Source organism: Callorhinchus milii, unplaced genomic scaffold (genome assembly GCF_018977255.1).
Source record: "Callorhinchus milii isolate IMCB2004 unplaced genomic scaffold, IMCB_Cmil_1.0 Scaffold24, whole genome shotgun sequence".
In the NCBI taxonomy this organism is placed as follows: Eukaryota; Metazoa; Chordata; class Chondrichthyes; order Chimaeriformes; family Callorhinchidae; genus Callorhinchus; species Callorhinchus milii.
This window is the reverse complement of record NW_024704765.1, coordinates 3,417,393-3,478,340: the sequence shown is the minus strand read 5'-3', so window position 1 is coordinate 3,478,340 and position 60,948 is coordinate 3,417,393. Positions and strand designations below refer to the sequence as shown.

Here is a 60,948-nt window from a genome sequence, read left to right as displayed (position 1 = left end):
ACTCTGAAGCACTCTATCCCTCCGCCTTCCCTATCTTCAGGTCTCGCCTGAATAGCTTCCTCTTCCTTACACTGTAAAATCTAGTGGCTGTAGGCATGTGTATCACCAATTTGCACACAGCTGTGAAGCGAGTGACCAATTTTGCAATAAAAACTCCTGCATCTGACATAGCGCCTTATCACATTGTCGAGAGGTCTCAAAGCGCTTCACAGAATATCCTCCATAGTGCTTTTGACTGTATTTGGTGAGCAGTGTCCCACAAACAGTCGTGGAGTGAGTGACCGATTTTATTTGGGGAGATTGTTGGCCAGGACACCGGGGGGAGGGGGGAGCGAGAGAGACAAACTCCCTTCTCTTGTCGAATAGTGCTACGTGATCTTTAACGTCCACCTGAACAGGCGGGCGGAGGGATTGTCGGCTGGGGGAGAGAAACTTCCTTCTCTTTTTGAGTAGCACAACGGGATCTTTAATGTCTAACCTCTTTGACCGTGCCTTCAGCTCCCCTCTCGACTCTCTACCCCCTCCTCGCTCCCTCCCTCCCCTCCCCTCACCCTGACCATTTCCCCCCAATGCTCGGGTCCTGACCCAACTGTACAGCGCCTTGGGACGTCCTCCCGACGTGAAAAGCGCTCTATAAATGGAACCTTGTTGTTGTTGTTGTTGTTGTAACCTGAACAGGCAGACAGGGAACTCAACTCAACATCTCATCTGAAGAACGGCACCTCCGACAATGCAGCGCTGCCTGGAAACTATGGACTATTTTTATTCAGCAGATCTGTGGGGTGGGGAATGTCCTCTGTGCTCTCCTCAACCAACAATCGAGCAGTAGGTGGAGCTGCACCGTGGAGCAAGTTCCTTAAAGATGAAGATACTCATGCAAAGGCTCTGCCGGGGGGAGGGGGGGGGGTGTGCCGGAGGGTCCATCAGCATCGAGGGAGAGAGAAACAGTCAATATAAACTGGGCAAAGCGTGAGCTTTCCTGAACCATGGAAATACCAGCAGGAGACCATTCAAATCATTGCATCAGTGTAGGTGTTTGTTCCTCCAATGAAGCCATCTATTCTCATCCCCTGCCTTTCCTCCGCACGGGTTTATTTCATTCTCTTCAGAATGCTGGGACACCCAACCCTGGGAATTCTTCCCCACGTCCCCTTTCCACAGTCCGAGTTATCAGCCAAAATCCACACCCTCTTCAGCCTCTCCTCACAGCTGTGTGTTTATTAATGTTATTGATAGTGATACAGTTCATTAAGGTTAGTTCACTTTACAGCATACTCTGTGAAGCGCTTTAAGACATGTCAATGATTTGCTAATAATAATCCTTGCATTTGATATAGCGCTTTATCATGTCTTCAAGAGACGTCCCAAAGTGTTTCACAGAATATACCGTAAACAATTTCAGCTAATTCGGCACAGCAGTGTCCCAGATTAATCAACAAAATTATTATTTTTTCAAAGGGATTCTTACACCGAAAAAAGTTATCTGTTATCTTGTCAAAACAGAGTGGTTTCACAGAGTTTTCTGTAAAGCGTAGTGACTGTATTTGAAGGCGAATGAATCCCGCATTCTTGTGTAGCGTAACGATAGATACAGCTAGGTATTTGGGCCCCTCTAGTGTCACTGAGCTCAATAGCTTTTAAAAGGGAACTGGACAACAAAATGTTCAAAAAAATAAAATAAAAATAAAACGCTGGGGAAAGAGCGGGGGAGTGGGACGTAATAAAAAGTTCTGTTAGAGAGAGGTGCAAGCACCATGTGCTGATAAGGCTTAGTGTTGTTGAGTGGATTGACAGCGGGGATATATTTAATGACCTTGAATTAATTTTTTCAGTCGGGTCAAGAACTCGCACTTGCAGACGGCCTTTCACGTAAAGCCACGCCTCAAATCCCTTTACAGCATTGATGTGGGCGACTGAGCAGATTAGGAGGAAATGGGACGGCTGAATACGTTGACTGTGTTGACTGAAGGCTCTGTCAAAGAGGGAGGATTTTTACCAGAGCTTCAATGCAGAGACAGAGAGAGAAAGAGACAGCATCTCGATTCATTCATAGAATGCAGTCAGTCATTATGCCTGTGCAAGCTCTCTGAAAGAGCTTTTCATTTGGACCCCTCCCCAGCCCCCGCCCCACATTCTTTAATCTTTTTTCTTTATCGATTATTGTTCTAATTCCCTTTTAAAAGTTGTCAAGGATTCTGCTCCAACCACTGTTGTTTGGGTAGATTGTTCCATCTTCTAAATTCCAGTCTCCCCAATTCTCACCAGGCTCTCCTTCTCCGAAAGGAACAACTTCAAAATCCCTCACTCTCACGTACAAATCTCTTCATACCCCAGCGCCTCCCGACCTCTCTGACTTGCTCCTACCCCACTTCTCTTTTTGCCCACCAAATGCACAGTCGATTCACTTTACAGTATATTCTGTGAAGTATGCTCTGTGGCAGGTCAGGTCAGGGCGAATCGTTGGGAAAGTTTCCTTACTCCACACGCCTCTGTTTACCAGTAGTAAGTAGGAGCTTAGCTGTTAGTCGATTGGCAGATCACTTTTCTGGGGGTAATAATCCCTCCAAAAATTAACTAAATAAACAAATAATAATAATTTGGTCACTCAACTATGGCTGTTTGAGGGACTCTGCTGTGCACAATTGGCTGCCGTGTTTTCCCCCTCAAAATTTACAGCCAATTCACTTACAGTATATTCTGTGAAGCGCAGTGAGACGTCTCAAAGATGTGATAAGGCGCCATATCAAATGCAAGGATTATTATTATATTCTCAACCTGTTCCTTTCGCTGAGCCAGCACAGACCTCCTGTGTGTCCCCAACTCTTCTGATCACCATTGGTGGCTGTGCTTTCAGCCACTACGTCCCTAACCTCTGGAACCTCTGGACCTCAATCCCTCTAATTAAGGTTAGGCAACCCCCTCCACTTCTTTACCCATCTTTCAATCCCAGTTTAAGATCTCCTCTTTCTCCCTGGCACAATGTCGAACTCTGTAACTGTACAGAGTTGTTTTCCTGAGATGTTTTCCTGTGTGAAATGTAAATACAATTTGTCATTGTTGGCTATGTAAAGAAAATTCACCTATTGCACTCTCTCCAAGACACACTGAGGGCTCCAGCTTTACTAAGGTCACTGTAGACCACCATTTCTGCTCATTCTCGGCATCCTCCGGTGCCCTTCCTTAGTGTGGGAGCAGCTACAATTTAACCTTGGGGCATTTAACAGGGAATTAGATCAGCAACATGTGAAGGGAGAGGTTTGGGGGGGAAGGGGGTGGAGAGCAGGGAATTGGTATTACGGTAGATTGCTTTATTGGAGGAAAAAACACTGATACTAATACAAAGGGACCAAATAGTTCACAATTGTGTTTCTATGGAGATGTATAGGCAGCGCAACCCCTCCCCCACCACTTCCATCTTCCTGATGTTGAATGAAATCTGCTTCTCGCTCCCAGCCTACCCCACTGTGCTTATCCTGCACATTCAGCAGTGCTCTGATATATTGACCCTGACATCCGTCCATAGTCTTGCCCTCCCCTGCCCCCATCTCTACAATCTACAAAGTACAATCTCCTCCCCTCCATTCTCCAGCCTGAACCCTCCACTCATCAGCGGCTCGTTCATAGCCTTATTCGTCCATGTTCAGTGGCAGAGCCTTCAGCCTTTGTGATAATGATTGAAGGGAGTAAATTCAAAACAAATCTGCGGAAACACTACTTCAGTGAACGAGTAGTAAATGTATGGAACAGGCTCCCTAGGGAGACGGTGGCAAGAAAGTATCTTTCAAAAACAAACTGAATAGATTTCTTTTAGGAAATACTATCTCGGCATACAGTAATAATAATCCTTGCATTTGATATAGCACTTTTCACGTCTTCGAGACGTCTCAAAGTACTTCACAGAATAGACTGTAAAGTAAATTGACTATGTTTGGGGGCGAAACATGGCAGCCAATTGCGGACAGCAGCGTCCCACAAACAGTCATGGATTGAGTGACCAAATTATTATTGTGGTTTTTTTTGAGGGATTATTATCAGGCTTGTGGAATAGGGAAACTTGCCCAAGGTTTGCCCTGCCGGGAATTGAACCCAGGTCTCTCATTTGCGAGGCGAGTGCTCTAACCACTGAGCTATAGGATTCCATAGTGTGTAGTTTGGGACATGACATGTGCATCCCTTATCCTTTTGAGATCTACTGCCTTCAATTTTGCTCTTCATAACTGAACCTCCTCATCCCTGGTAATAAGATATAGAACTTTGTCAATTGATCTTGAATCCGAGTGAGCAATTCTGGGAGCAGAGATTTTTCTTACTTGGCTCCTCTTAATCTGCCAAATCTCTAATGGGTAGAGTTGTCATAACTGGCCAAACAGTGGGAAGCTTGCCAGACAATGCTATCAATGGCAATGAATGAGGTTTTAGTTGGTTAAACTCTAGCATTTACTCCAACAGACACTCTGGGGTCTCCAGCCAACCTGTGCCTAATACTCTCTGGAATTAGATGAGCAGGACGCATCCCTCCAGGAAGAGGGTGTGGTTTCCACTCCAGATACTGAGAAATTTCCATGTGTATGTTGTAAGCATATGTGGAACTGTCAGTCAGGTTTGCACAGTGATGGATTTCCACACGTGTCGGACACTCAGCTGACCAAACAACCGATTGAGCAATCCTCTTCTGACACGTCTACCCTCTGCTGCTAATGTGCCCTTCATTCAAACCCGGCTTCCAATTGAATTTTAATCCAATTTAATTAAACCTGCTGAGGAGCTGGGATGGCAGAGTTTATAAATAACATTTCTAGTCTTTATCGGAGATGTTTGGTTTCAAATTTGTTCAAACCACACTCACTTCTGTCTCTACTGGCTCAGTGCTGTCACTTGGGCTTGTGAGTCAGAAGGTTGTTAGATCAAATCTCACAATGGTCCTTTAAGCTGCTGCTGGCCACCCAGTGCCCCAGGGTGAGGGTGCGTTGTTTGAACATGACGTTCTAAAAATGAAATGTTAAGGCGAGGTTCCATCTGCTCATTCAGGTAAATATTCAGGCTCCCATAATAATAATTATATTCCTTGCATTTAATACAGTTTAGCCTCTTGTGTCCTCGAAATGTCTCAAAACGCTTCAAGGGATTTAATTTCATAATGTAGTGACTGTATGTTTGTCAGCGAACGTGGCAGCCAATTTACACACAGCGACGTCCTGCAAACAGCCAATTCGGGGGACTGTTGGCTAGGACACCAGGTACAAGAGCCACCTAAACAGGCAGACAGGATCTCGGTTTAACGTCTCGTCCATTGACGCTCTTAAAAATGAGAAGGGAGTTTCTCTTGGTGTCCTGGCCGACAATCATAGGCAGCTGTTGAAAATATTCTTGGGGTATTGTGGGGTGGGGTGGGGGGGATGCTGAGTTGGGCTGCATTCTCCTTGTACATCCTTTGCTGGAAACTTTGGAGTGTGTGTGTGTCCATGGATCAACTCTCACTCAACTTACTGACTATTACGTCCTCCTGAGGTGACCAAAGGCGCTATACAAATTTAATTTGTTGTTGTTGTTGTTGCACTTGTTTTATTTCACATCCTGTAAACACACCGTGGAGGTCAGCCTCCTCTCCGGCTGCAGCATCCCATTAGCCAAAGCAGGAGAAGGGGTGAGCCCCTGGTGGGGGGTGAGCCCTCTCTCGCCCTAGTCACCCACTGTCTATCCCGAAAATCCGCTGCATAAATCGCCATTCATTTCATTGTGGAGTCCTGTAGAGTAGTGATTTGAACACTCACCTCGCAAACAAAAGCTCCCAGATTTGATTCCCGGGCAGGGCAATACCTTAGGTAAGCTTCCTTACCCCGCACACCTCTGTTTACCCAGCGGTAAGTAGGAACCTGGTTGTTTAGTCGATCGACAGATTGCTTTCCTGGGGTAATAATCCCTTCAAAATAATAATAATTTTGTCACTCAATCCACAACTGTTTGGGGGATGTTGCTGTGCACAATTCGCTGCCGCATTTCTCCCATAAACTATACAGTCGATTCACTTTACAGTATATTTTGGGAAGCGCTTTGAGACGTCTCAATGATGTGATAGGGGGCTGGTAGGGTTCACCAGAAAGAGACTTTACCCAGTAAATAAATTTACTTAATTTTATTAAATATTTTATTAACCTTATTAAGTATTTGGATCTTATTTAACAATTGCAACATAGATTTAATGCTTTAACAAATATAAGTGTAATACAGTTAACTACATTAAAGTAATAAGAATTAACAGATACCAATATTGTCTGATCCTGTTGAGGTGCAATGCTAACCATCAGCTGCTCACAACGGTCCTTTCCTTTGCTTGCTCCAACTATCCCAAAGTTACCGCTTTCACACATCGTGTCTGTGCCAGGTCTTTTCAAACAACCGACACGATGGGCTGAATGGCCTCCTTCTGTGCTGTATAATTCTATGATTCATTTATACCCCATTTTAGCCCATGTGACCCTTAAAACCAATAAAGGAATTCGAAGGTTGTTGTCCAATCATATCCAAAGTTGAATTAGCCAATAATACCCCAAACTGCTTCATCCAATCATCTTCACACGCACCCGGGGGGTTACCATGTTTGTAACCTCAACGGAGTTTGGAGGTTCTCAGGTACCAAGTGTGAAAAGTTCATTTTGGCAGTGGATTGTCTTAGTTGACACTTGAAGTCATAAACTCCTTTCAAGGCATTCTTTCTTTCCATTAGACTGCCCGGCACAGAGAGTTCAATTAATCAGGACAATCATCTCCCATCCAAGGGATATCACATTCACATCCAAAGTTGACACACCCAGAGTCCCCTGGTCCCTTCAGTTGACTGCAATGTACTATTAGGTACAATCTTCCAAATAAGGAAAGGAACAACACCCATCCATCAAGTTTTGTTTTTGATCAAACGTATCACAGAATCTAAACACCTCGACTCCCCTTTAGATCCAAGTTTTATAACACATTCCTTAAGATCAATCGATCGATCGATCGATCGATCGATCGATCAATCGATCAATCGATCAATCCATCAATCAATCAATCAATCAATCAATCAATCAATCATCAATAAACAATCAATCATCAATCAATCAATCAATCAATCAATCAATCAATCAATCAATCAATCAATCAATCAATCAATCAATCAATCAATCATCAATCAATCAACTGTCAATCAATCAACTGTCAATCAATCAATCAATCAGTCAATCACTCAATCAATCCAATCAATCAATCATCAATCATCAATCAATCAATCAATCAATCAATCAATCAATCAATCAATCAATCAATCAATCAATCAATCAATCAATCAATCAATCAATGTTGCTCCCAGTTCTTACACACACTTTGGGTACCAAACGATGATTTTAACTACAGTCTTACAGCACTATATCAAATGCAAGGATTATTTTTATTAATATTATTATTATTCCGAGTAGGGAAATGTAGTGACTTATCACATTCTTTCAGTGTTTAGAATTGATAATCTCTCAACTGACCGGTTACGGAGCTGTGAACACACAGGACTGGGTACATCAGGGCAGAGTATATCAGGATGGAGGTTCTGCTCAAACCAAGCGGTTTACCACAAGTTACACCTTTACATCGCCTTTTATATCCGCAGAACATCTCAAAATCTTCACCCAGACAGAGCTGGGGCGCGACTCGTGAAAACGGTAGATCTTAATAATAATCCTTGCATTTGATATAGGGTCTTATCACGTCACTGAGACATCTCAAAGAGCTTCACAGAATATACCGTAAAGTGTAGTGACTGCGTGTCTTGTGGGAAAAACACATCAAACAGGATTTGGAAGCGGAGAAGAAGGAGTGAGATGCAAGGATTTGGGGAAAGTTCCTGGCAGGGTGTTGGCGGTGGAGAAAGTGGATGAAAGATTGTGGGATAGAGTAACGGAGGCATAAAGCGGGCTGTAGCCAGCCGAGGGGAGGGAGGGGCCAGCAGAGTAAGGGCGCAGTAGATCACAGACACGAGTGGCACAAGGCAGTGTAAGTAAGCATTTGAAAGTGAGGGTTTTAGTAGATCCACTGGAGGATAGGCATGTGGGGAGGAGCCAGTGGTGTGATGAGGATAGGGGCTGCGGAGTCCTGTGTGGTTTGAAGTTTGTAGAGTGGAGCTGGCGAGGCTAATGGAAAAATTGAGTCTTGTGTGTCAAAGCGTGGCTGAGTTTTCAGCAGCATTTAGGGGTGGGATGACAGAAGTGGGTGATGTTGTGGTGGAGGCAGGGAGGTAGAGTTGGGTGTTAAAAGAAATGTGTGGGAGGATGCAGGCAAGAAGCAACAAGAAAACATAAGCCTTCTGCAAACATGAGCAGGAAACGTTTGCAAGACGCAGAGGCACAGAACTACACCACTTACAACACAAGCAGCACCTTGATATCCTCTCAAAGCAACCACTTTGGTGTCATGTAGGTGTCTTGTCACCAGCCCAAACTTTAACTTCAAAGCCTCATGTAGTTTTGAACTCACAGTTCAGGTTGGTGCTCCATTTCAGTGTTCTGCGAGTGCTATGGGATTTTTTGAGGTGCTGTCCTCTGCATAAGACTTTAAGCCGAGGTCCTATCTGCGAGCACAACTCAAAGAGGAGAAGGGAGTTTCTCCTGGTGTCCTGGTCAACGATCCTTTGAATAAATTGGTCATTCACCTCAATGCTGTGGTGAGAGCATGCTGTGTCCAAAAATGACCATAAGGTAGTTTGAGACGGTTTGATGTGATAAGTGTTATACATAGAAAATCTTTGTGTTCGGTTTGTTGGGTTCAATGCTTTATTCCGTCATCAAAATGTCTCAAAGAGCTTTGCGGGGTTTACTGTAAAATGGAGTGACTATTTATTTATAGGTGAATGTTCCTCTCCTCTGTGGGGGAGTGGGGATAAGTTTGTACATGGCATGAGTAGACTTCCCGCATGTGGAGTCCTGTAGCTCAGTGGTTGGAGCACTCGCTTTGCAAGTGAGAGACCTGAGTTCAATTCCAGGCAGAGGGCGAAACCTTGGGCAAGTTTCCTTACTCCACACAGAGCCTAATAATAATCCCTCCAAAACCAAAAACAATAATAAATTGGTCATTTTCAATCCATGACTGTTTGTGGGACATTGCTGTGCGCAATTGGCAGCCGCGTTCGCCCACAAATATACAGTCAATTCACTTTACAGTGTGTTCTGTGAAGCGCTTTGGGACGTCCTCCCGACGTGAAAAGCACTACATCAAATGCAAGGATTATTATTATTATTATACTCAGGTTGCCAGAGGCATGAACTCACATCCTTTTCTGTCCAGTTCAATAATTCACTCCAATTTTCCTGTATCCTCCCACTCGCATCTGTTTTGCAATCTATAATTTATAAAACAACTAAAATATTTACAAAGATCCGACCATTTTTTCCCCATTTGCATTCTGTGAAATCAAATTTATTGCAAAATCCAAACTTTCTGAGACCCCATTTTTCAATGAGCGTCAGCACAGACACGATGGGGAGAGAGCAGGGAATGGGATTAGAGTAGAGAGCTCCAGTGTTCGGGGTTGGGGGGGGGGGGGGTAGGGGAGGGAACACCAACAAGGGCCCGATGAGGAAAGAGCAGGGAATGGGATTAGATAAGAGTGTTCCATTGAGGGATCGAGCACTGGCGCAGACATGATGGACTGAATGTCCTTCTCCTGCATTGTAAAGATTGTATGATTTATAGAATCATAGAATATTACAGCACAGAAGGAGGCCATTTGGCCCATCGTGCTTGTGCCAGCTTTTTGGTGATCGAAAGCATAGTCAAAGAGGAGGGTCTTGAAATGGGTCTTGAAGGAGGCAATGGAAGGGGCGAGGCAGAGGGATTGCGGAATGGAGTTCCAGACGGTGGGGGCAGAGGGGCAGAAGGCTCACCCACCAATAGCCGGGCGAGTGAGGTGGGGGACGTGAAGCAGGCCGGAGCCCGCTGAGCGGAGGGAGTGAGCAGGATTGTAGGGGGTTAGGAGGTCACAGAGGTAGTGGGGAGCAAGACTATGTAAGGCTTTGAAGGTGAGAACCAGGATCTTCAACTGTGTCTTCTGTGTGATGGGAAGCCAGTTCGTTGGAAGAGTTACCAAATAGTCTCACTCGCCCGCTCTTTCCCCATAACCTTGCAAATTTTTCCTTCTTAAGTGCCGAAACCCTCATACATGGTTTCCTTACATCGAGGCTCAACTATACAAACTCACTGCTTGTCGGCCTCCCCATTTACTCCCTCCACAGGCAGCAGATCATCCAGAACTCTGCAGCCCATGACCTCTCCCGCACCAGGCTCCGTGACCCTATCACCCCCATCCTCGTCCGACTCCACTGGCTTCCCATCACACAGAGGATACAGTTCAAGATCCTGAACCTCACCTTCAAAGCCCCCCATGGTCTTGCTCCCCCCACTACCGCTGCGACCTCCTAACCCCCTACCATCCTGCTCGCTCCTCCGCTCAGCGGGCGCCGGCCTGCTTCATGTTCTGTGTCTCGCTCGCTCCACTGTTGGCGGGCGGGCCTTCTGCGACTCTGCCCCCACCCTCCATCCTGCTGTCCCTCCACCTTGTCCCCTTCCTTTGCCTTCTTCAAGACCCATCTCAAGACTCACCACTATGACTGTTCTTTCGATCACCCTGCTTCCCCCCCTGCCCTCCACCCTCCCTGATCCCGACCCCCAGCTCGGGTCCGAAATCCTGACTGTCCAGCGCCTTGGGATGTCCTCCCGATGTTAAAGGTGCTATACACATGTAATTTTGTTCTTGTTGTTGTTGTTGTACCCATCTAATTCAAGATTGCAAGATGTTTCAGGGTGAAATATGAACCAAAACTCAGTAAATGGCATTTGGTTTATTTGTGGCTTTTTTTTCTTCTATTACCTGCAGGAACAAAGTTGGAACGAAGACAGGATTCCCAGGAGTTACAATGAAGATCACAGCGTTGCTTCTTATTGCTTATGTGGATCTTGTCTTTGGCTACATCCCAGGTATGTGGATAACAGATCTCCTGGAGTATTTAATGTTTCTCTCCACCGCCCTCCGTGTATTTCACCCACAAAACACACAGTCAAAACCACTTTACAGATTACCTTGTGAAGCGCTTTGAGACATTGTGACAATGTGATAAGGCGCCACATCAATTGCGAGGATTATTATTGTTATAATTTATTAGACTTTTTTTAGACATACAAATAATTTCCTTTCTGGTGACTGACTCCCTCATGTCTCTCAGTATTGAGCTCAGGGTAATGGGGGTGTCGGTGTTAGGCATGGTCATTGTTACATATGGAAACAACATTTGCTTGCTTCCAGTCTGTTGGAACCATTCTAGTCGTCGACCCTATTCTACCAGTTTATTAACATGAGGCAGATCTTTTTACACAAATCTCCTGTGTCATTGAGGGTGTTACACAGTGATGGCAACACACTGCTGCCAGTTAACTCAAGGGCAATGTTGGCTCGTGTCTTCCATTTGGGCTGAATGGTCTTCTTCTGTGCCGTAAATTTCTGTTGTTCCATTAACCTCCATCTGCCATTTGAGCTATTTTCAATAATAATAATAATAATCCTTGCATTTGTTATAGCGCTTTTCACGTCGGGAGGACGTCCCAAAGCGCTTCACAGAACACACTGTAAAGTGAATTGACTGTATATTTGTGGGCGAACGCGGCAGCCAATTGCGCACAGCAATGTCCCACAGACAGTCGTGGATTGAAAATGACCAATTTATTATTGTTTTTGGTTTTGGAGGGATTATTATTAGGCTCTGTGTGGAGTAAGGAAACTTGCCCAAGGTTTCGCCCTCTGCCTGGAATTGAACTCAGGTCTCTCGCTTGCAAAGCGAGTGCTCTAACCACTGAGCTACAGGACTCCAAATCCATTGCACTGTCAACATTATCATTTTCAGGGCAGCTTCTTTTCGGCAAGTAAACGGCTGTACATTTAGAAAAAGAATCGTTGAAAATTTATAGAAATAAGATTTCTTTTAATAGCCTCTTATCAAGTCTCAGAGTGCTATACAATCATCATCATCATAATAATCCTTGCATTTGAAAAGTGCCTTATCACATCTCAACGCACTTCACAGAATATAATGTAAAGTGGATTGTCGATATTTTGGGGGCAAAAAAACACGGCAGTCAGTTGAGTTGAGAGAGTGCCAAGTTGTCAGGCTGAATAATGCAGGGTAAGGTGCCACCAGGAAAAATAATAATTGTACTTTATATAATAATAATTAGTTATACAACATGATATAAAGCACTTTCTGGTTGGTTTTAATGGACTTGCTAACATTTAATTTGGGAGAATTGCATAATGATACAAATACAATGTAAAATTACATTTGTGTAGCGCCTTTCCTGTGGGGAGGACCTGGAGTGTTAATCTACACCATTGCCAAAGTTATGTTCAGTTCCCAGCACCATCTTCATAACATCTTATTGAGTGGTTTTTTGTCTTAGGTCCCAAAATAATCACCTGGGTTACACCTTGGATGAATTCCACATACTCCGAGACGGTTTGTGCTCAAAATTTAGAATTGTGCAGAATCGTGGAAACAAAATTCTTCAATTCAGTCTGAATTGAGTGGAGACCTGTAGCTCATTTCGTGGCTCTTTGTGCTGTGCACAAATTGGTTGCCAGTTCACCGCAAATGCATAGTCACTACACTTTGTACAGTAAAAATCTTTGAGATATCTTGACGATGCGATAAGGTGTATATCAAATGCAAGGTTATTAATATTAATATTTATGACAGACATGTGACACAGAGCATTTAACGATCCTCAGTTGAGCCACTCTATTGTGTTTAGCGAATCCTCTGACTCGGCAAGAACTGTGGCTTGTCTTGAATATAATCTTTTGTGTATTTCAGAGGAAGAAAAGGACCCAATGTACTGGAGGAACCAAGCTCAGAATGTACTGAAACAAGCTCTTAAACTGCAAACCCTAAACACAGCTATTGCTAAAAATATCATTCTGTTCCTGGGGGATGGTAAGTGTTACAAAGGGAAGGAACAAAAGAGAGAACTTGCCTTATTAAACCAATTGATTATGTCAATATGTCTCCAAGCACTTTCCATAATTACCAGTTTCTCCCAGCATCCTGACCACAAATGATCACAAAATGGCTGCTTGGTTGGATCTCTATCCCAGAGTCCCTCCGCCTCGCTCCCTCCCTGGCCTCCTTCAAGGCCCTTCTTAAGACCCTCCTCTTCAACTGTGCCTTCAGCCACCTTCTTACCCACCCTCCCTGCCCTCCACCCCTCCTGATCCCAATCTCCAGCTCAGGTCCAAAATGCCTGACTGTCCAGCACCTTGGAACGTCCTCGTTGTTGTTGCTCCCAAAAGAGTCATTATATATTGTGGAGTCCTGTAGCTCAGTGGTTAGAGCACTCGCTTTGCAAGTGAGAGACCTGAGTTCAATTCCAGGCAGACGGCCAAACCTTGGGCAAGTTTCCTTACTCCACACACCTAATAATAATCCCTCCAAAACCAAAAACAATAATAAATTGGTCATTTTCAATCCATGACTGTTTGTGGGACATTGCTGTGCGCAATTGGCTGCCGCGTTTTCCCACAAATATAAAGTCAATTCACTTTACAGTATATTCTGTGAAGCGCTTTGGGACATCTAGAAGACGTGAAAAGCGCTATATCAAATGCAAGGATTATTATTATTATATTTTATGAGTGGAGACGTTATAAAAATACAAGCTTCCTTTTCCCATGAAAGCGTAGAAACTGTTACATCTGATATCAGGCCTCTTAAACAGCAACAACAACTTGCACTTATATAGTGCCCTCCACGCCGGGCGGCGTCTCAGAGCGCTTATCAGTGCGCTCTTCCCTCCTGTTCCTCGCTGGTACCAGGATCCGCCTGCCCCAAGTTGAATTGAGTTTGAATTCCTCAAGACATGGCTGCCTTGTGGTCACGATAACCACAGCAACTACCCCCTCATACAGATGCCTCCCCCCAGCACACCCCGCCCCATCCCCACTCCCCCTCCATGCATTGGTGGCAGTGTGTGTGTGCACGACACCCTCTATTGCAAAGCTGCCTAGTGAACTCAATAACTTTGTTAACACTGTATTTCTCACTGCGTGGATTAAGGCAGATATTTGATATAGCGCCTCATCACATCTTCAAGATGTCTCACTACGGATCACAGAATACACTGTAATGTGAACTGGCTGTACCTTTTGAGGGGGAAAACGCGGCAGCCAATTGTGCACAGCGGTGTCCCTCAAACAGCCATAGGTTGAGTGACCAATTTGTTATTAGTTAGTTTTTGGAGGGAGATTATTACTCCCAGAAGAGTGATCCTCCAATCGACTAACAACTAGTTCCTACTGACTGCTGGTAAACAGAGGCATGTGGAGTAAGGAAACTTTCCCAACGATTCGCCCTGACCTGACCCGCCCGGGAATCGATCCCAGGTCTTCTCCTGACGACGCGAGGAATAAAGTGGAAAATAAATAGAGCACGTGAAAATGGTGGAGGCACAAGCTCAATCCAGCCCTGGTTTTAAAACTCGCTTTATTTCTCAGAACACGTCTAAGAGCATTCTTTGACGGTACAGAGACAAGAAACTCAAACCTAGATAGTGAGTGTCAGCAAAGTAGTCCGTGGGAGCACTGCGATTTCTCAATCTTAGGCCAATTCCAGTCTTGGCTGGCGTTGCCACAGGCAAAATTGGTTGCCGCATTTATCAACAAAATTCCCAATCACTACATTTTATAGTACAGCATATCTTGAGGAGTGAGTTCTGAAATTTCATTCGTTAGCCTTCAGCTACTAAACCCCAAACTCTCTCACTCTCTGCCTCAATCCCTCCATCTCTCCACCCACATCCTCAATCCATACCCCTCCCCTCCTCAATCTCTCCCCCTCCTCAATCCATTCCCCTCCCCCTCCTCAATCCCCCCCTCTCCTCATTCCCTCTCCCTCCCCACTGTTACAGCATATTATACTACATATAACAACACAATAACAATACAACACATCTATGTGAGCAAAATATTTACCACATAGCATGCACACAGGGGTTGCTCAGTTCTCCAGACAAACAACACACCTCAAAATACACAGCAGATATCAGCTCCTGGAAAACCCTCAGGGACAACTGATTCTGTAACGCAAAACTTCGGAAGACAGACAATTCCCAGTATTGTCTTTAAACCGGCACCATACGGAGTTCAGCCTCTGGAATCGTCCCTTAGATATAGCTGATCCTCACAGTACCTTGCAGTCCTTAGTACTGACAATATAGGGACGACAACACACACAAAGACAATCCCCAGTACTGTCTTTTAAGTATTGACAATATAGGGACGACAACACATATTCGGCACTGTTTCGTAGTCCAGCTAAACAGTAGACCTGGGATTACACCTTGACATGCACTGGAGAGATCACAGAACTAATCATACAGAATCACAGAGAGTGGCTCCTGGAAACCCAACAGAAACAATCAGCTCTTAGCCCAGCACCTCACTCGTACTGTCTAACCTGACTTCTGTGTTTCAAACGGATCAACCACTACTACTGTTACTACTTCTATGCCTAGCAGACAGAACCGAAAACATATTATCCACTACTCCTCCTCTTTCAGTTTTCATGATCACTTTCTTCCTGGAGGTAAATTCCCTCACCCCTGTACATACACATAGATACAGGAGAATCAATATCGATTCCACTGGGAAGTGCGCTGACCCTCTACACAACTCCAACGATTTTAAAGTTACATCCTTCTTTTATGAGTTTCTGACTCCATCTTCCCTGGTCACGGAGAGAGCCCCCACCTTCGCAGATTGCTTTGCACAGAGAGAGATGTGGACAACTTCTGGGCTCCCTTCCACAGTCTGCCTGTTTCTCAGCCTTGAGATCAGCAGAGGTCTAAGACTGCGGCCTTTTCTTGGTGGTCAATTGTTCTTACATCAGTGCTCAAGGACCCGTTGGCTCATTATCTAAGAGGAGGAAACATCTTCCCAGGAAAATATGAAATGTAATCAGGAGCTATCCTCGGCCCATCCAGCAAAGATACTTTAGCCATTTAATTATCAAACCTTCTGGAACATCCGGTTACGGTTTGAAATATACCAATGTATCCCGAGGTGATAGTCAGTATAGTTCAACAACCCCCATCCTCGAATCCTAACTGAAGAGCGATATCTTTAACTGCGGCTATGGTCACTCCCTCTTCTCTACCTGGTGCCCTGCCTTTGCGCAGCGCTCCCAGACGTTATCCTGCGTGAGGGGCAAGACCAGAGAGGGTGGGCTCTGAGCCATCTTTGGCTGGTCCAAGCTGTCACTCACCCAGATGCCGGGCACTGGGGTGGTCAGTATTGGCAGCCAATCATCGGGGGATTTTCCTGATTTCCTATATGGCCCAGTACGCCCTGGGGGTGTTGGCCGGGGTGGCATGTGGTTCTGACTTGTCTATCGTTATTTTTCTCTCCAGGTATGGGGGTGCCCACTGTCACCGCAGCTCGCATTCTGAAGGGGCAATTGGCCAATCGCACTGGAGAGGAGGGCTTCCTAGAGATGGATAAATACCCACATGTGGCTCTTTCAAAGGTGATTTATATCCCATCAAAGTTAGAGTTAGCTGCCATCCATCCATCTGTCAATCACAATAACAATAATAATTCTTGCATTTGATACACTACATTTAGATTATTGTGTGCAGTTCTGGTCCCCACATTATAGAAGGGATGTAGAGGCACTGGAGAGGGTGCAGAGAAGATTCATAAGGATGATCCCAGAACTGAGAGGCTATACCTATCAGCAAAGGCTGAACATGCTTGGACTCATCTCTTGAAAAGCGGAGGGTAAGGGGTGACCTGATAAAGGTCTTTAAAATGATGAAAGGTTTTGATAGGGTCGACATAGGGAAGATGTTTCCACTTGTGGGGGAGACCAAAACCAGGGGCCATCAATATAAAAGAGTCACAAATAGATCAAATAGGGAAGTTAGAAGAAATTTCTTCACACGGAGAGTAGTGGGAATGTGGAACATGTCCACCAACAAGAAGTTGTTGAGTCAAATAGCATTGATGTATTTAAGGGAAAGCCAGAGAGGTACGTGAGGGAGAAAGGAATAGAAGGTTTTGCTTGAAGGCTTAGTTGAGGAAGGGCAGGAGGAGGCTCATGTGGAGCATTGACACCGGCATAGATCATTGAGTCGAATGGCCTGTTTCTGTGCTGTATATTCTAATGTATTCTAATGTATATTGAGCCTGATCATGTTGTGTCTGTGCTGGCGCTCACTCCCCCACTGAAGCTCTCTACTCTAACCCCATTGCCAGTACTTTCTCTCCTCTTAAGATATTGGTCTCATTCCTTTTGAAATTTTACTTTCTCAGCCTCAGCGATCACTTGTGACCGGATAGCAAAGTCAGTTGTGTAATTATCCGAATGTAAATATCTCAAAATGTTCAAAGGTTATGAAATTCACCAATTGCACATTTCCTGTTAAACAAATCAGTTAAGAAGAAATGTAAATTATTTCTCCCCCCCCAATCCTCACTAGGCAAGAAAACAAATTTAGCAACTCAATCCACAACTACTTGTGGGACACTGCTGTATGCAATTGGCTGCCGTGTTTTGCTCACAAAATACAGTCAATTCACTGTATAATATATTCTGTGAAGGGCTGTGAGACATCTCAATGACGTGATAAGGCACTATCTCAAATGCAAGGATTATTATTATACTAGCTGTACCCGTTGCAGTTTTGCTTGCAATTAAAGGAGCCAATATGGAACATAGATGGACACACAATCTCCACTTGGCGCCCTGACTCTGCACAGCTCTGACACACAGACATTTTGTCTTTATACTTAGCTGGGAGGAATCCAGTGGGAGGATTCCTTTAATATATTTTCTCTCACAGTCCCACTCAGTCTCGTTCTCTCTCTCTCTCTCTCTTTCTCTCTCTCAGTCTGTCACTCTCTGTCTTTCCCACAAACCACACAGGCACTACACTTTATAATATATTCTCTCCCTCTCCCTTTCAGTCTCTCGCTTTCAGTCTCTCTCTCTGTCTCGCTCCCAGTCTCTCTCTCTGTCTGTCCCAGATGGGAGGACTGTAGCTCCCCGACAACCAGAAAAAGACGTGCCATACATTTATTGCAGAATATAGATATAGGTCTCTGAACAGTGTGTGCTTTCCTCTGTCGCTATGTAGTTGCAGATAACGATGCATACCTCATATTTTGGGGCTTAATTATAGCAATTTTTAATATAGCTCATCAACAATAGGAAATCCACCCCCAAAAAAAAGTATATGCCCATGACACTGCCAGTTGCAAGACCTTTCTGATGAGGTATAAATAATGTCTCTACGTCAATCGTTTATTGCGTGAGTGTCAGATACACAGATGCACAGACAGACAGAGAGACACCTTGTCATTATTAGTATAAGACGACGTGTGTAGTTTGAATTCGCAGTTAGAGATGTGGATTTTAGTGTGATGTGTTCTGCTTTCTCCCCCACAGACGTACAACACGAACGCCCAGGTGCCGGACAGCGCTGGGACTGCCACAGCGTACCTGTGTGGTGTGAAGGCAAATGAGGGGACGGTGGGTGTGAGCGCGGCTGCCTTGCGCAAGCAGTGCAACACCACCTTCGGCAACGAGGTCACCTCCATCCTCAAATGGGCAAAAGATTCTGGTGAGGAGCCTCACCTGGTCCACTTCTCTGGCCTCACACCCCCTTGTCCCACCATCGATAGCTAAGATATCGGCCACTACTCCACCACTGCTCTCTGGAACTCTCTCCCTCAATCTCTCCGCCTTGCCCTCTCCCGCCCCACTTTCAGATCCCGCCTAAAGACCATCCTTTTTGATCGTGCTTTTGATTAGCCTTTTGTATGGTCTGGAGGAGCAGCCCCTTGAATTGAAACTTCCCCATATTGAGGTTCCTACAAGGGGAGAAGTTGGGAGCAGCGGAGAGGATGTAAAAAAGGCACTCGTTCCAGTCAGTGAGAACCCTGTACAAGGTTGTGAAATCGAGCGGTATTTGAAACAGGTTTAGTGTGATTAAACATTGTTGGGTTTACATCATAAGAACATAAGAAATTCTAGACGAAAAAGACCAAGGTCCATCTAGTTCGCCATCCACCTTCCTGGCGGTCGCCTGCACTTATGTCCCAAACTCCCTATGTCTATATCCCATAATGTCATTTCCTGAAAGGAAACATCTAATCTGTGTTTGTGTTTCAACATTTCCTGCTTCAACCGTCTCCCTAGGGAACCTGTTCCACAGGATCACTATTTGCTCACCGACATAATATTTGAGTAGATTCATTCTGAATTTACGCCCTTCAATCACAGGCCATGTCCTCTGGTTTTATATTCTGGACAAGTTGAAACATCCTGTCATGACTTATATTGTCCTGACCCTTTAGAAACGTAAAAACAGCAATCATATCGTCTCTCCATCTTCTCTTTTCCAGTGTGAATATGCCCAATTTACATAGTTGCATTGTTTTCTGCCCTCGATGCACTTTTTTAAATATATAATAATAAGCCTTATCACGTCATCGAGACATCTCGGAGCACTTTACAGAATACATTGTAAAGAGTGTATTTTGTGGGCGAAACGTGGCAGCCAATTGTTCACAGCAGTGTCCCACAAACAGTCATGGTTTGAGTGACCAAATTATTATTTTTTTTGGAGGAATTATTACTCTCGGAAAGGGATCCGCCAATTGACTAACAATCAGGTTCTACTTACAACAACAATACCAACTTGCATTTTTATAGCCCCCTTTACACCGGGTAACATCCCAGAGTGCTTAACAGTGGCGTAATCTGACTGCTAGGCCTGTGGAGTAAGGAAACTTGCCTTAGGTTTTGCGCCACCTGGGAACCAAACCCAGGTCCTCTCGCTTGTGAGGCTTGCATGCTAACCTCTATGCTTCGGGACTTCAAGAACTGTGAAAAACCATCTTTCAAATGAAGAATTTTACATCAATCCGCATGATTCTTGACTCATAAAAACAAACTGTTGTTCAGGCTAAAACCATAAACAAGTTTAGGTCTAAAGAGCCGGGAGTTCTCTTGGCAAAGAGAATGGAGTTTCTCTTGGTTCTCCTTGCTAATAAATCCCTAGAGAAAAAAAAGATTATTCACTTCATGGTTGTTTGTGGAACATTCCTGTGTGCCAATTGGTTACGTCAAGAGGCTTCAGTAGGGTTTTTAAATAAATTCAAGCTGCACATTAAAGATCCGTTGGTTTAATGTACTAAAGTGCTCAAGGAAATAAGTCAAAGTCCTGAAAGGAGGGGTATGTGGTGTCCAAAGGCCACAACAGGCTCAGAGAGGAGGTGCTTTTCGAATTGGGGGTCAACCCTGGGACAAGAATATTAAACACAAAAAAGAACCTGGAGCTTGATGTACAGCCTAAAATTCGCAAAATAAAATTGCTGTCCTGAGGGTCAAATAAAGGGATGGAGCTATGACCCAGAGAGGAACAAACCTGGAGAGGCACCACCTGCTGGTGTTCAGTAAAGTGTTTCTTAAATAAATTAATGAACGCCTTGAGGAATACCACAAACTTTACCCCGAGACGAAGATGATTTTTTTCCACAAGTGCTCAGAGAAACTACCCCTGTGCGTGCCTCTATATCAATGACATGAGATAAATACTTGTTCTTGTTGTTGATTGTCCTTTGCTAAAAGGGTTTCTTCCCCAGGGAAATCCACTGGCATCGTAACAACTACGCGGGTCCAACACGCGACCCCCAGTGCGGCCTACGCTCACTCTGTCAATCGTGACTGGTACGCAGACTGCGACATGCCACAGGAGGCTCGTGATCAGGGCTGTAAGGACATTGCTCAGCAACTCATCCTCAACATTCGCCACATCGAGGTAATCCACAGCTCAGCAGCTTAAACTCTCCTGGTTTGATTTGCGGCAGAATTTGGCCAAGTCTTGTTTTTTAGCGTGAAACAAACTGACCATTACAGTAAAAGTCTGGTCATATAATCGCCTAAGTCGTATATCTGCCCAAATCCCGTTCAAGAGTTTATATTCAATGCAAGCTTGACCCAACTCAAACTTTGCCTAAGTCATATTAAATGTTCCCAATTTATGTGAGGATTACTGTAATAATAAAATAATAATCCCTGCACTTGACATTGCACCTACAAAAGTCTCGAAAAGAGTTTTTCTATGAAGTGTGGTGGCTGCGTACGGTGCTGTATAAATGTATGCCAGGGTGCCCAGCCACTACTGGTAAGCTGTTTGGGATGTCCTCCCAATGTGAAAGACGCTATATGAATATAAATGTGAATTGCCCACAATATATACAGTCAATTCTCGTTACTGTGAAGCGCTTTGAGACATCTTGAAGGCGTATATCAAATGCCAAGGAATCTTATTGTTGTATTGCATGTTATTGTGTAACACAGGCCTAAAAGGCAATGGTTGAACAGAGTTTGTGTGTTGTTGTGGAACAGGTGATCATGGGGGGAGGCAGGAAGTACATGTTCCCGAAAGGTACCCCCGACGAAGAATACCCGACCGAGGGGAAGGCCAATGGGACTCGATTGGATGGAAAGAACCTGGTGCAGGAGTGGAAAGACAGTAAACAGGGCAAGGTGGGCTTTACTTTATTGCAATAACGCGATGGTTGAGGTCCCATAAAATCTCAGCCAGGTTTTTAACGGGGCGCAATTGCTGGTCATCGCTCCCACTGATCAACATGACCGGTGATGACCAGGGTCACACCAGAAGTGAGGTCGATGTCGACCCGATGACCCAGAAGTCGGCCATTTTTTCAGCATGGGAAGCCACCACCCATAGGATGTCAGGGCATCCGTGCTGTAAGCAAACATGTTACAACTGGGCTCTACTGTACCATTGAAACTGAAAGATTATTTTAGACTGATGTGCCGGGGTTTGGAAGATTGAGGTATTGGCCATTAGAAAAAATGCAGATAATTCAACAATGTGTCAGTTTGGCCACATACTTGCTTGGTTTGGATCCAGGCCACACGTCCAGCTCACAGTGTAGGCTGATGCTCAGTCCTGAGGGAGGGGGGTGGGGGAGGGGAATGGTGCTGTATTAACAATAACACGTGTGGAGTCCTGTAGCTCAGTGGTTAGAGCACTCGCTTTGCAAGAGAGAGACCTGAGTTCAATTCCAGGCAGAGGGCGAAACCTTGGGCAAGTTTCCTTACTCCACACAGAGCCTAATAATAATCCCTCCAAAAAACCAAAAACAATAAATAAATTGGTCATTTTCAATCCACGACTGTTTGTGGGACATTGCTGTGCGCAATTGGCTGCTGCGTTCGCCCACAAATATACAGTCAATTCACTTTACAGTGTGTTCTGTGAAGCGTTTTGGGACGTCCTCCCGACGTGAAAAGCGCTATATCAAATGCAAGGATTATTATTATTATTATTATTATTATTAACACTCCCCCACCCTGACCCTGCAGTGTCAGCCTAGCCCTGGGGAGTATCCAACCATTTGGTTGCTGAGGGCCGGATGCTGGATTTGAACCCGGCAGGCCACATAGGCAATATTACCAACCATGTCCTCCCAACCCTGGCTCCTGGCCGCTGCCATGAGATATTAGCTCCAGGTCCTGGTGTGCGGCTTGAACCCACAATCTTCAGCCTCACAGATGGGAGAGCTACTAACTGAGACAAGTCAACAAGTCGTGTAATGAGATAGAAGATAATGCACTTAATGTAATGTCAAAATGCCACAAAGCTTTTCACAGCAATTACTGCCATGTATAGTGACTTTTTTTTATGATATCTGGAATATTCTGGAGGATTGCTGGCCAGCACAACAGGAGAAACTCTCTTTCCATTCCCAATTGTGTGGCGCAGGAACTCAGTGCTCTTCGAAGGCTTGGTGTTGCGGTTGTCGGAAGTGGCTATGTGTTCGTGTGTGATGAGGGGGCGATATCTCAGCTGTGAATGACTTCCCACTCTCTTCTTTCATCTCCTCAGAGAGCTGAGTACATCTGGAACAAGCAGCAGCTCAAGCAGCTGAACTTATCCAAAGTGGATTATTTAATGGGTAAGACTTATTACGGTCTGGAATGCACTGCATGGAAGGGTGGTGAAAACAGCTTTCATAAGGGAATTGCATATGTACTTAAAAGATGCAATGAATGGGCCCAATTGATGGACGTATGTGCAGAGCTATGGAGTAAGAGCGGGGGAGTAGGACTAGTTGGTAGCTCTTCCAAAGAGCTGGACCAATGGCCTTCTTCTGTGCTGTAAGATTCTATGGTTGTATGCTTAAGATCCACGGTGATGGCATCTGGTGGATCTCAGTCTCTACAGCGATGGTATCTGTGCTGTTTTCAGCCTTGTTGTCTCCTGAGCGCCCATCAATGTGGGGATTCATTATCTCACAAGGTGGCTTCTGGCTCTTGGAAGCATTGTTGGTGGACGGGGGTGGGGGGGCATGAGTGGGGGAAGGGAATGGAAATCACCCCGGAAATTAGCCCCCTCTCTCCTCTCTCTCAATCGCTTCTCCCTTCCTCACCCTATCTCCTGCTCAGCTATGAGCTGGGAATCCCGTTGTAAACCATATCCCATTGACTGCTGTATTTAGGGTTACACAATATTTCCCTTGATGTGCAGGATCCTCCTGTACCACATTCTTGCGAGGTCGCCATGGTGACTGTATCGGGGCTGCTCTCAGACTATACAGTAACGTTATCCGTGCTCTTCTCAGTCCACTCAATCCACGACTGTTTGCGGGACACTGCTGTGTGTAATTGGCTGCTGTGTTTTGACCACAAAATACAGGGTCAATCCAATTTACAATATATTCTGTGAAGGACTTTGAGACGTAATAAAACTCTATATCAAATGCAAGGATTATTATTCTGACAAAAGGTCATGGACCTGAAGATGTTGCCTGACCTGCTGAGTGTTCCCAGCAACTTGTGTTTCTATTATTATTATTATTTATTGTTATTGCTGTTGTTCTCACTCTCCACGGTTACAGTGATTGACGGGCGTGTGTCCGCTGTCTCTCCACAGCTCTGTTTGAACACGGGGACATGCAGTATGAGCTGGACAGAAACCAGGAAACGGACCCGTCCCTGGAGGAAATGGTGGAAGTGGCGCTCACCATCCTGTCCAGAAACCCCAACGGTTTCTTCCTGCTGGTGGAAGGTCAGAGTCACAGACAGCAGTTTAGAGGAGAGTTTAAAAAGAGTTTGTCCTTTTTCTTGATTAAAAGTTCTTGGAGGATATAAAGGTGTGAAAATGACCACGGAGTCCCCAAAGGAATTTAAAGAACCTTCAGTCCCAGAGATCTGCCATTTTGTCTAATGTCTAATTTTCAGTTTTTTGTAAGACATTTCTTCGCAACTAATGTGCAACCATTAGATTTCTAAAATGTCAAATGTACTGAAGAAATCCCCAATCATGTCTGTGCTGCTGCTTGCTTCCCCACGGGAGAGAGCTGGGAACGGGGTTAGAGTAGAGAGCTCCAGTGAGAGAGCTCTATTTCTATGATCTTCTGAGTTCCTTTCCGCCAAGACTTGCTTCCTGCCCCCTATCACCTCAGCCCTCCTGTGTGTCGGGCAAGCTTTCAGCCCCTTCACCCCCACCCCACCCCCATTCTCTGAAACTCTCTTTGAATCCTTCTATCTTGCTCTCAAAGCTCATCTGAAACCTACATATCTTCAGTCAACCATTCTAACCTCCACCCCATCCCCCACCACCCCAAAACCCTGCTCTTACTTCCACTGCCTCTGTGAACAGATCCAAGATAATTCCCTCCTGTAAACAGTTGGTGCTGTGTCTGTGCTGGTGCCCAGCTCCTCCTCTAGTACCATCTACACTAATAATAATAATAGTAATAATCCTTGCATTTATAAAGCGACTTATCACATCATTGAGACATCTCAAAGCGCTTCACAGAATATATTGTAAAGTAGATTGAAACGTGGCGGCCAATTGTGCCCTAATCCCAGTCCCTGCTCTTTTCCCCCACAGCCTTTAATATTATTTTCCTTCAAGTATTGTTTCCTTGTTTCCTTCAAGTATTATTTCCTTCGAATTCCCTGTTAAGCACTGTTTTGATTTCAGATTCAAAAGCCATTTACCATAACAACCCCTATATGTGTAAAACAAAATCCAGGAATCATAGAATATTTATAGCGCAGAACATTTCAGCCCATCAATTCCATGTCTTCTCCCAAGACAACGAATCTAATCTCACATTCCTGCTTGCTTCTTCTTTGCCAGGCATCTAATTTGCTTGTAAACGAACTGATGGCCTTGGCCTCAACAATGGATTCCATTGTCATACTTACGAGATAATGTTTCACCCACAAAATTCACAGTCAATTCACTTTACAGTACATCCTGTGAAACGCTTTGAGATTTGATAAGGATGCAAGGATTGTTATTATTATTATATGTTAGACATCCGGCTGAGCTCGTGTCTGAGATGCTTCCTCTCTGTGTAGGTGGACGGATCGATCACGGACACCACGAAGGCAAAGCCAAGAAAGCTTTATTTGAAGTGGTGGAATTTGACAAGGCGATCGGCAAGGCCGGGGTTTTGACCAGTGCGAGGGACACGCTGTCCGTGGTTACGGCTGACCACTCTCATGTCTTCACCTTCGGGGGCTACACTAACCGAGGCAACAACATTTTTGGTGAGTTGAACGGGCTATTTGTTCCAGTGGCCTGAGAACTAGATTACAACAACAGCAACTTGCATTTACACAGAACCCCTCATACAGGGTAGCGTCCCAGAGCTCTTGACAGTGGAGGAGCACAACATTGAGCTGGGAGGAGGGAGTGGGAGGTGGGTGCTGGGAGGAAGTGACCAAAAGCGTGGTTGACAAGGAAAGCTCTCCCTGAAAATGGGGAAGGAGGGTGCAAGGCGGAGGGATGGAGGAAGAGAGTTACAGAATTTTGGGGCTTAGCGGTTGAAAGCGCAATCACTGATGGTGGAACGGAGGGCACCAGCGGAGGAGGCTCGAGACAGCTGAGAGGAGGCAGTGGGTGGTGAAGTGGGGAGTAAGCAGCTTGGAAGTAGGAGCAAAAAGGTAAAGGACGAAAGTTGAATAATTAACTGCTCCGAAACGTAATCCACAGCTCTGGGTTACATTCCTATTGGAACAAAGGGAGGTTCACTGTGGAGTGCATTAACACAGCGTTCAATCATTAAAAGGCTGACATTTCTCTCCAGTGTTTTTACTGTTTCTGTTACTGTTTACATTTTACTGGGGATCAGCCTCATTGCTCTCCTTTGCGCTGCCTCTTAACAACAACAATAACAACTTTATATTTATATAACGCCCTTCGAGCAGGGTAGCATCTTGGAACGCTTAGCAGTGAGGGAGAGAGGGGCTTAGTCACTGAAAGCACGGCTGCTGATGGTGCTGTGGAGGGCATGAGGGACATGTAGGAGGCTCGGGACAGCTGAGCGGAGGCAGTGGGTGGTGAAGTGAGGAGTAAGCAGCTTGGAAGTGCCGGGGTGTGAAGCGATTTGTGGATTGGATCAGCTTTGCTGCTCTCCTCTGTTCTGCCTCTAAACACTGGAGATCATCCTCGCTGAACTGTATTGTAAGGCAGGTCCTCACCTTGTTGTATGCCTTCCTTCCAGGTCTCGCTCCATTTCTAAGTGACATCGACCACAAGCCGTTTACTTCCATCCTGTACGGGAACGGACCTGGCTACAAGCTAGCCAGCGGGGAGCGACGCAACCTGTCGAGTGTTGATATCAGTAAGTTGTAAAAACTGGACCCTTCTTCAATCTTTGGGCCGGGCATAAAATGTGCAGTAGTTCCAGGTTTACTGATGTTTGAGACATTCTTTACTTTAGACCAGAGGACTGGAATTCCACACCATCTTTCTGGTGGTTATAATCCCTCCAAAGAAAAAAAATGTGGCCACTCAAACTGCAGGTGTGCCCAATTGGCTGCCATTTTTTGCCCACGAGATATACAGTCAATCCACTTTACAGTATATTCTGTGAAACACTTTGGGATGTCTCAAGACGGTATAAGGTGCTATATCAAATGTAAGGATTATTATTATGTCTGGATGTGAGGTGATAGTTCCGGCTAAAATTTGAATGAAATGCTGAGAAACATAGCAAACCCAGGTGAAGTGAGGTGAAGAGGCCATTCTGTCCACTGAGTCTGTTTCACATGTGCATTAGAACATAAGAACATAAGAAATAGGAGCAAGAGTAGGCCATTCGGCTCTTCGGGCCTGCCCCGCCATTTAATAAGATCATGGCTGATCTTCTAACCTAATTACATTTACCCGCCCTATTTCCATATCCCTTAATCCTTCTAGTTTTTAAAAATCGATCGATCTCAGTCTTGAATATGTTCAATGACTGAGCATCCACAGCCTCTGGGGTAGAGGATTCCATAAATTCTGGAGTAGAGAATTCCATAACTTCACTACCCTCTGAGTGAAGAAATGTTTTCTCAACTCAGTTCTAAAAAGCTGACGTTTAATCCTGAGATTATGACCCCTAGTTTTAGATTTTTAGATTTAGGTGAAGCAGTCTCATGGCATCTACCCTTAAAAATCTTATAGGTTTCTATAAGATTAATTCTTCTATATTCTAGAGAATATAGGCCTGGTCAACTCAACCTCTCCTCGTAGGTCAACCCCCTCATCCCAGGAACCAACCTAGTGAACCTGCGTTGCACCCCCTCTAAGGCGAGTATATCATTTCTTAGATAAGGATTAAATATTGGCAAACCTTTTAATTGCTATGCCTTTTGCCAAGCCATTTAATATCTCTTTGAATGCAGTCCGAGGCACTGCCTGGTGTGAAAGGCGCTGTATAAACCCAAGTTGCTGTTGAACCAAGTCTTCAAAACTCTCTCTTAATAGGAGCCTTTAATGAAGTTCTTTCAGGCATTTTCAAAAGGTGTTGTATGGAATGAAAGTTGATCGGACAGAACTTCCTGAAAGCGATCAAGGGGCATTGAAGTGATTCATCACTCATTAAGTCAAGCCAGTCTGAGGCAGCAATAAACAAGACAGAATGCTGGACCAAATCAGTTGCGTTTAGAATCCCAGAAGTCACACTCAAGTTATACAGTACTCTGATCAACGAACAGACAAGCTCAGGCTCTTCAGACTTGAGAGAAGTCAACTCAGAGGACCTCATAGGGGTGTATGATAATAATCCCTCAAGAAAAAAAACAATAATAAATTGGGCACTTCGATCCACGACTGTTTGTGGGGACGCTGCTGTGCGCAATTGGGTGCCACATTTCGCCCCCAAATATACAGTCAATTCACTTCACAGTCTATTATGTGAAGCGCTTTGAGATGTCAAGAAGTTGTGAAAAGCTCTATATCAAATGCAAGGATTATTATTATTATTATTATAACATTTGAAATGGGATTGAAAAGTAAACCCATTTCAATACTTTACAATGTCCCAAGACAGAACAAGTGGACATGGCGTTATCAAGGTAAGCTCAGGGTATCACGAGATATAGAGCAAAGACAGGTAAATAAAGTTGAGGTACAGATTAGCCATGAAAATAGAAAAGTGGAACAGACTTGAGGGCTGAATGAACCACTCCTGTTCCTAAGGACAATCTCAGGACAGACACCAGGAAATTGTTATTCATCCAAAGGATAATTAACGACTTGAACAGGTTACCAGGAACAATAACAACAAAAGTACATTTGTACAGCACCTTTCATGTTGGGAGATGTCCCAAAACGCTGGACAGTCAGTGTTTCAGACCCAAGCTGGGGGTCGGGATCCGGAAGGGTGGAGGGCAAAGGGAAATGTGCGTGATTGAAGATACGATACGCCTGCGATATGAGCCAGTGGCAGAGCCGGGCGATGTTGTGGAGATGGGGGAAGCCAGAGCGGGTCATGGAACGTATGTGGGGTAGGAAGGATAGTTGAGGGTTAAACAAACCGCCAAAGTTTTGGACTGGCTTAGTAAGGTGGAGTGTGCATCCCTTGGATGGGTGGTTGAGGCCAGGACGATGGATCCATTTAAACAGCAGCTCGAAGCTCTGATGGGAAGATGGTGGGGTGGCTGATCAATGGCATGAGATCAAAGGACTTGAAGGGCCTTCCTCACCCAAACCGATTTGTTGATCTTCCTCCTTTTCTCTTTATTTCAGATGCCAAGAGCTATCTGGCCCAGTCGGCTGTGCCCCTGAAGCAGGAGACTCATGGAGGGGAAGATGTGGCCATATTTGCCAAAGGCCCAATGGCTCACCTGTTCCACGGGGTGCACGAGCAGAACTACATTGCCCACGTCATGGCCTACGCCGCTTGTATTGGTCAGAACAAGGAGCACTGCAGCTCCTCAACCTGGCCCAGGCCTAGTGCTGCTCCCAGCACTGCAGTGGCCAGCGCCAGCTTATTACTGCCATTGCTGCTGTTACTGCTGCTGTCCTGAGCTGAGCTCCGAGTGCTGAGCAAGGCGTTGTGTGGCGGATTTGTATTATCCACTTCAGGAGGTCCTGGTCCTTTCAATGCAATGGTTCTGGTCTGTGGAACCGCACAGTGACCTGTCGGGAGATGGAGTCCTGTGGGCCCATAACTGTAGCATATAATACACCCTTGGTGATAGCCTTGCTCCACAAAGCAGTCCCTTTCCCCTTCCCGTCCTCACTCAGCCCCCTCACTCACCCCTTCTATCCTCAAAACCCAGGCACGAAAGGCCTTGTACAAGACGATGACTGAAATACAACCACTAACTAAACCTGAAACATTCCCTTCCCCCCTCCCCCACCCTCGCCAGGCACAGCAGCCAAGTGAACCCTTCACAGAGCTCCTGAGCCCCAGCAGCAGCTGGACTGCTCCTCTCTCACTTTGTCACAGTCACGTTCCCTGTTATATATAACGGGAACTTCAGGAACTCTTTCCCTGGTAGTGTAAAGGCTCGTAGGAGAGTCCTGAGCTGCTGGTGGGCTGCCACCCAGTCCCGGACATATCCCTCCACGTTTATTCTCTGCGAGTTCCCAACAAACTCCTCAATTTGCTTTATTTTCCAAAAAGAAGCCCCAAAGTCCCTAATGGACCAGAAGCGTTGGCTGGACAGGGCAGAGCGTGAGCGTGAGTGCAATGTGTCCATCCTATTGCAGGGATGGAGCTACAGTGTGTGTGTGTGTGTGTGTGTGTGAGTGTGGACTCAGCTTGGTTTCAGCCAGGAAGCTGATTCTTCTGCTGGGCTGTGTTTATAGAACTGATTCTGACTCTGCAAACTTTTTAATTAAAAATAATGTTTCTGGGAGGGGGAGGGATGGGAGAAATCAAGATTATTGTTGTGATTTTAATGACCAATTTTTACAACCTGTCGGGTTCCCAACTCTTCCCTCCACAAGCTGCAGATCATCCAGAACTTTGCAGCTCATGTCCTCTCCCACACCAGGCTCCTTGACCCACCCCCATAACCCCCAACCTCGCCTGGCTCCACTGGCTCCTCATCCCCCAGAGGATAGAATCTCATTGTCACCTTCAAGGCCCTCCATGGCCTTGTTCCTTCCTACCTCTCTGACCTGTTGACCATATCAACCTGTCTGCTCCCTCTGATCAGCAGGTGGTGGCCTGTTGTACATCATCTGCCTTCAGCCTTTCTGCCCCCACCCTACGGAACTCCATCCCAGATTTCCTTTGCCTCACTCCCTCCCTTGCCTACTTCAAGGCACACCTCAAAACCCTTGTCTTCGGCCACCCTCCTACCCTTCCTGCCCTCCAGCCTCCCCGGTCCCAACACGCAGCTCAGGTCCAAATTCTTGACTGTCAAGACTTGGGATGTCTTCCCGACATGAAAGGCGCTGTTTAAATGTAATTTTGTATTGCGGGTGTTTTTAAAACCTAAAGGAACAGTACAGTATAACTTTTTTAAGTACCTGCTTTTCAACATAGTCTTCTTTAGCAGCTTTGTGGCTACTTTATGTTGTAAAATGAGCCAATAACTATTAAGTGTTTCTTCACCTTGAGCAATTTTCTTAGACTCTGGGATAGAATTTGGCAATGCAGCATATGAGCAATCCATTAGTGGCCGACATTACCAAAGGCAACATACGTCAAACTAGACAACATTTTTACCCATTTATTTTCAAGAGAACTAACTATTTATACCGCTGGCCCATTGAACACATTTAACAGCAAAATCAGGGGAAAGGCTAGAAGGTACATCTTCACTCAGTAGCTATTGTAGCTGGGTCAATGGAATTGTTCACAGGGGAAATGGCTAAGCACTTGATCAGAAATTACATGAAGGAGCCACAAAGAGCGAGATGAATAAAAAAGATGATTTAGAAAAATAATTAGCACAGTGGCACAGGTGTGATGGGCCGAGCAGCCTCCTTGTGTGTTGAAGGTGTCTCTTTCCGTTAATGTTTGCCCACCATTTATCCAGCTGGGGTGACTCTATCTGCTAAGGGTTTGGCTCACAGCGTTGAGGTCACTTCTACACCCAGGTCTGCCTCAGAATACTGGGAAACTTCACCTTCCCTCTCCACCCCCTCCTTGGAGCAGACCGGTCTCAAGATTGTTTACCAACTTCATAGTTTTACATTAATTTACATTGACTGTTCATCACAGAAATAGACCACTCGGCCCACCGCTCTGTGCTCCACATGACCCTCCACCAACTCCTTGCTTCGTTCCATTCCCTTCTATTTCCTTCTGCTTCAAAAGGACGAAGGGACTCACTGCACCAACCTCTCCCCCCTCCCGGGGATCAAATCTACAATCTTGTAGACCAAAGGCCGATGCTCAGTCTATCATGATCACAGGGTTGAGTTTGGGTGAAGAAGGACCTTCGATCCATTTGATCTCATCCTTCCATAGTTTGTGTGTATGTATATGTTCTCCTGCTCTAGCACTGAGGACAGCATCTCCTTCAACGTTTAGCCTGATTTTTAGCCTGAATCCCCTGATTTTTAATTGAATTTCCTGAATTAAGATTCGGGATTTCCCATTTTACAGTCCAGTTTACAAATAACACAAAATACTGAACATTTCCAACGTTTATGCCTGAATTTTTCAAAGTGTAGTCCTCCCTCCTTTGTGTTAATGGATACCCATATGTATTTAAGCTACAGAAATCTTTTATAAAATAAAACCTCTTCATTTTATCACTGTTTGCCTTCTGAGAATTAATTTTTCCACTCGCCGGTTCTTAAATTTCCCAGCTCCCCGAGAGAACTTTAATAGTGTGTGTCTCCTGAATAATTGCGCAGATGTGTACAAGGGTCAAGTACTGAAATCACAAGTCCAATTCAGCTGAAATCACTAGTCATTGCACACATAATGTGTCTATGTGTATATATGTCTATGTTATGTGTGGGTGTGTGCCTCTGGCAATATGTGTGCAAGCCATCCCCTACCTTTCTCCCCGACATCACCACCCTCTTATCTTCCCTCTGCTCTCTGCTCTGAATGCCTCCTCATTCTAGGCGACTTCAACCTTCACTTCACCCCCTCCTGCTCTACCTCCCTTATCTCCTCCCTCAAACTCTACCTCCACATCCACTCCACCACCCACATCCAATGTTATCCCCTCGACTGGTGATCACTTGGGGCCTCACTGTCTCGGCTCTCACCATCATCAACAAAGCCATCTCTCTTCATCTCCCTTAACTCCTCAATCCCTCTCCCCACCACCATTCAATCCACGTCCATCTCCTGCCACCCTGAAAAAAAATCTCTCCTCTCCCTCTCCACTGCCTTGGAATCATCTGAACTCCTTCCCCTCTGGACTTCCTCCCACAATGACCTATGCTCCTCAGTCACTCTTCACCAAAGCTTCCTCTCCACCACTCTTAATTCCCTTGCTCCCTTCGTGTCTCGAACCATCTCCTACTCACAAATGTTACCATGGTACACCAGGAACCTCCGTTCCCTTAAAGCACAGATGTGTGATGCTGAGCATACCTGGCTTAAGTTGAATTTAACGGTCCATCAGTAGATCTGGCTGGACCTTATCAAATCTTGTCGCTCCACCCTCACCTAAATTGTCGTTCTAATCCAAGACAATTTTGGAGGCCAAGGACAATCCCAAGCTACTCTTTGCATCACCATTCAGCTCCTCCACCCATCCTCTCATGCCTCGCCCATCCTCAACTCCAATACCAATTGCGAGGCAATGCTGGACTTCCACGAATCCAAAGTCGAGGGGTTCCACTCAGCTTCCTTTACCCTTCCGTCTACTATCCCCTCCCCATTTCCCCCTCACAACCTGGCTTGTATCCATCCCTCCATGCACACCTTCGAACCTGTCTCCCCCTCCTCTCTCAACACAATGACCCGCATGAAACCGACCACCTGCTCCACTGACTCCATCCCTACCCCTCTCCTTACCTCTCAACTCCACCTCCTTGCCCCTCTACTCACAAACATCATAAACCTCTTCCTGTCCATTGGTACCATTCCCACCCCTTTGAAAATAGCCGTCATCACTCCTATCCTTAAAAGACCCTCCCTGAATCCATCCCTTCTCTCAAACTACTGCCCCACCTCCAATCTCCCTTTCCTTTTCAAGATCCTGGAATGAGTTGTTGCTTCCCAGCCTCGCTCCTTCCTTTCCCACCACTCCGTTCACGAACCCCTCCAATTGCGTTTCTGTGCTGCCCACAACACAGAAACAGCCCTGGTCAAAGTGACAAATGACATTCTGTCCATCTGCGACCAGGGCTCCCTCTGCCTCCTCGCTCTCCTTAACCTCTCTTCTGCCTTCGACACGGTTGACCGCTCAATCCTTATCCACCGCCTGTCCTCTGACCCCAACCTTCATGGTTCTGTTGTTCAATGGTTCAGATCATACCTCCCACACCGGCTCCATTTCATCTCCACAAATGGTTTCTTCTCTAGCCCCCACACCTCATGCTACATTCCTCAGGGCTCTGTCCTTGGTCCCCTCCTCTTCAATATCTATATGCTCCCTCTGGGTGACATCATCCGCAGACATGGGGTTAACTTTCACATGTATGCGGATGACACCCAACTCTACTTCTCTGTCAGACATCAAGTCCTGGATGAGAGCGTCAACAAGACCAAGGCTCCTGATTGGCTCTTGTCAGCGCCTCCTCAACTCAGGTGTTGACAGCATCACCATCCATGGTTGCACACTCCACCTTGCTAAGCCAGTCCGCAACCTTGGGGTCTTGTTTGACCCTCAATTATATTTTCTAGCCGACATCTGTGCCATAACTCACTCTGCCTTCCCCCATCTCCGCAACATCGCCCGGCTCCGACACTGTCTGACTCCGCAGGCCACTGAGACCCTCATTACATTGAAGCTCGACTATGCAAACACTTTGGTTTTCTGCCTCCCCAACTCCTCACTCCACAGGCTGCAGATCATCCAGAACTCTGCAGCCCGTGTCCTCTCCCGCACCAGGCTCCACGATCCTATCACCCCCATCCTCGCCCGACTCCACTGGCTTCCCATCACACAGAGGATACAGTTCAAGATCCTGGTCCTCACGTTCAAAGCCCTCCATGGCCTTGCTCCCCTCTACCTCTGCAACCATCCTGCCCGCTCTATCCACTCAGAGAGCTCAGGCCTGCTTCACATCCCACCCCCTCGCCTGCCCCACCATTAGCAGGCAGGCCTTCTGCCACTTTGCTCCCCATTGGAACTCCATCTCGCAGTCCCTCTGTCTCGCCCCCTCTCTTGCCCCTTTCAAAATATTTGTGGAACTGTGTATGTGAGTGAGTGTGTGTGAGTGAGTGTATATTGTTGTGTGTGAGTGTATATGTGTGTGAGTGTGTCTGTGTGAACATGTGAGTGAGTGTGTATGTTTGTGAGTGTGTAAGTTAGTGTGTGTGTGTACGTGAGTGAGTGTATATGTGTGTGAGTGAGTGTATATGTGTGTGAGTGAGTGTATATGTGTGTGGGTGAGTGTGTGTGTGTATGTATGTATGTGAGTGGGTATAAGAACATAAGAATAGGAGCAGGAGTAGGCCATTCGGCCCTTCGTGCCTGTGCTCCGCCATTCAATAAGACCATGGCTGATCTTCTCACCTAACTCTGATTACCTGCCCTATCCCCATATCCCCTAATCCCTCTATTTTTCAAGAATCTATCAGTCTCAGCCTTGAAAATGTTCAAGGACTGAGCATCTACAGCCTTCTGGGGTAGTGAATTCCATAAGTTCACTACTCTCTGAGTGAAGAAATGTTTCCTCAACTCTGTTCTAAAAGACTGACCCTTAATTTTCAGACTGTGACCCCTGGTTAGAGATTCTCCCACCGGGGAAACAGTCCCTCTGTGTCTACTTTATCAGCCCTTTAAGAATCTTATATGTTTCAATAAGATTTCCCCTAATTCTTCTGTACTCTAGAGAATAAAGCCATGTTGACTCCGCCTAATCTTTTTTGGTCTTCCAGGTATCCCATAACTACGTCTTTTATTAAGGACTCAAGAATTTTCCCTACAACTGACGTCAAACTAACAGGTCTATAGTTTTTCCTATTTTCTCTCCCACCCTTCTTAAATAGTGGAGTTATGTTTGCAATCTTCCAATCAATGGGAACTTTTCCAGTATCCACAGACTTTTGGAAGATTATAGACATGCCATCCACTATCTCAGTAGCCACCTCCTTTAAAACTCTCGGATGCAGGCCATCCGGTCCAGGGGATTTATCGGTTTTAAGACCCGACAATTTACCTAGAACCATCTCTTTACTAATGTTAATCTCCCTAAGTTGCTCGCTAACATTGTCTTCTTGGTCCTCTATTTTTGGTATGTTTCCAGTGTCTTCTATGGTGAAGACTGTAGAAAAATACTTGTTTAATGACTCTGCCATGTCTTTGTCCCCTATTATAATTCCTCCGGTCTCTGCCTGTAATGGACCCACATTCACCCTCGCTCGCCTTTTCCTCTTTATATATTTGTAAAAACTCTTGGAGTCTGTTTTTATGTTCTTTGCTAGTTTGCCCTCGTAATCTATTTTCTCCCTCTTGATCAATTTTTTGGTCCTCCTCTGTTGTTCCCTAAAGTTCTCCCAATCCTCGGGTTTACTACTCATCTTCGCTGTTTTATAGGCTTTTTCTTTTGATTTGATACTTTCCCTAACTGCTCTAGTTAGCCATGGCTGCACCACCTTTCCCGTGGCATTCTTATTCCTCAAAGGAATATGTGCTCGTTGGGAATTTTGCACTATCTCCTTGAATGTCTGCCATTGCTGGTCTACCGTCAAATCTTTAAGTTTAGTCTCCCAGTTTATTCTGGCTAAATCCTCTCTCATACCAGCAAAGTTGGCTCGATTTAAATTGAAGACTTTTGCTTCAGACTTAACTACTTCCCTCTCTAACTTAACGCTAAATTCCATCATATTATGATCGCTTTGCCCTCGAGGAGCCTTAAGTTCCAGTTTGCTGATCAGCCCTGTTTCATTACACAAAACAAGGTCTAATATGGCTTGTTCCCTGGTCGGCTCCTCAGCATATTGATCTAGAAAATTATCTCTAATACATTCTATAAACTCCTCTTCTATGTTACCTTTCCCAATTTGGTTGTCCCAGTCTATGTGCAGGTTAAAATCACCCACAATTAGTGTCTTTCCTTTGCTACATGCTCCACTAATCTCTTGATTTATACCTTGAGCGATACTTTGACCACTGTTTGGGGGTCTATAAACTACTCCCACTATAGTTTTCTGCCCCTTGAAGTTACGTATCTCTACCCATACTGACTCTACATCTTGCTTTTCAGATTTAAAATCTTTCCTCTCTACTGTTTTTATCCCATCCTTTATTAGCAGGGCCACTCCCCCTCCTCGTTTACCACATCGCCTATCTTTCCTATATACCACGTAGCCGGGAATATTCAGTTCCCATCCCTGATCACCCTGTAACCATGTCTCGGTGATGGCTACCAGATCATACCGGTTTGTCTCTATTTGTGCAACTAATTCATCTATCTTGTTACGAATGCTTCGTGCATTCAGATATAGTGCCCTTAATTCTGACTTCCGGCTATTAACCCTATTCACCAGCACTCTATCACTGTACTTCCTTTCCCGGCTTGACACACTTTGCTCTTCTCCCCTGTTAATCTGCTCTCTTGCTTTTGTTGATCTCAAGTTTAACTGTGGTGGATTATACTTTGCTATATTTTTACCTCCCCCCACCCCCCCCCTTAGTAGTTTAAAGCCCTTTCTACCTCCCTATTTATCCGCGTAGCCAGGACATTTGTCCCAGCCCTATTTAGGTGGAGCCCATTCCTTTGGAAAAGCTCCCATCTTCCCCAATACTCGTGCCAGTGGCCTATGAATTGGAATTCCTGCTCTCCGCACCACTCCTTTAGCCAGGCATTCAGATCTATGATCTTCTTTTGCCTGAATGTATGTGTGTGCTTATGTGTGTCTGAAGACCAAAGCTTCACTGAAGGTAGGCGTCGGGCCATTGGAAGCCACAGTTTGAGTAACGAGGAACGTTGGATATGGAGCTGGATATAAAACAACATCAATGTTTTAGTGACATCCTCCTGACGTGAAAGGCGCTGTGTAAATGTCATGTGTTGTTGTTGTTGGACAGAGGGGAAGAGGGTTACTTGAGCTTTGCGAGGCTCCTGGTTGGGGTGGGGGGGAGTTGGGCGGAACACTGACATCGGGAGCATTCACTCAGCCCCTTGTGCCTGCCACCTCGGGTTCCTCTCCCTCAGCTCCTATTAACCGTACAAGCCAAAGCCCGAACGGGTAAGGTGGTCCGAGCTGGACATGCAGCAGGAAAGCTGGCCAAACAGCTCTCTCAATGGCAAGCTATGCAGTTTTAGTTGGTTAGACTCCAGCAGTTACCTCAACGCACACTCTAGGGTCCTCAAGCCTTGGCTCTTGCCAACCTGTGCCTAATACATTCCTGAATTGGGTAAACAGGAGGTGTCCCTCCAGAGAGAGAGAGCGCATTCCATTCCAACAATCTATCTCTGGGCTTTCCATGTGTAGGTCTGATTCATGGAATTCTTAGTTTGGTTTGGAGACTCTTAAGCAGTGATGGGTTTCCACATGTGTCACACAAACATCCGGCTGGGCAAAAAGTAAATTGGGTGTTGACAGAGGACAGAGCATCTGTAACCTATACAGGCTGTGTTTCACTTGCCATGGGGTTAGTCTCTCTAACCTGCTTTCACGTCTCACCCACAAGGGTAAATTCAAAGCTATGAATTTTGATCCCCAAGTAATCTAAATTAACAGTTTGTTAAATCTGTTAGACCCTCTTCTCTCTTCTTTTATATACACAGTCACTATACTTTACAGTATATCCTGTGAAGCGCTTTGAGACGTCTCAAAGATGTGATAAGGCACTATATCAAATGCAAGGATTATTATTATTATTATTATTATTATAGTGCAGCATTGATAGGGACAGGATAACATAGGCTGAGCAGTTTAGTGTTAGGCCAAAGGCCCACTGTGTTTAGCTTTATAATTCATCAAACACCCTTGGGGGTTTAGCCAGAGAGAATATAGCCTGATACAAGGCTTGAAAGTCTTGCCTAATTGTGGCACAGGATTAAATGTTCTAACTGCCTAGGAAGGCTAGTGTGAGTATGTGGAGGAGAGTGTGAGTGTGAGGAGGAGAATGGAAGAGTGTATGAGTGTAAGTGGCGTATGTTTGAGGACAGGGTGAGTGCGAGGAGGAGTCATAATTTGAGTGTGAAGTGAGTGTGGGGATATGTGATTGTGAGCAGTTCTCACCGATGCCCTGGTTAACCTGGGACCAGTTATATCTCAATTCTGTTGGCTGCTGATCCAGACCATCTACCCGATCAAGGCATTGCTTTTGGAGTTCCTTCTGATCCGAAGATGCTACATATTGCTATTGTCACAGGTAGATCATTGCAGGCAGGAGATGAATGACTAATCTAGTTGATCACTAATCTGGTGAACAGGCATCAGAAGTCCAACGTCTAATCTGATGGACAGCACCTCTGACAATACAGCACTTAAAACATGCAGCACTGTATCCCCCAATCCCTACACCACCCAGTACTGCACTGGTGTCATCTTACACTGTGTCCCATATGGACTGCAATGATCTTTTCTGCTCTGATTCTTTCCTGTGTTCTTATTTATTCCAATGTATTATTTTAATTCAACTTCCTCACCCCCTCCTCCCCTCCCTCTATCGATAATCCCTATTAAAGTAAAACCATTTACTCCCACAACCCCACAATAGATGGGGTTTAAAGGGACTTTAGAGAAGAGAATTGGAGACTTCTGCTCATAAGATTAAAACTGAGCTAAACTCATGAACATTTGCTAAAAGATGAAGTGTCACAGATGAGAACATTTAGGAGAGAATTTTATGCAGGAAGTACATGTTCCTTTCTCTTTTACTCACCAAGAAGCTAGTTTGTGATGTGGCATTTGCCATTGTGTGGAGTCCTGTAGCTCAGTGGTTAGAGGACTCATCTCCCAAGCAAGGACCTGGGTTTGATTCCTGGGCAGGGCGAAACATTGGGCAAATTTCCTTACTCCGCAGGCCTATGTTTACCTAGCAGTAAGTAGGAACCCGGTTGTTAGTCGGTTGGTGGATAGCTTTTCCAGGAATAAAAGCAATAATTTGGTCACTCAATCCACAACTGTTTGTGGGACACTGCTGTGTGCAATTAGCTGCCGAGTTTCACCCACAAAGTACACAGTCAATTCACTTTACAGTTTATTCTATGAAGCGCGTTGAGATGTTGCGAAGACGTGATAAGGTGCTGTATCAAATGCAAAAAAAATATAAAATATCAAATGCAAGGATTATTATTGTTAAATGGTAGTAATTTGATAATTGACATGTGTGAGGGGTGCAGGCAGGTGGGGGATGTGCGGAAAATGGAGTAGGCAAATAAAATAGAAAAACTTGTATTTTATAGCCCCTTCTTATGTCTTGAAGTGTCTTGAATTACTTCACAGTAACTCTTGTTATGGAGGCAAGAGTATTTTTTGGCCACAGCGAGGCCCCATATCTAATAATAATAATCCTTTCATTTGATCTAAATAATAACAATAATTATTATTGCATTTGATATAGCATCTTATCACATTGTTGAGACATCTCAAAGCGCTTCACAGAACATATTGTGAAGTGAATTGACTGTATTTTGTGGGCAAAATGCAACTGTTGTGTTCACAACAATCAATGTGTAGAAAACTCTTTTATTCTCAGCTCACCAGTTACAGATCAAACAATCCAACCAAAAACCCTCCAGGCAGTTCTCCCTGCTTCCTGCTTTTTTCTACCTCCTGATCTGCTTTCATTGGTCCTAGTTAATTGGTCTTTATTTTCTTAAAGTGTATCCAACATCTTCCCCATTTGGTTTCTTATTTTTTCTCTCTCTGTGCCTCAGTCTTGTTCAATGAATCTCTGTGTTGTTTTTACTCCTCTTCCTGACCTAGTGGTTCTCAGTGCTTCTGCCACCTTCGGATCATCCTTTTGCTCTTCATTTTCTTCTGTCCCTCAAAACAGCCACTATCACCCCCACCTTGAAGATACCTTCCCTTGACCCATCACAGCTGTCCAGCTATCATGCCGACAGCACGGAAACTGCTCTGGTCAGGGTCACAAACGACATCCTGACCATTGGGACCAGGGCTTCCTCGTCCTCCTCGACCTCTCTGCTGCCTTTGACACCGTGGACCATTCAATCCTCCTCCACTGCCTCTCCTTCCACCTCAACCTTCAAGGTTCTGTCCTTGACTGGTTCAGGTCCTATCTTTCACACTGCCTCCACTTTGTCGCAGCATGACCTTTAGCATCACATCTAACAGGATGGCCACATTTTTCTCTGTTGTTTCAAAGTAATAATAATAATCCTTGCATTTGATATAGCGCTCTTCACATCTTCAAGACGTCTCAAAGCCCCTCACAGAATATACTACTGTAAAGTGAATTGGCTGCATTTTTTGTGGGCTAAACGCAGCAGCCAATTGCACACAGCAGTGTCCCACAAACAGTTGTGGATTGAAGTGACCAAATTATTATTGTGTTTTTTGTTCTTGAGGGATTATTATTAGGCGTGTGGAGTAAGGAAACTTGCCCAATGTTTTGCCCTGACAGGAATCAAACCCATGTCGCTTGCTTGTGAAGCAAGTGCTCTAACCACATAGCTAGTAATCCTTTGTTTCTTCTCTTGCCACATTGAGGAAAATAACCGACTGCTGGATTTGTGGCAATTTCTTCATATTTCAAAATCTTGCTCAAATCTTTGCCAATTTTGTCTTAAGTTAACCTCAATGTTCGTGGTATTTGGGCATATCTTGTCATGGCATCCAGCTCTGCTTCTCCACAACTCATTTTGTCTTCTTTTATTATACCTGTTCAATCTCTTCGAAGTAAAACTGAATGAATCTGGAAAAGACTGACACACCTCTCCTCCCACCTCAACCCCCAAGGTTCTGTCCTTGACTGGTTCATGTCCTATCTTTCACACCACCTCCACTTCGTCGCAGCATGACCTTTAGCATCACATCTAATGGCATGTTCAATCTTTTCGTAAAGTAAAACTGAATGAATTTGGAAAAGACTGACACCATGTTATGTTCAATCAATATGCAGAAAACTCTTTTCTTCTCAGCTCACCAGTTACAAATGAAATAATCCAACCAAAAACCCTCCAGTCAGTGATCCCTACTTACTGCTTTTCTATCTCCAGGATGGTACCAGGAATGAGGCACTTCAGTTATGAGGAGAGGCGAGAGAAGCTGGGATTATTCTCCTTGGAGAAGGTTAAGAGGAGACTTAATAGAAGTTTTCAAAATTATGAGGAGGTTCGATAGGGTGAACAAGGAGAAACTATTCCCACTGGCGGGTGGGTTGGTAACCCGAGGACACCGATTTAAAATAGTTGTTAAACGAAATAGAGGGGAGGGGAGGAAGAATGTTTTCACACAGTGAGTTGTTGGGATCTGGAATGCATTGCCTGAAAGGCTGGGGAAGCCGGTTCAATAACAACTTTTAAGAGAGAAGTAGACAATTATTTGGGGAGGACAAGTTTGTAGAGCTAAGGGGAGAGAGCGGGGAGTGGGGTTGAACTAGAAGCTCTTTTCAAAGACATAATGGACCGAATGGCCTCCTTCTGTGCTGTTTAATTCTACGATTCTATGATTGCCAATTCCATGAAACGTTATGTAAACCGAGTAAATGTACACCCGGGTGGAATTTCTTGGCACAGACCTAAAGATCTAAAGATCAAAAGATTTAGGAAATTCCCCCCCCCCCCCACCCCACCACACAGCTACACAGCTGCTTGGGAACTTGAAACAATTTCCTAAGATAAATTGGGGATACAATTAATCCAGGAAACATCACAACAGGGAGTCCAGCCTACAATGCCGTCGCTTCCCTTTCGGAAGATAGAAACAAAAATGTTTAGGTTTTTTAAAAAAAGGCATCCTTTACGCCTTAAGAACATAAGAATTTGCCGGTGAAAGAAGAACGCGGTCCATTCAAGTTCACCTTTCACCAGTCTAACAGTCGCTTGACATGTCGTGTACCAAACTATATACTGTATCCCCAGTCGGCACCTGTTGCATTGAAAGCCAAACACAAATAATAATAATAATAACAATAATAATAATCCTTGCATTTGATATAGCGCTTTTCACGTCTTCTAGATGTCCCAAAGCGCTTTCACAGAATATACTGTAAAGTGAATTGACTGTATATTTGTGGGCGAACGCGGCAGCCAATTGCACACAGCAATGTCCCACAAACAGTCGTAGATTGAAAATGACCAATTTATTATTGGTTTTGTTTTGGAGGGATTATTATTAGGCTCTGTGTGGAGTAAGGAAACTTGCCCAAGGTTTCGCCCTCTGCCTGGAATTGAACTCAGGTCTCTCACTTGCAAAGCGAGTGCTCTAACCACTGAGCTACAGGACTCCATCTTGAGTGAAGTGAAGAGACTCCTTCTGACGTCTGCCCTGATTCTTCTGCTAAAAATCTTGATTGCACATGGGAATTATCAGAGCAGTTTATTTATTTTCTCTACATTTCTATTGTATGTCATTTGTTCCTGGCAGTTCTGTTTATTATAGACGTCAAAGTTGTATTTTGGGCTGCGGCCTTCTTCTTGTGTAATCAGGACTGCATTTGCCAATTCTAGTTACAAATTAACCATAATGAAAACGTAATCAATTCTCTCATCAACTCTGAGCAATTTAATAAGNAAAAAAGAAGGAACTTGCATTGTTATAAGCGTCTCATCACATTGAAATGTCCCAACGCTCTTCACCATAACTACTGTCAGCCTGGCTTAGTCGGTAGCTCTCTCACCTCTGAGTCAGGAGGTTGTGGGTTCACGCCCCAAATCAGGACTTTGAGCTCACAGTGCAGGCTGTAACTCCAATACAGCGCTGGGGAAGAGCTGTGTGGTTAGAGGTGCCGTCCATCAGATGAGATATTGAAACATTGTCCCTGTTCAGGTGTACACTAAAGATCCCATGGTGCTACTTGAAAAGAGAAGGGAGTTTCTCCTGGTGTCCCGGCCACAATCCCCAGATAAAAATGATCATTCATATCATGACTCTTTGTAAGACATTGCTGTGTGCCAATTGACGCTTGCATTTGTCTACAAATACAGAGCACTGCCCTTCACAGTAAATCATGCAAAGTGCTTTGAGACATCTTGATGATATGATAAGGTATTATTTCAAACGCAATAATTATTTTTACTGTCAAGTCCAATGTTTGCTTTTCTGGGTAAGCATGGCAGCCATTTTGTGCGCAGCAAGATCCCACACAGAGCCAAGAGGTCCAAGAGGACGCTGGGAGAAACTGCTTTCTCTCTTTACAGAATGTCTCAGACAAAGAGAAATGTATTTGTGTAGGTAGCAATTCTATATGGAATTCACAATTTTTAAGCCATGTGTGACACACCGGGCTGACCACCCCCCAAAAAAGGAACCTTGATTTTATGCCTCATTCTCCAACAATGTAGCACTTCCCCAATGCTCCACTCGTGCCTTAGTCTACCCTGTGAGCACCTCAACACGGAGCTTGAACACATGATGTATTCACAAGATTACAAGATTGGTTTGGATGAAGAAGACCCTTTGGTCCAGCTGATCTCATCTTTCCAGTTTACTCACCCTCCCATCACAGCATCAAACTGTGTTTATAAATGAGTCCCATTATCTTGGCCTCAACCACCCTTCCTGATTACCTGCTCCAATGATTAATTATCCTATGAATAAAGAAAAAAATACTCGACTTACTGGCAGCTAAAACTAAAATTATTTGAAATTATTCTGGGTTTAATTTTTAAATTTGCAATTTTATATACCTGGAGGTGAGCGATCTACTGACCAAGGTGACACCTGGTGAGAAGATGGGTGTCTTGGAAAGGTGAGATCAAAAGGCTGAAGAATCCTCTTCATCTGAACCTCTCTTGTGACTCTGTGAATAATTGTACTGAAAGGTGTTACACCACTAAAGTGCGAGAGCAACCTCTAGGGTTGCTGAGAAAATAAACATTGAAGAGGAAGAGACAAATGAATGATTGTTTGTGTCTATAATTGATGTGAGCACTTGTCAATGTTTGGGAAATGAAAACAGCTCTGCCCGAGCCTCCCACCACACCCACAGCAATAAACTAGTCCATCCAACATGTTCAAAAGCTGCACCGGAGAGCCTTGCTGTGTTATTCCCATTGACCTGAGATGGGCACAATGCTAACTATCTGGGATTGTATATAATGGGCTGCTGTTCAGGTTGGACCAAATGTAAACTAATTTAAAAGGTTCACTTCAGTGATGCCTTTGACTCTTAGAAAGTGATAATGATTAGAATGCACAAAGTTGGTTTATAACCCTGTGTCAGTAATATTATGTAATTAATAGTATTGGTAATAGAATGTTAATTGGATGGGAAGTTCCAATGGATTTCGAACTGGAGTCCTTGGATAGATGTCACTAGTCCAGGTGATGGTTACCTGTGAAACACCTAACAACAACAACAACAACAAATTACACTTGTATAGCGCCCATCATGCCGGAAAGAAATCCCAGGGCACTGGACAATCGAGGTATATCAAATTGCAAATAGAATCAAAAAGTGTAACTGTTTGAATCCCATTCAAGATATTATATATTTCCCCCTTTTTAATAAAAAAAATTCATGATCTTTCTTTGAAATCACTTTCTTTCGAAAGATGTGATGAATATTTTAGGGAGTTGCTGCCACTCACTTAATTAATTATTCGTTTGTTTCTATTTTTGAGTGTTGTGTTTCAAAATCTTGCTTTAAAAGCTTATTTCCTGCACAATGAATAAATCAGGGAACAAATGGAAATCAATTCTCACGAGAATATTTGCGAATCTCTACCCGCACTAATCCCATCTCTCTTCTTCAGAGTAACGTCCTGAAGTTTAGTTGTTAGAGCACTCACCTCGCAAGCGAGAGGATCTGGGTTCAATTCCCGGGCGGGGCAAAATCTTAGGCAAGTTTCCTTACTCCACACACATTCCTCTGTGCCTTTCATGTCGGGAGGACATCCGAAGGCGCTGAACAGTCAGGGATTAGGAAACGAGCTGGAGGGGCATGGGGTTGGGATCAGGGAGGGTGGAGGGCCCGACCACCAATGGTGGGATCGGCCGGGCGGGGGACATGGAGCAGACCGGAACCTGCTGAGTTGAGGGAGCGGACACATTGATAAGGGGTTAGTAGGTCAAAGAGGTAGGAGGGGCAAGGCTACGGAGAGCCTTGAAGGTGAGGATGAGAATTTTGAACTCGATCCTCTGAGGGATGGGGAGCCAGTGGAGCCGGGCGAAGGTGGGGGTGATGGGGTCACGGAGCCTGGTGCAGGGGAGAACACGAGCTGCAGAGTTCTGGATGATCTCAGCTTGTGGAGGGAAGAGTTGGGAAGGCCGACAAGGAGGGCATTGGCATAGTCGAACCTGGTTGTAATGAACGTATGTATAAGGGCTTTGGTGGCCTGAGGGGTGAGGCAGTGGCGGAGTCGGGCAATGTTGCGGGGGAGGGGGAAGGCAGAGGAAGGTCATGGCAAGGATGTGGGGTAGAAAGGCCAGTTGAGGGTCCAACAAGACGCCCAGGTTCCTGACTGGCTTGGTGAGGTGGAGTGTGCAACCATGGATGCTGATGCTGCCAGTGCCTGAGGAGCTGAAGTGCTGGCGCGAGCCAATCAGTAGGGCCTCAGTCTTGCTGACGTTCAACTGTAGAAAGTTGGCTCTCATCCAGGACTTGATATCAGACAGATATCAGTCAGAACAGCAGTGTTCCTGGGGTTCAGGGTGGAGGCAGCGAGATAGACTTATGAGTCTACACACAAAATACAGTCAATCCACTTTACAGTATATTCTGTGAAGCCCTTTGAGACGTTTTGACAAACTGATAAGGCGCTAAATCAAATGCAAGAATTATTATTATAAAGCTCACTGCCAAGGTTGATGCTCCAATGCAATGCTGTGGAGTTAGTGTATTACCAGTGGTGGTGACCTATGGTCAGTTTTTGAATGGCTCTGTTCAGGTGGAAGATAAAAAAATCCCAAGTCACCACTGGAAGAGAGAAGAGAGTTTCTCCCAGTATCCTGGACAGCCAGGATACCTTCATAGAAATGAAATATATGATTGGTGAAGGAAGAGGCCCTTAAATGCATCAATATGGCACTCTGCAGCCTCTAGTCATACAATGTTACAACACAGAAACAGGCCATCAAATTTTGGTGTTAATCACTACATGAGCCACCTGCTCGCTACCTCACGCCCTTTAATATTTCTCCTCTTCAAGAATCAATCCTATTTCCTTTCAAAAGAATCACAGACTCTTCCCCATCAAAGGGATGTGACCAACAACTCCACATCCCAATCACCATCTGTGTAAAGATTGTTTTCTAACCCCCCTTTAAATATTATCAGGAAGGATAAAGTGTTCTCTTTGTTTCTCCTTCAGGTATCCTGAGGACTACACGTTTCCTGTTCTCGAGATCATGCAGGAAACACGATTTCAAAACTTGTGCCAACATTCTTCTTGAGAAAGGAGCTTAAAGGAACTCAGAAAAATACGGGAACAGAAAAGGCCTTGGAGGTCTTTTTTCAAAGCGAAATAAGTAATCCTTTACGTCTCTGTGTCTCAAGGCAATTCTTCCATTTCCTCACCAAATATCTATTCAATTTTCTCTTGACTTTGGTAAATAATCTGCCACCAGCTGAATTGTCTATGCCACATGTTCACTTTGACATTTTGTGAAGCAATTAAATCGTAAATGTTTGTCCAGCTGCGCTCTGATGTTTCTACATCTGAGAAATATCTGCCCTTGACTTAAACCAAGGTCCTGTCTGCCTGTTCAGGTTAAAGATCCCATGGCACTATTAGAAAAGAGAAGAGAGTTTCTCTCTCCAAGTGCCCTGGCCAACAATCCCCCAAATAAAGTTAGTCATTTGTTCCCTACAAATACACAGTCACTCCATTTCATAGTAATTCCTGGGAAGTGCTTTGATATGTCCTTCCAACATGATAAGGCAAGGGTTGACATCTCCTCCAGATTCCTGAGATCAGGAATGAATCCCACTGATGAAGGTATTAACATGACTCAATTAGTGAGCATCCCACCATCCACATCCAGGTTATTGCTGTCAGTGAAATCCTTGACTCATTCCTTCCAGACTGACTGTGAACTTGATGCAGGTGCATAGGCGACTGATTGGCTCAGTTATTTTGCCTCCAAGGTCAAAGCACTGTGGGTTCAAGTCCCAATTTGTGATTTGAGCTCCTTGCCGATACTGGAACTTTGGAGCAGGACTGGGGGGAGCATCGTTGGAGGTGCTGCCCTTCGGGTAAACTATATAAACACAAGCTTCTGTTCCCTTGTTCCAGTGGCTGTTAGCAATCTTGTAACTGTCTGTGACATGGAGTGATGTGGCCTGGAAACAGGCCATTCAACCTAAGAAACAGTGCCGGTGTTTATACTCTCCACCAGCTCCTCCTTCCCATTCCCCTTACCAATATCCCTCTAATGCCTTCTCCCTCAGATATGCCTCAAGTTTTTTTCTTAAACACATTGATGCTATTTGCTTTGCCCACATCTTCCATAAAGAGAAGTGTCCCTTCTCCCGTGTCTTGGCCTTATCATCGTTCACACGAAGTGGCCGTTCACCTCAAACCTGTGTAGGACTTTGCAGTGTGTGAATTGCTGGCTGTATTTACCTGCCTGAACCTCTGGGGCTTCCTGCTTCAATCCCTCCGCCATCTCCCTCTTTGCCCTTTTTCAAAATCGCATCTGAAGTTTTTGCTCTTTGATTGTACCTTTGGTCGCCTCCCCTCTCTTTCCAGCTCAGCGTCAAACCAGACCACTCTGAGACGCTACTCAAGTCATGGCCGCTCTACAAACACAAATTGTCGTTATTGGGTTTGCAAACAAGTAGACAGAAATTATACTTGACGTCAATAACCTGTCAGGCTCTATATTTGGCATTATAGTCGCAATATAAAAGCTGGGATTATGATTAGAAAAAGCTGCTCTGAACCTGACACTTGGAGCCAACTAACATTGTGTTTGATTCCCAGGGATTGCAGACATCTGGAAACAAGATGATTTGTGTGGAGAAGGGGGGAGGGTGTGTGGAGTGGGGGAGGTTTGGGAGTGTGGAGGGAGGGGGTGGGGGGCGAGGTGTGTGAGGAAGGAGTCATGAGGGCATGTGGAGGGAGTGGGGTGAGGGTGTGTGGAGTGGGGTTGGGGTGAGGATGTGTGGAGGGAGGGGCTGTGAGGGAGTGTGGAGGGAGTGGGGTGAGGGTGTGTGGAGGGAATGGGGTGAGGGCGTGTGGAGTGGGGTTGGGGCGAGGATGTGTGGAGGGAGGGGCGGTGTACAGGGAGTTAGAGAGAAGAAGCGGGAACATCTCTCTCATGAACTTGTTACCAATGTGTTGACCGTCCAACACTTATTTCTGGTGATGTCACAAACTGAAAATCCTGGAAAAACAGGAACCGACAAGAACCAAAGCCTTTGCGTTCAGATACTGACCTGACATAGTACTTCTCAGTCGACTTAACCAGTCGCGGTACTTCTCTGTACTGTGTTGTAAGCAAAAGAGAAAATTAACACAATTATCCGATGGGATAGTCTCAGCTTCTCAAATCATGGTTTGCCTACACAATACAGTTACACTTCTGAATGGTGTGCAAGAGGAAGTGATAATACTAGTAATAATCCTTGCATTTGATATAGCGCCTTATCATGTCTTCGAGACGTCTCAAAGCTCTTCACAGGACAGACTGTAAAGTGAATTGATTTTATATTTTGTGGCTGATTAGACGCCAGTGGCAACCTGATAACTGACTATTTGTTCCCCACAAACCTGATATAATGCAGTGACTAATTATTTTTTATTCTGAGGCACTGTATTATAACAGGGTCTGAGGCCTATCGTAACTCGCATTGCACTTGAGCATCTTGTTGATATGTAAAGGTGACACTGTTAATATTGGACAATATATTAATAATATTGCAGTATCTACATAATATCTGCCATCAGCCTGGCTCGGTGTGTGTCAGCCCGGCTCGGTGTGTGTCAGCCCGGCTCGGTGTGTGTCAGTCCGGCTCGGTGTGTGTCAGCCCGGCTCGGTGTGTGTCAGTCCGGCTCGGTGTGTGTCAGTCCGGCTCAGTGTGTGTCAGCCCGGCTCGGTGTGTGTCAGCCCGGCTCGGTGTGTGTCAGCCCGGCTCGGTGTGTGTCAGCCCGGCTCAGTGTGTGTCAGCCCGGCTCGGTGTGTGTCAGCCCGGCTCAGTGTGGCTAACAATCCCCCCAAATAAAATTGGTCACTCATTCCATGGCTCACTCCATTGTTTACCTTCCCCCCAAGCCTTCCCCCACCTTCCTCTCGGGCATCTCCACCCTCCTATCTTCCCACTCCCTCTGCTCTGAAAGCCTCCTAATCTTAGGCGACTTCAACCTCCACTTCACCCCCCTCGTGCTTTATCTCTGCTGACTTCTCCTCCCTCCTCTTTTCCCTCAACCTCTCCCTCCACATCCCCTACCCCACCCACGACCGTGGCAACTGCTTTGATCTAGTGATCAACCGGGGCCTCACCATCTCGGACATCACCGATAAAGCCATTTTGGACCACCACTTCATCTCCCTCAACACCTCGGTACCCCTTCCCCTTTCTCAACCCTCCACCATCACATACTGTCCTTGGAAAAAAAATTCCTCCCTCTCCCTCTCCACTGCCCTGGAGTCACCTGAACTCCTACACCTCTGACCCTCACTGACCGATCTCCCCTCCTCACTCTCTTTTCTCCAAAACTCCCTCTCCTCCATTCTGGACTCTCTTGCCCCACTCATCTCCTGAACTGCCTCATACTCGCATAAATCCCTCTGGTACACCAGCCATCTCCGTTCCTTCAAGGCACAGGTGTGAACTGCCGAACGTACCTGGACTAAATCCAAACTAACGGTCCATCGGCAGATTTGGTTCCAACATAACAAGACCTACCACTGCGTTCTTGCCTCTGCCAAATCCTCCTTCTACTCTCTTGGAGGCAAAGGACAACCCCAAGCTTCTCTTTTCCACCACAAACCGTCTCCTCCGTCCACCTTCCACGCCTCGCCCATCCTCTCCTCAAACTCCAACTGTGAGGAGATGCTGGAATTCCTCAATCCCAAATCGAGGGGATACGTTCAGCCACCTCTGCTTCGTCCACCGCCACCCCCACATCACCTCTCCCTCATGACCCACCCCCACCCATCCCCCACTATACTCCTTTGAGCCTATCTCTCCCTCCTCCCTCACTGCCATCGTTCGCAAACTCAAACCCAACACCTGCTTCCTCAATCTCATCCCCACGTCTCTCCTCATCTGCCAGCTCGACCTTCTGGCCCCTCTCCTGTCCGACGTCATCAACCTCTCCTTGTCCACCGGTTTGGTTCCCACTTCCCCGAAAAACAGCCGTCATCACCCCCATTCTGAAAAAGCCTTCCCTGGACCCATCCCTCCTCTCCAGCTACTGCCCCATCTCTAATCTCCCATTCCTCTCCAAGGTTCTGGAATGAGTCGTCGCGTCCCAGCTCCGCTCCTTTCTCTCTTGCCATTCCCTCTTTGAACCCCTCCAATCTGGCTTCCGCCCACAGCACGGAAACAGTCCTGGTCACAGTCACTAATGACATTCTGAACATCTGTGATCAGGGCTCCCTCTGCTTCCTTGTCCTCCTCGACCTCTCTGCCACCTTCGACACTGTCGACCACTCCATCCTCATACACCGCCTCTCCCCTTTACTTATTCTTCGCGGATCTGCCCTTGCCTGGATAGAATCCTATCTCTCTCACCATCTCTATTTTGTTGCCTCTAACGGTTTCTTCTCCAGCCCCTGCACTGTCATGTCTGGTGTCCCCCAGGGCTCTGTTCTTGGCTCCTCTTTAATATCTACATGGTCCCCCCTTGGTGACATCATCCGCAGACATGGGGTCAACTTCCATATGTATGCGGATGACACCCAACTCTATCTTTCTGCCTCCACTCTCAACTCCAGGACCACTGCTGCCCTGCCTGTCGGACATCAATCCTGGATGAGGGCAAATTTCCTACAGTTGAATGTGAACAAGACTGAGGCCCTCCTGATTGGCTCACACCAGCGCCTCCGCACCTCAGGCTCTGACAACATCAACCTCCATGGTTGCACACTTCAACTCACCAGCCAGTCAGGAACCTGGGGTTCTAATTCGACCCTCAACTGTCTTTTCTTCCCACATCCAAGCCATGACCCGCTCTGCTTTCCCTCACCTCCGTAATGTCACCCAACTCCTCCACTACCTCACCCCTCAGGCCGCTGAAACTCTTGTTCATGCCTTCATCACCTCCAGGCTCGACTATGCAAACTCCCTGTTTGTCGGCCTTCCCAACTCCTCCCTCCACAGATTGCAGATAATCCAGAACTCTGCAGCCCGTGTCCTCTCCCGCACCAAACTCCGTGACCCCATCTCCCCCATTCTCACCCGACTCCATTGGCTCCCTATCTTTCAGAGGATCCAGTTCAAGATCCTGGTGCTCACCTACAAATCCTTGCGCCACCCCACCTCTGCAACCTCCTAACCCCCTACCAACCCGCCTGCTCCCTCCGCTCAGCCGGCTCTGGCTGCTCCACATCTCCCGACCCATCCACCTCACCATTGGCGGGAGAGCCTTCAGCCACTCTGTCCCAACCTCTGGAATTCCATCCCCCAATCACTCCGCCTCACCCCCTCCTTAGCCTCCTTCAAGTTCCGCTTCAAAACCCTCCTCTTCGACCATGCCATCGGTCACCCCTCTTCCCCTTCCCTCCATTCCTCCCCCCACTGACCCCAGCTCGGGTCTCAAATGTTGTACACTGTCCAGCGCCTTGGGACGTCCTTCCAACGTGAAAGGCGCTATATATATGTAATTATTATTTGATACAACAGACTACATAGTCAAACCATCTCACAAAACTGCGCAGGATTGTAACACACCACTGCACGTGTAAAGTGTAGTGACCCCTCATTTGTAATCAACCAATTTGTTCACTGCAATACAAGGTCATCATTGGTAGCATCAGACTATATAGAGCTGTTCACTGTTAATATCATTGCTATATTGAGTTATATTGTGGGTTCAAGCCCCATGTCTGTTAATATCAGACTATATAGTGGTGTCACTGTTAATATCAGACTATATAGAAATGTGACTGCTAACATCGGGCTATACTGAAGTAAGGGCAGCCTTGTTGTCAAAGTGAAGCTGAGACGAATAATCGAGTGTATGCAGCAATGCAGTAGGGCAGGGTTTGCTTGGGGTAGATTCCTGCTGCATATTACCTAAGAAAATACTGTCTGGAGCCTGTGGCTGGGTGTAAATAAACCACAGACAGACTCTAAGTAGATCCAATGTCACATCCATTGGTTTGCTTCTACCCAGTTTCTCAAAGCAACTCACCACACATGTTAAGTGTTTAATATCAATATTGGATGGAGAATGAATTGAGGTGTTTATGAGGGCGACAGAGAGGTACTTAGGAAATAAGGATGTGAGGTGATGTGGAAAAAAGGCAGAGAAATGGAGAAAGAGTTGTCATCTAATGAAGTGGTTGAACAGAGGTCAAAATGGGTTCAGTTCTGATTGAGGTGTGAGATCCAAAACAAACGGATGCAATCTTAAACTTTTGAGCTCTGAGCACTTCGAGACTCTACCCGTGTTAACAGAGTTATTTAAATGCAAATTCTTGTTGTAAGTTTAGAGCTGAACTCGTTGGAAGTGAGATCAGAATCCCACGTCAGGGTGTGGAGATTCCGGGTCTGTGTGGAGACTGACCCTCCAGTGCAGGGCTGAGGGAATGCTGCATTGTTGCTTTTGCGGCCCTTTGGATTAGACAATAAAGTGAGGTCCTGTCTGCATGTTCAGGTGGACATTAAAGATCCCACGGCACTATTCGAAAGTGAAGGGGGTTTCTCCTAGTGACCTGGGCCAACAAACCTCTGGAGAAGATTGATCAGTCATTCCATGACTGGGACATCACTGTGCAGAAATTGGCTGCCATGTTTCCTTACAAATACCCAGTCACTGCACCTCACAGTAAATCCTGTGAAGCTCTTTGAGACGTCTCAATGACGTGATAAGGCGACGTATCAACTGCAAGGATCATTTTATTATTCCCTCACACCCTCAGGGAATGTGGAAACAGAATGTCACATGCTGGGTCAGAGGCCTTAGCATTGCTTGGCATGTTTAACAGGAGCGAAGGTGTCCCAGTGGGACAGAACCTGCAACCTTCTATCTCTCAAGCAACAACAAGGTGAAGGAACCAAATTGACAAAGAGGAGTAGTCACAACATAAATAACATTAATAATCTTCTGCGTGGAATTGGCTGCCACGTTTCGCCCACAAAAATATAATCAATTCACTTTACAGTATATTCTGTGAAGCTCTTTGAGGTGTCTCGAAGGCGTGATAAGGTGCTATATCAAATGCAAGGATTATTATTATTTAACAAGAGCTCAAAGTGAATAAGAACTGATTGGGGGAAATAAGGGCAATACTGTTCTTGCCACCTTATATCTCTGGGTGATTCTAATCTCTTAAATGAACTTGTCTTGAGACGTCCCAAAGTGCGTCACAGAATATACTGGAAAGTGAGTTACCCTGTATTTTGTGAGCAAAAGGAGTTGGAAGGAGGAGACCAGAGAGTGAGAAGGAAGTAATAATAATGATAATCCTTGCATTTGATATAGCGCTTTTCACATCTTCGAGACGCCTCAAAGTGTTTCACAGAATATACTCTAAAGTGAATTGACTGTAGTTTTGTGGGCAATACATGGCAGCCAATTGTGCACAGCAGTGTCCCACAAACAGTCATGGATTGAAGAGACCAATTTATTATTGCTTTTTTTTCTTGAGGGATTATTATCAGGCGGATGGATTAAGAAAACTTGCCCAAGGTTTTGCCTGCCGGGAATCGAACCCAGGTCTCTTGTTTGCGAGGTGATTGGTCTAACCCTGAGGTACAGAGTACGCTGCAAAGTACTTAAGTAACCTCAAGTGAGGTAGTTATATGGGAAGAGAGTAAACCCAAACCCTTGTCTGTACAATTGTTTGGATGTATAAGAACATAAGAATTAGGAGCAGGAGTAGTCCATTCGGCCCCTCGAGCCTGTGCCCCGCCATTCGATAAGACCATGGCTGATCTTCAGACCTTACTCTAATTACCTGCCGTATCCCCATATCCCCTAATCCCTCTATTTTTAAAAAATCTATCAATCTCAGCCTTGAAGATGTTCAAGGACTGAGCATCTACAGCCTTCTGGGGTAGTGAATTCCATAAAGAAGATCTCCCCTAATTCCTCTGTACTCTCTAGAGAATACAGCCCCAGTTTATTCAGCCTATCCTCATAGGTCAGTCCCCTCATCCCAGGAACTAACCGAGTGAATCTACGCTGCACCCCCTCAAGGGCAAGTATGTCCTTTTTTAAATAAGGAAACCAAAACTGCACACAATACTCTCGGTGCGGTCTCACCAGGGCCCTATACAGTTGCAGCAAGACTTCCCTACTCTTGTACTCTAAACCTTTTGCAATGAACGCTAACTGCCGTTTGCCTTCTTAGTTGCTGCTGCACCTGCAAACTAACTTTTTGAGACTGGTGTAAAAAGACACTGAAATCCCTCTGAACTATCTCATCTCCTCCCCTCTAGAAAATAATCTGTTTTTCTATTTTTGCTACCACTTCACCTAGGAAGCAAAAATATAAATAAATAGGTTTGTGGTGGTGACAGGATTGAGGGCAGCATTTAAGCATTACATAAACAATGGAAAAAATGCTGTTAAATACCGTTTTGCAGAAGGCTGCAACGTGCAATGTTTTTTCTGTGCTGTGTTTCCTTGAAACAATTATGGTAACAAAATGCAGATGAATGTTGGCACAGCCCTTGTGCCCACAGAAAGGAGGCTTGGCAGTGAGACCAACCGGATAAACGTAGAAATGGTCGGCCCGGAGGGCTAAGTGTCTGTGTCTGTTGTTAATCTTTACAAAAGTTAACACAGTGCGCTGAGTGTAGTGTCTTGAGTTAAATAAACAGTGGAATCCTATAAATCAGTGGTTAGAGCACATGCCTCGCAAACAAGAAGACCCGGGTTCGATTCCCAGTCAGTGCAAAACCTTACGCAAGTTTGCTTACTCCAAACACCAAACTCTGTTTACGAGCAGTAAATAGGAACCCGCTAGTTAGTCGATTGATGGATCACTTTCTGGGAGTAATAATCACATCAAAATAATAATAATAACTCAATCCATGAGTGTTTGTGGGACACTGCTATGAGCAACTGGCTACTGTGTTTCGTCCACAAAGTGTAAAGTCAATACTCGTTCCAATGTATTCTGTGAAGCGCTTTGAGATGTCTTGAATGCATGATAAGGCGCTATATCAAATGGAAAGAATTATTATTATTAAATGTCCTGCAAAATGTTAATCACCAACCTCTGGTTTGTGGACTTCATAGAGTGGCCATAAACCTCTTTCCCATACTGACCTGAGGGGGTTAAATTCTTCTTTCAGACAAGACGTTAAATCAAGAAATTCTCTGGTTCAATGTAGATGCTAAAGTTGCTGTGATTATTGGGGAAGACAAGGGAATTTCTCTGCTCTTAACAGGAACTTGGAATGACGGAGCACAGGTTGGGAGGGACAGCTTGCTCTGAGAGCCAGTTGATGGGTTGAATGGCTTCTTTCTGGTGCAGTAGTTGAGCCTGGATGTTATGAATGCATATATGAAGGTCTCGGCGGTCTGCGGTCTGAGGCAGTGGTGGAGCCGGGCAATGTTGCAGAGGTGGGGGAAGGCAGAGTGGGTCATGGCGTGGACGTGGGATAGAAAGAATAGATGAGGGTCAAACAAGATCCCAAGATTCCGGACTGGTTTAGCGAGGTGAAGTGTGCAACCATGGATGGTGATGCTGTCAGCGCCTGAAGTGAGGAGGCACTGACGGAAGCCAATCAGGAGAGCCTCGGTCTTGTTGACGTTCAACTGAAGAAAGTTAGCTCTCATCCAGGACTTGATGGCTGACAGACATTCTGTCAGGACAGCAGTGGATCCTGGAGTCACGGGTGGAGGCAGAGAGGTAGAGTTGGGTGTCATCACGTACATGTGGAAGTTGACCCCATGTCTGCGGATGATGTCACCAAAAGGGAGCATATACATGTTGAAGAGGTGGGGCATATGGTTGAAAAGAAAAGTCTTACGGTGGCTTTTTAGGTGAGGAAGGAGAGGATGATTAAGGTGAAGGGGCTCAACAGGAAGCCATTCAACCCATGTGGAGTCCTGTAGCTCAGTGGTTAAAGCACTCGCTTTGCAAGTGAGAGACCTGAGTTCAATTCCAGGCAGAGGGCGAAACCTTGGGCAAGTTTCCTTACTCCACACAGAGCCTAATAATAATCCCTCCAAAACCAAAAACAATAATAAATTGGTCATTTTCAATCTACCACTGTTTGTGGGACATTGCTGTGCGCAATTGGCTGCCGCGTTCGCCCACAAATATACAGTCAATTCACTTTACAGTGTGTTCTGTGAAGCGCTTTGGGACGTCCTCCCGACGTGAAAAGCGCTATATCAAATGCAAGGATTATTATTATTATTATTATTATATTATGTCTATCCGTTTATTTGAATATTTAATATATATTAACTAGAGAGTGAAATGTCAGGGAAGTGGAACACTACCTGTTCCCATCAATTCCCTTCTAGTTTATGCACAGCAGCCTTGAACAATTTTATCTGGGAGATTTTTGACCAGGACATTGGCAGAGAGAAACTCCTTTATCCTTTTCCAATAGCAGATTTTTCGAACTCCCTTGTCTTTTTCCAACTCTTCTCTTTCATAGCATGATAGAATTATACAGCACAGAAGGAGGATATTCGACCCATCATGACTGTAGCGGCTCTTTGAAAAGTGCTTCCAAATCAACCCCACTCCCCCACTGTCTCCCATAGCCCTGCAAACTTGTCCTCCCCAAATAATTATCTACTTCTCTCTTAAAAGTTGTTATCGAATCAGCTTCCACAACCCTTTCAGGGAATGCATTCCAGATCCAAACAACTCGCTGTGTGAAAACATTCCTCCTCCCCTCCCCTCTGTTTCTTTTAACAACTATTTTAAATCAGTGTCCTTGGGTTACCGACCCACCTGCCAGTGGGAATAGTTTCTCCTTGTTCACTCTACCATAATCTTGAAAACTTCTATTAAGTCTCCTCTTAACCTTCTCTGCTCCATGGAGAATAATCCCAGCTTCTCTCGCCTCTCCTGATCACTGAAGCCCCTCATTCCTGGTACCATCCTGGTCAATCTCCTTTGGGGCCTCTCCAATGCCAGTTCTGTATCCATGCTGCCACTGTCCCTTTAATACCGTGGGCTTCTTTTTTGCTTACAAGTCTCTTATATGGCTCTTTATCAAATTCCTTTTGAAAATCCATAAAACTACATCAACTGCACTACCTTCAACCACCCTCTCCGTTACTTCATCAAAAGATTCTATAAGGTTTGTTAGACATGATTTGCCTTTAACAAACCCATGTTGGCTGTCCTTTATTAACTCATATTTTTCTAAGTGAAAATTAATTTTGTCCTCGATTATAGTTTCTAAAAGTTTCCCCACTACTGACGTTAGGCTGACTGACCTGTAGTTCCCGGGTTTATCCTTCTGTTACTTTGTGTACAGGGCCATAACATTTGTAACCCTCCAGTCCTCTGGCACCACCCGGTGTCCAAGGAGGATTGAAAGATTATGGCCAGAGCCTCCGTTATTTCCACCCTAACATCCCCCAGTAACCTAGGATGCATCCCGTTCGGACCAGGTGACTTATCTACCTTGAGCGCTGACAATATTTTGAGTACCTCCTCTCGGTTTATTCTTATCCAATTTCTCTCCCCTCTCCTCCGATACTGTGGCATTGGCTGCATCCTCTTCTTTTGTGAAGACAGATGCAAAGTACTCACTCAGTACGTCAGCCATGGCCTCTGCCTCCACAAGAAGATTTCCTCTTTGGTCCCTAATTGCACCTACACTTCTTTGTCTAATCTTTTATTCTTTATATGCTTATAAAATACCTTAGGGTTGCCTTTTATGTTCCCCGCTAATCTTTTTTCATACAATCTCTTTGCCCCTCTTATTTCCTTTTCAGTTCTCCTCTGTACTTTCTATATTTTATTTGATTATCTTGTGTAATCCTGACATTTATCATAAGCCTCCTTTTTCTGTTTTATTTTAATTCCAATTTCCTTATATATCCAGAGAAGATTGGATGCTCTATCTTTCCCCTTTGTGGGAATGTATTTGTTCTGTCATCAAACCATCTCCTCCTTGAAGGCTTCCCATTGCTTGTTAGCTGTTTTACCTGCCAATCTTTCTTTCCAGTCTACCTTGGCTATGTTCCTTTTTAACTCAGTGAAATTAGCCCTTTTCCAGTTAAGTATCTTCACTTTTGATTGTGCCTTGTCCCTTTCCATAAGTACTGTTGCCCTTTACACTGTTATTTTGCCAGTCTATGTTAGGGTAATTGAAGTCCCGTATTATCACGACTCTATTGGTTTTGAATCTTTCTGAAATCTGCTTGCATATTTGCTCGTCTATTTCCTTCCCACTATTTGGTGGTCTATTGTATACACCTAACAGAGTGACAGCTCCTTTTCTGCTCCTTAATTGTAACCAAATAGATTCTGTTTCGATTCTGTTTCCAAGATCTTTAATCAGTATTGTCACTTCCCCTCCTTTAATCCCCTCCCTATCCCTCCTGAATACATTGTAGTCAGGAATATTCAGCTCCCATTCCGGCCCTTGTCTGAGCCGGGTTTCCGTTGCCACTATATCATAACCCTATGTGGCAACTTGATCCTGAAGCTCACCAATCTTATTTGTCACACTCCGTGCATTTACACACATGCACTCCAAGACCGACTGCATCTGTTCTGCATTTCTCCCCTGTCTAATCCCTCCTTTTTCTGGATTACTTCTTATTACATCGCTATTTGTCTCTCCCAGCCCTCTCTGTAACTTGTTTCTCCTCTCTAATGCTACATCCTGATTCCCTTCCACCCTCGAAATTAGTTTAAACTTTTCCCCACCTCCCTGCGAGGACATTGGTCCCAGCCCTGTTCAGGTGTAACCCCACCACCTTGCACAGGTCCCGCCTGCCCCAGAACCGGTCACGATGATCCAGGAACCTGAAGCCCTCCTTTCTGCACAATTTCTCCTGGGAATAATCCAGAGATCACCACCTTTGAGGACCTATTCTTTGGCTTTTTCCCTAGTATCTGATACTCTCCCTGTAGGATCTCAGCCCTTTTTTTCCCCTGCATCATGGATCCCAACATGGACCATGACTTCTGGATGTTCCCCTTCCACCTGTAGAATGTTTTACATCCGTTCCGTGACGTCTTCAACCCTGACACCAGGGAGGCAATATACCATGTGGGAATCATGTCTTTGGTTGCAGAACGTCTCGTCTCGTCTGTCTACTACTTTTACCACTGACAATTGCAGTAGACAGTAGTGTCCCCAATGACAATTGCATAGGCACTCTTGCCTGTGTCCCCTTGTTCATCCATTTGCTTTTGACTCCCCTCCCCAGAGGTGTCATCACCCTGACCGGTATTCAGTACAGAGAACCAGTTTGTGAATGCCACACTCTCAGGGGATTTCTGCACTGCTCGTCCCCTCTTCCTACCATGCCGGATGGTCACCCACTCCCTCTCTTTCTGAACTCTCTGTGGTTGTGGGGTGACCACCTCCTGAAATGTTCAATCCATGAACTCTGCAGCCTCCCGTGTACTATGTAGTGACACCAGCCTCTCCTCAAGCTTGAGCGGCCGGAGGCACTTCCTACACACGTGTCTGTCCAGGGTACCCAAAGCATCCTGGAGTTACCACATGAGATCGCCACCTTTGTGCATGCAACCGGTCTCAGCTGCCTTGCCGTACTCCCAGACATGTTTTATACTATTTTAGTATAACTTATATATTTTATAATAATGCATCTCTTTCCCGCTCTGCGCCGAATTCCCACTCTCACCAAATTCCTTAACAGAATTCTAACTCTATTTCACTTCACTCAGTTCCTTCCTCACTCTGCTGGGTTTTTTCCAATAGTCTCATGGGGATCTTTGACATCCACCTCAACAGGACCTCAATTTGATGTCTCATCGAAAGGACGGCACCTCTGACAATACAACCTGCCCAGTCTGAACTGTGAGTCTTAATACTCTTGACGTGAGGCGTGAACCCACACTTCTAACTCAGGCAAGAGTGCTACAAACTGAGCCAGTCAGGTATAGCAGTACTATTATGGTGATACTCTTACTAATAAGCAGTAATAATAAATCACTGTTTTCATTATCATGATCTCAGCACAACTGTGAAGAGCTTAATGCAAGCACCGAGCTTTGGTACTGTTAGTTTTGACTTTTCCAAAGAGATGTTTTTCAGCAACATTGTGTAAGTAGACAACCTCAAATATTTAATTGATAATTTGTGCATA

General features: G+C 45.3%; 1 protein-coding gene across 1 annotated transcript; it reads left to right on the top strand.

Annotated features, from left to right (window-relative positions):
- The first annotated feature begins 980 nt into the window (after positions 1 to 980).
- alpl (alkaline phosphatase, biomineralization associated) lies at positions 981 to 30,262 on the top strand. The gene is made up of 12 exons (XM_042343695.1): positions 981 to 1,028; positions 10,895 to 10,995; positions 12,882 to 13,001; positions 16,471 to 16,586; positions 18,510 to 18,684; positions 20,711 to 20,886; positions 21,477 to 21,617; positions 22,987 to 23,056; positions 24,034 to 24,168; positions 25,473 to 25,664; positions 26,621 to 26,740; positions 29,134 to 30,262. Exons 2-12 carry the CDS (start codon positions 10,935 to 10,937, stop codon positions 29,412 to 29,414), a joined length of 1,587 nt encoding a protein of 528 aa, XP_042199629.1. The 5' UTR covers positions 981 to 1,028; positions 10,895 to 10,934; the 3' UTR covers positions 29,415 to 30,262.
- The last annotated feature ends 30,686 nt before the right edge of the window (positions 30,263 to 60,948 follow it).

Coding starts and splice junctions, on each gene's coding strand:
- alpl (XM_042343695.1), top strand. CDS start 10,935: ATGAAGATCACAGCGTTGCTTCTTATTGCTTATGTGGATCTTGTCTTT. Junction 24,169..25,472: donor TTTCTTCCTGCTGGTGGAAG/GTCAGAGTCACA, acceptor CTCTCTGTGTAG/GTGGACGGATCGATCACGGA. Junction 26,741..29,133: donor CCTGTCGAGTGTTGATATCA/GTAAGTTGTAAA, acceptor TCTTTATTTCAG/ATGCCAAGAGCTATCTGGCC.